Below are 72089 nucleotides of genomic sequence, written 5' to 3'. Positions count from 1 at the left end.
ACTTACATAATTATTCCTTAGTGGCTACTAAGTAGTACTTCATATATGACTATGCTGGGTGGAAAAGAATGCTTATGATATGAATAGTCAAAGTCTCCTTGGGACCTCTAATTAGGTCTATCAACATTATAAGTAAAAATAAGATAAATAAAAGCTTCCCAGGCAGTGTAAGGGTTAAGTGCATGCCAGGTGCCAGGCTCACCCTGCTCTGAGATACTTGGTCCTATGGCACAGAAAGAAGGGCCGTGAAATGCAGTTTTAAACCCTTAAAATGCTGAAAAAGGCAGAGCTTCCTTCCAGTGAACCCCTTAAACAGAGGCAAGGGGGCAGTTACCTCTACTGAAACGAATACAATAGCAAATAAATAGTTTCTGCCCTTTAATTTATTCTCCTTAATACTGGGAAAAGAGGGATTTTCCTCACTTTAGATCTCTCCAGTGATGAAAAAAAGAGGGATTTTTTCCTCAGTTCAAACTCTTATGGAGAGATAGCTGGGCTTCTCCCTCAATTTAGGCGTGAGGACAACAAAAAGGGGGTGGCTGCCCTTAATTCAAATCCATAAGAAACATTTCCAAGATTTTCCCCTTCTACTTAAACAGGAAAATAATAGAAAATGAGGACTCCCTGTCAATTAACACCCCGAACAGCATAGAAAAGGCAGGGATTCTTTCAACTGAGACCATTAAAATTGCAGGGGAAGCAGACTTCCTCCCAGTTTGAACACAAAAAATAAAGGAAAAGGATGCTTTTTCCCTTTTTTCTAAACCCTTTTTCTCCTAATAACCCCTCTCCTTTCTGGGAGTGCTGTGGAGGGTCTGGGGGCTCTGGGGAGGGACTGGCACAGTAAAAGGGGAAAGTTGAAGGCCCTCTCCTGGAACCCCACATGCTGCCTGGCCCGCTCAGATGCTGCCCCTTGGCAAAAGGGCTCTTCCCTTGGCATTTTCTCAAAGTGTTGCTCCGTGCCCGGGTGGGTCCGGCTGCTCCCTAGTCCGTGCTGGATGCTCCGACCGTAGTTCCTGGAGGGACCCTTGGGATGCCCCTGTTACCCTGTGTTTCCTCCGACCCTGACCGTAATCTTCCAAATATGCTAAAGACTCATAAAATGGCTTTGAAAAAGCCCCAACAATACCCTAAGAAGTCCCAGAAATGTCCCTTCCAAAATCCCCTAAATACCTGTAAAAGTCCTGGAAAAAAAGCCTCACAAAGACATGCTCAGTCTCCGAACTCTACCGCGTGCTGTCTAGCCCACAGATGTCATCCCTACCTTACTGCAGTGGGTCCGTTGTCCTCTGAGGGTTCTGTCATTGTGCTGCTGTGTGAGGGTTGCTGTCTGGTCCCGCTGTTAGGGTTGCTGCGTTGTGCTGCTGTTGGGGGAAAAGGCTGTTTTTAGGGGGGCTGCTTAGGCTGAGGTTAGGGCTGGGGTGAGGGGTGGTACAGCTGTACCCTGTACCCCTGATCTCCACTGGACTGTCCAGCCCTCAAGCCCTCTCCCTTTACCCCTCAACCGGTCCCTCTGCCCCCCAGCCCTCAGCTCCTGTGTGTCACCCTTGACCCCTCTCCTTTGCCCCTCAGCCCCCAGCTTCTCTGTGTCACCCTACAGCTGCCCCTGCCACCCTCAGCATCTCTGTGTGTCACCCGCTGTCCCCTCTCCCTGTTCCTCCCTCAGCTCCCAGCCTCTGTCACCCTCAAGCCCCCACAGTGCCCCTCAAGCTGCCCCTCAGCCTCCATGTGTTGTGCCATGAAAAACCCTAAAAAAAACTAAAAATTCCCTGAAAAACTCCTAATCTTCAAAATGTCCTAAAAACCCCATGAAAACCTAAAAACAGCCTCAGAATGCTGTTAGAATACACTGGAAATACCCTACTTTTAAAAAACCCCTAAAAATCCCCAAAGAACCTTTAGAAATCCGTAAATATACCCTAAATAGTCCAAAAAGAGCTCTAAAAGTACCCCAAAAATCCTTAAAATGCCCTGATAAGACCCTAAAAAAGCCTAAAAATTCCCTCAAAAACCCTAAAAATACCCAAGCCCTAAAAAGTCCTCCACATCCCCTCAATAGTCCTAAAAAAGCCCCAAGAACACACAAAGCCCCCCCCCAAACAATTCTTAAAAGTACTAAGAAAGCCCTTAAAATACCCTAACAAAATCTTTTAAAAGCCCTGAAAAAGCCCTAAAAGTATCCTAAGTGTTCCCAGAAATTTCCTGGAAAACTCCTCCAAAAAAGCCCTAAAATATCCTTTGAAAGCCATGAGAAAAACCCTAAAAAAAACCCTAAAAAACTGCTCAGCCCCCAACTCCTACCTGTCACTCTCTAGACCACAAACATCATTGCTACCTTTTTATTAGGGTTGCTGCCTGCAGCTGCTGGGAGACTTCTGGGGCTGTCCCAGCATTGGGGTTATTGCCTTGTGCTGCTGTTGGGGAAAACTGGGGTCCTAGGGGTGCTCTTTAGGGTTACCTTGGGGTTGGGTTGAGGGCTGCTGCACCTGTACCCTAACCCTACCTGGTACCCTGTGTCCTTTGTACCCCTAACCCTCGGTGTGAGCTCTCCGTCTGTCAAGCCTCCCCCTCCTTGCCCCTCAGCCCGCAATGTCTGCGTGCCACTCCGAGACCTCTGACATTGTCCCTTGGCCCCCTGGCCTCCACCGTGCACTCTCCGCCTGGTTAGGGGTGGTGTGAGGGCTGGTTTACCTGTCACCCTCAAGCAGCCCCCACTTTGCCCCTCAAGGCATCTGCTCCCCCTCACCCTTTTCTTGTCGCCCTCAAGTTCCCCACTCCCAGCATCTCTGTGCCACCCTGGAGCCCCCCAGTTGCTCCTAACGCCCCCTTCTGCCTCTCAGCTCCCCCCATCCTCTGTGTCACTCTCCAGCCCCCTCCCCTCAGCCCGCAGCCCCTTGTGACACCCTGCAGCCCACAGACGTTGTCCCTGCCTGTCTCGCCTGGGTGTTGTCCTGCTGCGAGAGCTGCGCCGTCCTCCGAGGGTTCGGGCTCCTGCGTGCTGCTGGAGGGGACTCACGGGTGGGCGGTGGGTGAAGTAATGGATGGAGCGGGAGGTGTGGTGGGACGGGTTAAGGGCGGAGTGAGGGATGGAGCAAGGGCGGGCTGGAAAATAGAGTAGGGTTAGGGGCGGAGAAGGGGACGCAGCAGCAGGGGGCTGAGGTGGGGAGGTGAGTGTTAGGAGGAAGCGTAACTCCGAGACCGAGTCTGCGGCCGACGAAAACTCTGAGTGACCTGGGAGTGCCGAACGTCTTCGGCAAACTGATGTAAGGAAACTGGGGTGATGAGTTTTGTTTCCCTTGGAAAAGGGATGGGATTTGTGTCCCTGGGTCTGCACCCTGCCCAGGACCTTTGATCTCGAGTGGGCTGCCACCTCCTAAAATTCCAAACATCGCAGGTGAGACAGGGGGTTGGAAATTTTACTTGGGGTAGAAACCAATTTTGGATTTAGCTGAAGTCTGCTGGTGAAACTTCTGTAGTCTGTTAATCGGTGTGCTAGCAAAAAGGCCTGCAGAGAGAACAAAGGAAGTTCGAGGCTACTGCTGGAAAAAGAGAATCTGGGTTACGACCGAGTGCACGGCCTCGTCCCTGTGTGAGTAAAAGTTTGAGGTTTTGCCGGCAGTGTCACTGAGTGCTGAGGGGTCCCCTGGTCGATAGGGCAACTTGGGAGGGTTTGCTTCAGGCTTTGCTTGTGAAAGGTGTGAGAAAAGCAAGCAGCTCTGAAGCAGATGAGCCCCCTCTTGCCTGTTGAAGTGTTGCATAAATCAAAGATAAACCTCAAGGTCCCTTCCCACCCAAGCCATTCCGTGATTCTTTGCCCTGGAGGCAAGGGTGCACCTGGCACCGCATTTCTCTTCACAGAGAAAAGCAAGGCACAATTCTTCCCAAGAATATTTCTGGGATTCACATTCTCTGAACCTCAGAGGAAGGAAAAACAATTCTTATCTCATTTGCTGTGCCTGTGTTTGTGCTGAAGTAGAATGCAGCGTGGAGATTGTTCACCCAAAGTGATGGTGTTTTATTTCCTTGGCCTGTCAGGGCCAAGTGTGTATGTGTGTCGGGACTGTTGGGTGACAGTCATGAGTTGTGTGCGGTGTGTGTGGGGTTGAGTACTTGGCAGATTCGGTTTAGATGTAATGTAATATAGTATGATAAAACAATTAATTAGCCTTCTGATAAGGCAGAATGCAGATGGGAAATATTTGCACATATGATATTAAAGGACACGTGAACCACCTTTCTGTGAGACAAAGACACGAGACTTGGCCCATCCCTAACTTAGGACAGAGCTAAAAAATAATAGATAAAATAATTTTTAATCTATTTTTGAAGAACTCTCTAAAACTAATGGCAGATGATATAGCTATTTTATCTGGCAAGCTTCCGTGCAAAGTTTCCTGCTTATGCTGGCTCAGACGGATGGAGATTTGGGAGGAGGGGGAAGAACAAAGTGCCACGGGGCTTTATTGGATGAGCCTTGAAAGGTTTCTGCAAGTTTCTATTGCAAGGTTGATGAACCTTGTGTTTGTTAACTTCAGTTTTGCTCAGTGTTTTAACCCTGCTTTATCTCCTGTGGTCCAGATGACACATTCACACATCTTTAGAAAATTCAGTGGGATGCTCTTCAAACAACATGTGACTTTGCACCAGTGACGGCAGAAACTTGATGCTTTTACCTCAATCTATAGTTTTTCAATATTCCTATAGAAAGTGCTTTTCTGTGAAATGTCTACTTTGGTTAGGGAAGAGAGAGGGCAAAAGGGACCCAAGGCTGCCCCCAGGGTCCCCATGCCCCTGGCTGCCCTCCCCTGCTCCGGCCCTGCAGCGAAGTGGCAGCACAGCATTGACAGCAAGGCCGTGAAAAGAGCGGGAGGGGTGCTAGCACTAAAAGATAAAATCAAAGCAGAGATTGCTGACTCTCCAAACCTCACAAAGTGGGTTGTTGTTCTTAAGTAAGAAGGTTTTTGGTTTTTTCTTTTGTGTGTTTTGTTTGCTATTAAAAAGAAGTTTTTTTGTTTTTGTTTTTTTTTTCCTGAAGAATGGGTTTGTAAGGCTAAAACAATTAAATGCGGCCCAAAAAGTAAAAAGCAATAGATGTGATACATCTCGTGTTAAAATTGGTCTAGCTTTTCTTATTTAACTAACTGTAACTCACAGAAAGAAGAATTTGCCTCTGCAGCTATTAGCACAGCTGGATAGAAGAAGAAGAGGCTGCTGTGGAAAAAGCTTTTAGCTAAACCCAGAAAGTTTGGAAGAAAAGTGAATGGTAAAAGTTAATGCAGTATTGTCTTTCTTTTATTACTATGCTATTAAGAAGTCCTTTCCAGGTACTACTGAAGCAACAATCAGAATCACAGAAAGAGGGTGAATTCATGCCAGCAGAATCAAAGGACTATCACATTTAAACCGGGTGATACCAAACTGACTTTCCAATGGGGACTGAGTGGTAATAGTTTGGGAAAAGCCAAATGATCCAAGAAATGTACAAAGAATAACACTGAATTCAGAAGTAAGACAATGCTTATACCACTAGGTTCAAGCACTGCCTGAATAAAACATCTCCTTAGGGGAGGAATACTCCAGATAGAAGGATCAAGACTGTTTTTGTGTTCTGACCTTAGCCTGAGAATTGTACAGGGGAGAAGGGAAATTACCATTTCCATCAGTAAACTTTATTTGATTCATTCCAATACTGGACATGCTAGCTGGGTTATAAGTAAATGCTTGAATTGTGAGAATAATTAGTATTGTAGTTCACAAAATTTATGCTTTTATTGCAAAAAGTGTTAAAGTAATAACTTAGCTTTGTGGATGGGAATTATTAGTGCCTGGTGAATGAGAGATACCTGAAGAACCGTAAGAGACCGCAGTTAAAGGGTGTCCAAACCAATTTGCCTGGAAATTAGTTAAGAGAAAGTGACAAGGAAATAGAGGGCAAGTGCAGATTGGCCTCTGTATTTCGCCACCGAGAAGATCAAATACACCTGCTGTGGGTTGCAACCTCACAGGCCTGGGAGGTGGGAGTATAAGCCATACTGGACCTCTGTTATTCCTGTTTCTGGCACTCATTTGTTCTCTTTTCCCTTTCGGGATACCAGCAAGATTGTGTCACAAATGCTGCAGAAAGCATCACGTGGAAAGAAACCAAAGTTCCTCTTTAATTACACACACCTACGTCAACAGCCACTGTTATAACACATCCAAATTAAGAACCTGTAAGCAAAATGGAGTAAATTATTGGATTACAAGAAACTTAGGAAAAAGTGGTAATAGATTTGGAATTGAATGTCCAAAAGGAGAGAGATGGATTTGTTTTACATTTAATCTTGAAGATACGGTTCGAGATTTGGTAAAAAAACAAATAATAAAGGAAAAGGTAAAACCAGCACAGCAACTTAACTCTGTATTGACCCCAAATTATCTATTGAGTCGTATTACAAGACTCCAAGCAGTTATAGAAATGATAGCAAATGGAGCTGCCCAGGCATTGGAGTTAATACCAAGTCAGCTAAGCCAAACAAAAACTGTAGTGTATCAGAATAGGTTGGCTTTACACTATTTATTGGCCAAAGAAGGGGGTGTTTTTTGGAAAGTTTAATATATCAAATTGTAGAAAATTGATGAGCACAGAAAAGTCATTCTAAAAAAAGCAAAAGAAATCAAAGAAGAAAAAAATACATATGTATATAATAACCGAGGTACCGGTCCAAAAATTAGAAAACAATGTTAAAACCTAGCTGGTAGGTAATGTATTAGAAGAAATTAAGATCTTTCATTTTATGTGTTGCAACTATTTTTATATTTCTTCCTTGTGTAATCCCCTGTTTTATTTTGCCCGCATAGTCCAGAAGGTGCAAGTAGATAAGAAATATTGCTCAAGCCAAAGGATTTACAAAGAATAAGAGTGGGGATTGTGAAAAATGCGTGTATTTTATGATTGGCTTTTTGGAAATATTAAAACGAATATTATATGTGTTGTGTTAGAAAGTAATGCTGTATTAATTCTCTTAAGTAGTGTGTTAAGTATAGGTTACAAAAACTGTTAAAATAGAAACGATGCTATGTAAGATACTTTTTTTAAAGAAAGGACTTGCAGCGAGATAGCGGCCACAGGACACCTGGATCTTTCAGAGAAAAAGAATTTATTGCCCTCTTATCAGAAGAAACAAACTTGTTCCCGCCTCCAAAGCGCTGTTAGGATTAGAAGGAAGAAGTGGATGATGACCAGACAGAATCCTGTGTTTGAATGGAATTTATGCACCATGTATGAAGTGTATGACTATGCAACAGGCTATTGCTTTTAAGGGTTAATCCTTTGTTAACAGGGGTCCTTTTTCGGGCTCATGCTGCCCAGAAAAAGGTACCCCGATGTCCATAACTCTTTGTTTTTGTTGTCTCATATTGTCCTAATTCAAATTGTCCAAATTATTATTACTCTAATTGTATGACTATTTTTATAACCATTTTATTACTATTAAACTTTCAAAAATTTTAAAAGCAAGTGATTGGCGTTTTTCACACCAGTCTGTTAGGTGAAAATTATCAAAAGATTTTTGTGAGTTTTCTAATTTTGGCATTAATGCTGGCAAATTTTCAGGGTTTACTATCTCATTTTGGGTCGAGAAATCTGTCCCAAACACTGAAGGGACTCTGGAGCTATTTGGGAACAGTTCTTTTTCAAAATTCTTTGGTATTGGGATCAAAGGGCTGGCATTTGCAGGGGCAAAATAATTCTCTGTCCTGTATTTATTAAAGCAGCTGTCATATTCCAGCCTCCTCTTCCTCCTCCTCCTCCTCGCACTGTTTGTGTGCATGGATGTGGCTGTGCAGACAAATCGTGACACAAAGTAGTCCCACTGGGTGCTAGGAGTGTGGAAGGCAGCGGAGCTACGGAAACGGGGCTGCGGCTGCGGCCGTGGAAGGGAATGCCGGGATGTCCGTGGTTGCAGGAGGCGGCGGAGCCGTGCCATCCAGCAGCTCTGAAGCGGGAGGGTGCGGTGGGGAAGGCGCGGCTCGGCCCGCCATGCAGCGGCGGCGGCAGGAGAGGGGAAGCGACCACGGGCGGCGCTGACGGGAGCCTGGGCTGGAGCGCCGCGGCGCTGGCATGGGGTGCCTTGCGTGGCTGGGGCGCCCGGGTAAAACAGTCATTAAAACACCCTAAAAATTATTGAAAAAGCCCTAAAGGTATCCTAAACATTTCCAGAGAATTCCTAAAAAACTCCTGAAAAAAAAACCCTGAAATATCCCTAAAAATCCCTGAAAAATCACCTGAAAGACCCTAAAAAACAGTTTAACCCCTACCTGTAACACTGTGGCCTCCAAACACCATCTCTACCTATTAATCGGGGTAACTGCAAGACCCTCAAACACCACCCCAATCACCAGCTTGAGCTGGTCTGGGCAGCACCAAATAAAATAAAAAAAAAAAGCTTTAAAAATAGAAAAATTAAAAATAAAAATTAAATAAAAAATAAAATAAAAAAAATAAAATAAATGCTTTAAAACTGGGAAAATAAAAAAAATAGAAAATTTAAAAAATAAAAAGATTTAAAAACAGAAAAATTAAAACTAAAAATTAAAAAAAAATTTAAAAAATAAAAGAAATGCTTTAAAAATAGAAAAATTAAAACTAAAAATGAAATAAAAATGAAATTAAAAAAATAAAAAAATGTTTTAAAAATAAAAAAATCAAAACTAAAAATTAAATAAAAAATAAAATTAAAAAAATAAAATAAAAGCTTTAAAAATAGAAAAAGCAAAAAAAAATTAAAAAATAAAATTAAAAAGATAAAATAAATACTTTAAAAATAAAAAATTAAAACTAAAAATGAAATATAAAATAAAATTAAAAAATAAAAAAAAGCTTTAAAAATAGAAAAATTTTTAAAAATTAAATAAAAAATAAAAAAAATCTTTAAAACCAGAAAGATCAAAAATAAAAATTAAATTTAAAAAAAAGTCTTAAAAATGAAAAAATCAAAACTAAAAATTAAATAAAAAATAAAATTAAAAAAATAAAATAAATGCTTTAAAAATAGAAAAAGCAAAACATAAAAATGAAAGAAAATATAAAATTAAAAAAATAAAATAAATAGTTTAAAAATAAAAAATTAAAACTAAAAATGAAATAAAAAATTAAATAAAAAAATTTTAAAAAGCTTTAAAAATAGAAAGATCAAAAATTAAAATTAACTAAAAAATTTTAAAAAGCTTTAAAAATAAAAAAATCAAAACTAAAAATTAAATAAATAATAAAATTTTTTTAAAAGCTTTAAAAATAGAAAAAAGCAAAAAATAAAAATGAAATAAAAAATAAAATTAAAAAATAAATGATTTAAAAATAAAAAATTAAAACAAAAAATGAAATAAAAAATAAAATTAAAAGATAAAATAAAAAGCTTTAAAAATAGAAAAATCAAAAATAAAAACTAAATAAAAAATCAAAAATAAAATAAATGATTTAAAAATAAAAAAATCAAATCTAAAAATAAATAAAAACTAAAAAAATAAAATAAATGCTTTAAAAATAGATAAAGCAAAAATAAATATGAAATAAAAAATAAAATTTAAAAAATAAAATAAATAGTTTATAAATAAAAAATGAAAACTAAAAACTCAAAAATAAAATAAAAAATAAATGCTTTAAAAAAAATAAAACAAAAATTAAATTAAAAAAATTAAAAAATAAAATAAAAAGCTTTAAAAATAGATAAATCAAAAATAAAAATTAAATCAAAAATAATAAGAAAAAAAGCTTTAAAAATAAAGACCTCAAAACTAAAAATTAAGAAAAAAATAAAAATAGAAAAAATTTTTAAATGCTTTAAAAATATAAAAATTTAAACTAAAAATTAAAAAAAAAGGAAAATTAAAAAATAAAATAAATGCTTAAAAATAGAAAAATTAAAACTAAAAAAAAAGATAAAAATAAGCTTTAAAAATAGGAAAATTTAAAAAAATTAAATAAAAATTAAATTAAAAAAAAATTAATTAAAAATAATTAAAAAACCAAATAAAATCCGTAAAGTACTGTAAAGTACCGTAAAAGTTCCATAAAAGGTAGTGTCGTAAAGCGCGACTGTCGAAAAAACGAACCTTTTACGACAGTCGCGCTTTACGGCGCCTTTTGCGGCAGTCGCGCTTTACGGCAGTTTTACGACGTTTATGGAAATTTTACGGCACTTTACAGAACTTTAGCATTTTTATTTTGTTTTTCATGTATTTTTAATTAATTTTATTTTATTAATTTTGGGGGTTTTTAAATTTTTCTATTTTTAAAGCTTTTTATTTTTTTTTTTTTAATTTTTTATTTGTTTTTATTTTAAATTTTCCTATTTTTAAAGCTTTTTATTTTATTTTTAAAATTTTTTTAAATTTAATTTTTAAATTTAATTTTTCTTTTTTTAAAGCATTTATTTTTTTAATTTTGTTTTTTATTTAATTTTTATTTTTCTATTTTTAAGGCTTTGTATTTTTTTATTTTTTATTTCTTTTAATTTTTAAACCTTTTTATTTTTTAAATTTTTTTATTTAATTTTTTTATTTTTAAAGCATTTATTTTATTTTTTAAATATTTATATTTAATTTTTAATTTTTCTATTATTAAAGGGTTTTTGTTTATAATTTTATTTTTAATTTTCTTTAATTTTTCTCTTTTTAAACTATTGTTTTAATTTTTTTAATTTTTATTTTTCATTTTTCTATATTTAAAGATTTTTATTTGTTAATTTTTATTTATTTTTATATTTCATTTTTTTATTTTAAAGGATTTATTATATTTTTTAATTTTGTTTTTTATTGAATGTTTATTTTTCTATTTTTAAAGCAATTATTTGATTTTTAAAATTTTTTTATTTAAGTTTTAATTTTTCTATTTTTAAAGCCTTTTTAAAATTTTTTAAATTCGTTTTTATTTTTAATTTTTCTATTTTAAAAGCTTTTTATTTTATTAATTTTTATTTAATTTTTATATTTAATTCTTTTATTTTTAAAGCATTTATTATATTTTTTAATTTTGTTTTTTATAAATGTTTATTTTTAATTTTTCTATTTTAAAAGCATTTATTTGATTTTTAAATTTTTTTATTTAATTTTTAATTTTTCTATTTTTTAACCTTTTTTAAAATTTTTTTATTTGTTTTTATTTTTAATTTTTCTATTTTTAAAGCTTTTAATTTTTTTCAATTTTATTTTTAATTTTTTTATTTTTAAGTTTTCTATTTTTAAAGCATTTATTTTTTTAATTTCGTTTCTTATTTATTATTCTATTTTTAATTTTTGTATTTTTAAAGCATTTATTTTTTAATTTTGGTGTTTTTTTAATTTTTATATTTATTTTTTCTATTTTTAAAGCATTTATTTTTTAATTTTGTTTTTTATTTAATTTTATTTTTAAAATTTTCTATTTTCAAATTTTTTGATCTTTTAAATTTTATTTTTTATTTATTTTTATTCTTAATTTTTTTTAAAGCATTTATTTTTTTAATTTTATTTTTTATTTAATTTTTATTTTTAATTTTTCTATTTTCAAAGCATTTTATTACATTTTATTTGGTGCTGCCCAAACCTGCTGTAGTGCATTTTTATACTTTGTAATACTTTGAAGTAATTTTGTTTTGTATCCTCATATTTTTCCCAAATGGTTTATCCCAAACTGTACCCCCCTCCCTTTACCTGTGTTATCCCTCTCCCCGGATGAGATCATCCCCAAACCCCCACCCTGGCTCTCTGTCAGTCACTCAGCCTCCCATTCCCTCCATCCAGAAGTTTCGGTCCAAGTCCTCGAGTGATTAGCCACAGGCTAGGGGTCAGCCCCCCAAGCCTTGCCCCATACGCTGTCCTATATGTCTATCCCCCAGCATCCATCCCTTAGGGTCACTTAATGGTTGGTAGGATGTTATCTACTGTCGGTTTCCACCTCCCTTCAAATGTAACCTTGGCACATCTCCCGGGACTCTCGGCAGGAGCCCCCTGAGGTGCAGGAGCTCCTATGGGACTCCTAATAAAACCTTGCATTAACCCCTGCTAAGAGTCGGCCCTTTATCATCTACCGCTGTCTCTGGTGTCTCTTGTGCTGCAAAGGCGACCAGCCCAGGTGCCCTCAGCACCCTCGGGGCACAGAGAGTGTCTCCCCCCAGCCCAGGTGCCCTCAGCACCCTCGGGGCACACACAGAGAGTGTCTCCCCCCAGCCCAGGTGCCCTCAGTACCCTCGGGGCACAGAGAGTGTCTCCCCGCTCTCGGCCGTGCCGGGGCTGCCGACTCAGGACCGGCCGAGGGTTCCTGAGGGGCTCGCACAAACCCGCTCGGCCGCTGATTGTGGTGGTGTTTGAGGGTCCTCCAGGACAAGGGAGGAGATAAGAATCTTGACTCCCCCTTTCAGAAGGCTGAAATATTATTTTATGATCTCTATTATATTAAAAGAAAATGAGATATTAGAACTACACTAAAAGAGCAAGGAGACATCAGAAAGCTGGAAAGGAATGAATAATAAAAACCTGGGACTGATCACAGCCCCGACACCGCTGGACCATGACTGGTCATCAAGTAGAAACAATGCACAGGAGACCAACCCAAGATGCCCCTGTTGCTAAACCATCTCCAGCCCACACTCCACAGCCACCAGATTGTTATTGGTTCCATTTCTGTTCTGAGGCTTCTCAGGAGAAAAATCCCAGCGAAAGGATTTTCATCAAACACGTCAGTGCCAGGTGATGGCACAGGCAGCATGGGCTGGCAGAGGTCACTGTGTCATCCCTGCCAGCCCAGGTGTCACAGCAAGGAGGAGAGAGTTCACCCTGTGCTCACACTGCAATACAGAGCAATACAACACAACACACACATTAACACAAGATTATAACCTTTTTCTATTTTCATTACTTGTGGATTTATTGTTACAGGACACCCAAAACAACAAAAGCACACAAAAAACAGCACTCATCTACCATTAACACCCCCGTCACATTACACACAAACTCACCGTCCCTCCCCTCACAACTGCTAAATTACACCCCAGCAATCCTTGGTCCTCAGGAACATGGTTCCCAGGAGCCTCCAAAAAATCCTCCTGCCTGACGAAATACCCAGTCCCTGGACGGTGCGCGCCCAAACGTTGGCGATGAACGTCGCCTCGCAGACCGACCGGGACCGGGGAAAAAACCCAGCCGGGGGGCAAAAAAAAAAGAAAAAAAAAACCCAGCCGGGGGTGGCGGTGGGGAACCAGGCTAGGGATTTTTTACTCTAAATTTACAAATGAGTTGAAAAACCTGAAAAGCAAAAGTCACACGGTTAAATCCAGTCAGCATGCGCTCACACACTCAGAGATGAGCAGACAGACAGACACAGACACATGCTCACGCACTCCTCCCATTTAAACGTTCCCTGTGGCTCTTACTCGAGACGCTGAAGAACGCGCTTCCACGCTTCTTCTGGCTGCCGCTCCTCGACGTCAAATGGTAGATTCTGGGGAAATCGGCAGCCTCGGGGACCTGTGAGACGACAGGAAGCGGTCAATGAGTGGCTGACAGCTAGGACTTGTCCCCGCTCTGGACCAATAAATTTTCTACCCAAAATCCCATAAAAGACAGATGAACAGTCAAGTTTTTATAACTGTTCTACCTAACTGTGACTATGTGCCAGGGCAGGGCAGCTCCGACCATAAGTGGTACAACGTAAGTACACACGATATAAGCCGACGCATACAGTGCAAGTGTACATGGAGTGTAAGTACATACAGTATAAGCCAACATAGGTACACACAATATAAGTACATACAGTATAAGCCAGCATAGGTACAAGCAATGTAAGCACATACAGTATAAGCCAGGACTTGAGGTAACTCTCTGGAAGATACTAATTCTTGAGCCCTATACCCTTTGAGAAGATAGAACCTATAGAACTTCTGCAGTCACGTGAGGAGGGTGTAAGACGCTTCCTCCAAGCGAAGTCCAAGAGAATGGCGTGGAAAAAAAGGCACTACCAAAGCCGGTAGTGAGAAGGAAGACGGATGAGAACATCTTGTCCCTTTGAGACATTCCTGTCTCAAAGAGTAAAAATGTAAAGATGCCGGAATAAGGGATATCCGGAAAGGAACGTGACTAGAATATGGGCAATGTGGCACGGAATAGTGCCAATAAAGCATCGAGACGTGACAAAGGCCTGTGACACGTAAGACAATGGACACAGACTACATAACACAGACACAGACGACATAACATAGACACAGACGACATAACACAGAGACGAGTGACAACTGCCTGGCACTGTCCCCGTAGGGACCCGAGATTCCTAACGCAAGATGAGCCAGAGGCTGATGATGCCAAAGGAAAGAAAGCCCTATGACGAGAGCACGTGATGATGAAACGGAACTCGTTAAAACAAGTTAGTGCCACAGCAATTAAGAGGATGCTCGAGAGGCTCGGCGAGCCTAGAGAAGGAAGCCGACTGCCGGGTGACCGTGGCCGTAGCTCCGGACGTGAAGGCGAGCTCCTCGGGGGAAAGATCCGTGACGACGTCGAGTCGAGGAAGGCGGACGACACAAAGTACGCGAAAATGTGGAGATGGGTCGGAACTGCCCTGCCCGGCAAAGGCTCTGGCGAGGCTGAGGGGAAACCCTCTCCCTTTACTTCCAGAGAGCCCGCCCCCCTACAGACCTGTCCCCTAAGCTGACATCTGATGGCCTCCTGTGAGAGTAAAGGTTTTTACCCTTCTTCCAGCCACTGGCCCCGACACTTAGCTTTTGGAAGAGGAGCGGACAAAATCCATCCTCGGTCGGACGTGGACGTTGAGATGCTCTCCGTGTGTGCTTCGGTGCTGCCGTTTCCAAGCTTTGGCTACGAGCCTCCTCAGGGTACCTAAGACAAAACAGAAAACCTGACTATTGCCCTCAAAAACAGTAATCCCCGGGACTCCTCCGCACCACTGCCCCGGCTCACCTCAAATCTTGATTTGACTCCAGAGGGTGCCCGGAAGATACCGGCGAAAAGAAAAGGTACACGCTTAGCATGCTGCTGTGTAACGCTCACCTAGGAGTCAGCCTGCCTAAACTCCGACTCACCTGCCCTCCTCTGTTCCTTGGCGTGCCTATGGCAGCGACAGCACCTGCAAAGAAACAAAGCAGAAAATTTGCTGAGATAATGTGAAAACACAACCTCCCAAATCTGACAAGGATGCCACAACAATACCTTAAGCCTGCACACACCTGGCACGGATATGCTCGGCCAGGATAGATGGCAAGTGGACCAGCTAAAAGACAACAAAAACAAGAGGAGATGCTTACTACTGCACAAAAACTGAGACATCAGCAATAACAACTGCTTCTGTACGCTACTCAATGCTCACCTCACCCACTCGGCCTTGACTTCCTAAAAAGAGAGACAAAGAACACTGCTGTAACAGCCACCATTTATGCTCCCTCTGCAGAAACAAACAGTGACTGACCTGCTCAGGGCAATCCCCTCACCTGGGATGGGGGGCTCTGCCCTGGATTTTATCCATCTGCATCTGAAAGAAAGTTAGGACTAAAGTCAAAGGGCTGCAGGATAACTTAAGAGCTCCAGATATCCTGTGTCCATCTACAAATCCCACCTAGAGTCCAACTACACCCCACATTACAAACTTCAAGTCCCCGGGACTTCTCCTATTGCACCACGCTATGCGGCAGGGCAGAGCAGCTCCGGCACAAATGTGTGTGCGCACACCCGTGACACAGGACAGGACGTGACAAACAACGGGGACACAACACGGACAGAAATCTCCTGGCAAGGAAAATGGCTGCGAGGACTGAGAGAATGCAAAAGGAGATGACCGAGGGGAGACCGATGGTGAGCTGATGAGGCTCAGAGAAACCTGGAGGAAGAAGACGCTAACTGAATGATTTATTCCAAGAACTGCAAAGATGGATGCCCGAGAATCCTACGGCCAGAAGCCTCTACCTGCCCTCACGTTCTTTCAAGTCCAAGTCCGCCATAATGGATGCTGGTGGGGCAGAGCTGTCCATACAGCTCAGAACAAGACCTGAAAAGACATCCGACCGGATGCTTCTAAAGAGACAAGAGAGTCTGATGCCTGTCTGAGATCCCGAGTCAAAAGTTCTATGGCCTGGGTGCCAGGCCGAGGAATGCAGAGAGCACAGATGCTAACAATGATGCCAGGGTTTCTGACTGGCCCCTCAAAGGCCTAAGGTAAAAGACATGACATATGCAAACAACACATAAAACACAAAAGACAAGTGACACAATACACACCAGGACTGCTCTGCCCTGCGCACCTCAGCACTGTGATCCAAAGTCAGGCTTTGCTTTTATGGGGCCTAAGGGACACCGCCACCTCCAAAGGGGAAACAAAAACCCCTCCCAGTAATTCCCAAACCAGCACCCTGCTTTCATCCCCTCTGTGGGTCGTGGCCCTCTACTTATCTCTCGCACATCTGGGGATGCCGGTCTCGGGTGCGAAGAAAGGCCACCTCGTCAGCTGGGAAGCTCATGCTGGCACCGGGCTGGTGTCTCTTAGACAGCTGTATTAAAGAAAACCAAACATCAGTGCCCAATCTCGGCAGCCCATCGGCCAAAACCCCACAAGTCTGCTACTCACCCTTCTCCGAAGAACGCTCAGCTGCTTGGGCCGCACGCTTCGGGCACGCTCGGAGACCGAGGCCGTCGTCACAGGGGGTGCCTGGGTTAAGAGGAGATGAGGTGATTTGGCATGGCTGAAACCTGAGGGGACCATCACTCCTCCTCCCTACTTCCCCGACTCACCCCAACTCCTTGGCAGGTGCCCAAGGCCACCTGGATGGCACCTTTAAATAGAAAAGTTCTGGGCTTCATCACCAGGTCCTGTAACGCATCCACAGGGCTCACACGTGCAGGGAACCCGGTGCATCGGCCGGCTGGTGACGGGGGCTCGGCAGGCTCCGAGTGGATTGCCTAAACCACAAAAAAAGAGAATGGAAACTTAGAGCTGCACCAGACACTGAGAGCTGAGCAATAACAACTACTTCTCTCCACTGCTCACCTTGACTGCTGGTACCCAGATTTACTTCCTAAAAAGAAAGACAAAGAACAGAGCTGTAACAGAGTCACCACATACACTTCTGCTGCAGAGATAAACGGTGCCTCACCTGGTTGGGGGAAACCACTCACCCAGGATGGGGCCCTCTGGCACACATTTAAGCCATCTGAATCTGAAAAAAAAGTTAGGACAAGTTATCCTGCAACAGTCTGGCTCTTAAGAGCTCCAGATATCCTGTGTCCATCTACAAATCCCACCTAGAGTCCAACTACACCCCACATTACAAAGTCCAGGTCCCCGGGACTTCTCCTATTGCACCAGGCTATGCGGCAGGGCAGAGCAGCTCCGGCACAAATGTGTGTGCGCACACCCGTGACACAGGACAGACAGGACATGACAAACAACGGGGACACAACACGGACAGAAATCTCCTGGCAAGGAAAATGGCTGCGAGGACTGAGAGAATGCAAAAGGAGATGACCGAGGGGAGACCGATGGTGAGCTGATGAGGCTCAGAGAAACCTGGAGGAAGAAGACGCTAACTGAATGATTTATTCCAAGAACTGCAAAGATGGATGCCCGAGAATCCTACGGCCAGAAGCCTCTACCTGTACTCATGTTCTTTCAAGTCCTTGTCCGCCATAATGGATCCTGGCGGGGCATAGCTGTCCATACAGCTCAGAACAAGACCTGAAAAGACATCCGACCGGATGCTTCTAAAGAGACAAGAGAGTCTGATGCCTGTCTGAGATCCCGAGTCAAAAGTTCTATGGCCTGGGTGCCAGGCCGAGGAATGCAGAGATCACAGATGCTAACAAGATACCAGGGTTTCTGACAGGCCCCTCAAAGGGCTCAGGGAAAAGACATGACATATGCAAACAACACATAATACACAAAAGACAAGTGACACAATACACGCCGGGACTGCTCTGCCCTGCGCACCTCAGCACTGTGATCCAAAGTCAGGCTTTGCTTTTATGGGGCCTAAGGGGCCGCTTCAGGGACACCGCCACCTCCAAAGGGGAAACAAAAACCCCTCCCAGTAATTCCCAAACCAGCACCCTGCTTTCATCCCCTCTGTGGGTCGTGGCCCTCTACTTATCTCTCGCACATCTGGGGATGCCAGTCTCGGGTGCGAAGAAAGGCCACCTCGTCAGCCGGGAAGCTCCTGCTGGCACCGGGCTGGTGTCTCTTAGACAGCTGTATTAAAGAAAACCAAACATCAGTGCCCAATCTCGGCAGCCCATCGGCCAAAACCCACAAGTCTGCTACTCACCCTTCTCCGAAGAATGCTCAGCTGCTCGGGCCGCATGCTTCGGGCACGCTCGGAGACCGAAGCCGTCGTCACAGAGGGTGCCTGGGTTAAGAGGAGATGAGGTGATTTGGCATGGCTGAAACCTGAGGGGACCATCACTCCTCCTCCCTACTTCCCCGACTCACCCCAACTCCTTGGCAGGTGCCCAAGGCCACCTGGATGGCACCTTTAAATAGAAAAGTTCTGGGCTTCATCACCAGGTCCTGTAACGCATCCACAGGGCTCACACGTGCAGGGAACCCGGTGCATCAGCCGGCTGGTGACGGGGGCTCGGCAGGCTCCGAGTGGATTGCCTAAACCACAAAAAAAGAGAATGGAAACTTAGAGCTGCACCAGACACTGAGAGCTGAGCAATAACAACTACTTCTCTCCACTGCTCACCTTGACTGCTGGTACCCAGATTTACTTCCTAAAAAGAAAGACAAAGAACAGAGCTGTAACAGAGTCACCACATACACTTCTGCTGCAGAGATAAACGGTGCCTCACCTGGTTGGGGGAAACCACTCACCCAGGATGGGGCCCTCTGGCACACATTTAAGCCATCTGAATCTGAAAAAAAAGTTAGGACAAGTTATCCTGCAACAGTCTGGCTCTTAAGAGCTCCAGATATCCTGTGTCCATCTACAAATCCCACCTAGAGTCCAACTACACCCCACATTACAAAGTCCAGGTCCCCGGGACTTCTCCTATTGCACCAGGCTATGCGGCAGGGCAGAGCAGCTCCGGCACAAATGTGTGTGCGCACACCCGTGACACAGGACAGACAGGACATGACAAACAACGGGGACACAACACGGACAGAAATCTCCTGGCAAGGAAAATGGCTGCGAGGACTGAGAGAATGCAAAAGGAGATGACCGAGGGGAGACCGATGGTGAGCTGATGAGGCTCAGAGAAACCTGGAGGAAGAAGACGCTAACTGAATGATTTATTCCAAGAACTGCAAAGATGGATGCCCGAGAATCCTACGGCCAGAAGCCTCTACCTGTACTCATGTTCTTTCAAGTCCTTGTCCGCCATAATGGATCCTGGCGGGGCATAGCTGTCCATACAGCTCAGAACAAGACCTGAAAAGACATCCGACCGGATGCTTCTAAAGAGACAAGAGAGTCTGATGCCTGTCTGAGATCCCGAGTCAAAAGTTCTATGGCCTGGGTGCCAGGCCGAGGAATGCAGAGATCACAGATGCTAACAAGATACCAGGGTTTCTGACAGGCCCCTCAAAGGGCTCAGGGAAAAGACATGACATATGCAAACAACACATAATACACAAAAGACAAGTGACACAGTACACGCCGGGACTGCTCTGCCCTGCGCACCTCAGCACTGTGATCCAAAGTCAGGCTTTGCTTTTATGGGGCCTAAGGGGCCGCTTCATGGACACCGCCACCTCCAAAGGGGAAACAAAAACCCCTCCCAGTAATTCCCAAACCAGCACCCTGCTTTCATCCCCTCTGTGGGTCGTGGCCCTCTACTTATCTCTCGCACATCTGGGGATGCCAGTCTCGGGTGCGAAGAAAGGCCACCTCGTCAGCCGGGAAGCTCCTGCTGGCACCGGGCTGGTGTCTCTTAGACAGCTGTATTAAAGAAAACCAAACATCAGTGCCCAATCTCGGCAGCCCATCGGCCAAAACCCACAAGTCTGCTACTCACCCTTCTCCTAAGAACGCTCAGCTGCTCGGGCCGCATGCTTCGGGCACGCTCGGAGACCGAAGCCGTCGTCACAGAGGGTGCCTGGGTTAAGAGGAGATGAGGTGATTTGGCATGGCTGAAACCTGAGGGGACCATCACTCCTCCTCCCTACTTCCCCGACTCACCCCAACTCCTTGGCAGGTGCCCAAGGCCACCTGGATGGCACCTTTAAATAGAAAAGTTCTGGGCTTCATCACCAGGTCCTGTAACGCATCCACAGGGCTCACACGTGCAGGGAACCCGGTGCATCGGCCGGCTGGTGACGGGAGCTCGGCAGGCTCCGAGTGGATTGCCTAAAGCACAAAAAAGAGAATGGAAACTTAGAGCTGCACCAGACACTGAGACCGGAGCAATAACAACTACTTCTCTCCACTGCTCACCTTGACTACTGGTGTCTGGACTTACTTCCTAAAAAGAAAGACAAAGAACAGAGCTGTAACACAATCACCATTTACACTTCCTCAGCAGAGACAAATGGTGCCTCACCTGCTCGGGGGAATCCCCTCACCCGGGATGGGGGGTTCTGCCCTGGATTTTATCCTTCTGCACCTGAAAGAAAGTTAGGACGAAAGTCAAAGAGCTGCAGGATAACTTAAGAGCTCCAGATATCTTGTGTCCATCTACAAATCCCACCTAGAGTCCAACTACACCCCACATTACAAACATCAAGTCCCCGGGACTTCTCCTACTGCACCAGGCTATGCGGCAGGGCAGAGCAGCTCCGGCACAAATGCGTGCGTACACCGGTGACGCGGGACGGACGGGACGTGACAAACAATGGGCACGAGACACGGACGGAAATCCCTTGGAGAGGAAAATGGCTGCAAGGACTGAGAGAATGCAAAAGGAGATGATCGAGGTGAGACCGATGGTGAGATGGTGAGGCTCAGAGAACCCTGGAGGAAGAAGATCCTAACTGAATGATTTATTTCAAGAACTGCAAAGATGAATGCCCAGGAATCCTATGGTCAGAATCCTCTCCCTAACCTCAGATTCTTACAAGTCCTAATCCACCATAATGGATCCTGGCAGGGCATAGCTATCCATACAGCTCAGAAAAAGACCTGACAAGACAAGACATCTGACTGGATGCTTCCAAAGAGAGAACTTTTGATTGCGGAGCTCAGACAGGTATCAGAATCGCATCTATGGCCTGGGTGCCGGGGCAAGGAATGCTGAGATCACAGATGCTAAGAATGATGCCAGGGTTTCTGCTAGGCCCCTCAAAGGCCTAAGGTAAAAGACCCGAGATATGCAAACAACACATAATGCACGATAGACAAGTGACACGATACACGTCGGGATTGCTCTGCCCTGTGCACCTCAGCACTGTGATCAAAAGTGAGACTTTCCTTTTATGGGCCTAAGGGCCCACTTCTTGGCTACCCTCATCTCCAGAGCTGACTCAACACCCCCCCCCCCCCCCCAGAGAGTCCCAACCCAGCACCCCACTTTCAGCCCCTATGTGGGTTGCAGCCCTCTACTTATCTCTCGGACGGGTGGGTGTGCCGATGCGTGTCAGCTTCGATAGGAAGCGGATGCACCGTCTGGGAAGTCCCTGCTGACACGGGCTATTGTTCTCTTAGTCTGCCAAGAGAAAGGAAACCAAACGTGAGTGCACAATCTTAGCAGCATGGCAGCCAAAACACGACAAGTCTGCTACTCACCCTTCTCCTAAGAATGCTCGGCTCCTCGGGCTGCACGCTTCGGGCTCGCTTGGAGGCCGACGCCGTTGTCGCAGGGTGCGCCTGGGTAAAGTGGAGACGAGGTGATTTGCCATTGCTGTGACCTGAGTTGAGCCTCCCCCCTCCTCCCTACCTCCTCCGCTCACCGCAACTCCTCGGCCGCTCCCGAGGGCTCCTCGGATGGGACCGTGAAATAGAAAATTTGAAGGCTTCATCATCACAGAGTCCTGTAATACTTCCATGGAGCTCATATTTGCAGGAAACCCGGTGCATCGGCCGGTTGGTGACAGGGGCCGGACATACGCCGAGTCGATTGCCTAAATCGCACAAACGAGAATGGATGCTTGTAGTTGCACCAGAGAGTGAGACTTGAGCAATAACCACTGCTTCTGTACGCTACTCAATGCTCACCTTGCCCACTCAGCCTTGACTGCTGCTCTCTGCTTTGACTTCCTAAAAAGAAAGACAAAGAACAGTGCTGTAACACAGACACCATTTACACTTCCTCGGCAGAGACAAATGGTGCCTCACCTGCTTGGGAGAAACCCCTCACCCGGGATGGGTACCTCTGGCATAGATTTAATCTATCTGAATCTGAAAAAGAGTTAGGACAAAAGTCAAAGGGCTGCGGGATAACTTAAGAGCTCCAGATATCTTGTGTCCATCGACAAATCCCACCTAGAGTCCAACTACACCCCACATTACAAATTCCAAGTCCCCGGGACTTCTCCTGTTGCAGCAGGTTATGCGGCAGGGCAGAGCAGCTCCGGCACAAACGCGTGCAGACACCCGTGACACCGAACGCGACAAACCGGGGGACGTTAAACATGACACATTAGGCTTGTGGTGAGAGCCTCAAGGGGAAAAGGGAGAGATATCTGACCAAAGGGACCCCAAAGACACACTAAGTAACACGGTACACCGGACAACATGACATGGACCGGAACTGCTCTGCCCTGCCCACCTGCACGCTGCCATCAAATGTGGAGTCTCTCCCTTGAGCTGTCCTAAGAGGCCTTTTGGAGAAGATTGCTTTTCCCTCTGCTAATTTTTCAATCTATCCCAAGAACTCCCAACCCGCTACTCTCCCATCTCCGGGCCGTGGCCCCTGACTTATCTTTTGGATGATTGGTGATGTGAATCCACGTTGCACCTGAAATGAGTCTGCCTCGGAGGGCCCCGTGATCGCCTCTTAGCCTCTCTCGGTCAGCTACAATAAAGAAAACCAAAACCAATGTATGAGTTATGTGGGCCAAATCCCAGCAAGTCAGCTACTTGCCCTCTCCTGAGTGTGCCTGGCTCCTTCAGGCTCCACCTTCATCCTGATTCCAAGGGTGTGACCTTTATTATCAGTGGCACCTGGGTTAGAGAAAAGCAAAGTTAAATGGCATTCCTGTGAGTGCAGTGGATGACCTTGTGTGAGGAAAACATGGGAATGCCTCTGCTATGCTTCTGAAAAGCCTTGTGTGGGGGGGCCCTCAAATAAACACCCTTTCTCACCCTGCTGCCTGCAAACCCCCCTGCCCCCCAATAACTCCTAACTGGATACCTGCTCACCCTCCCTCTCCTAGTCACAACTCTCAACTCATCTGAAGCCTCACTCTCAAACATCATTTTTGACACTGGGCAGATTCCTCTTGTGACATGATGAATCTGCTGAAAGAAGTGCTATGCTTGGCACAACCTGGAATCTCTGAAAGCTATGCTCCTCCTAAAAATAATAAAAAAACCAAAATAAGAACAAAACCAGAAATTGCAAATGCATTTTACCACCCCTAAATGCAATACCCAAAATCATGAACTTAAATACTCCCTGTATTCCATGCTGTTTTCTTCACAGTATCTTCCAAGCTTCTGTTGCTTTAGATGCCCAGAAACACCTGCTGAAAACAGGCTGAGATAAGCTGAAAGAGCCTCTTCACTGAAGTAACAGGAGAGCTGTTATCCCAGCACACCCCAGAAAGGGACTGAAGCCCCTCAGCAAAAGCTGGGGTTAATATACCCCTGATGGTGCCCGCCTCTCGTTCCCATGATGCCTGGGAAAAGGGAGGGGGCTAATCCCACCGGGTATAAAAGCCCTCAGAGCAGCTACAGCTGTTTGGCTCCTCTGACTCAAATTCAAGGGGAGTAAAGTGTTTGTTATAGAAGAAAACTCTTCAGAAAAATAGCAGTGCTTTCTTTTTTGCAGCAACTACTCAGAGGAGAAGAACAGAAAACTGGTAAGACATAAAACTTTGTGTTAAAGTTACATAGCTAGATAAATTGAGTTATTTGCTGTTAACTCACATAATTATTCCTTGGTGATTACTAAGTAGAACATCAAGTGTGACTAAGTAGGGAGGAGAAGAACACTAATGATATAAATAGTCTAAGTCTCCTTGGGACTCCTACTTAGGCCTATCTACATTAGAAACAAAAATAAGAAAAAGAAAAAAAACCTCCTTGGCAGTGTATGGGTTAAGTACATGCCAGGCTCACCCTCCTCTGAGATAGCTGGTCCAAAGGCACAGAAAGAAGTGCCCAGAAATGAATATTTACATCCTAAAAAATGCTGAAAAAGACAGAGCTTCCTTCAAGTGAACGTGTAAAAATGAGAAACCAGGGCAGTTAGGTCCACTGAAACTGATAAAATGACAAATAAACAAATTCTGCCCTTTAATTTATTCTGCAAAGATATTGTGAAAAGAAGGGTTCTCCTCAATTTCAATCCCTCCAGCGATGAAAAAAACAGAAATTTTTCCCTCAATCAAAACCCTTAACAAGGAGGGACAACTGGGGAAGGTTTGCAGGAGGCACTTAAGACTCACAAGGCAAGCCTGACTTTGCGATGGTGGCAGCTTGTGTCTGGGAGATATTTGGCGCAATGCACGGTTTTTAGCGTGCAGCTGGCCGCTCTGGGCCACAGGCCTCTGAACACCAGTGCTGGCCCTTTTCCCTGGCAAACAAAACTAACTACTCCAGGTTCCTGAAGGCAGATTGCAAGAGGCACTTGGCACTACCAAAGTACCTTGAGTTGGCACTGGTGCCAGCTTGGCTCTGGGAGGCATATTTCGCAAAGTAGAATTTCACCAGGCAGCCGGCCGCTCCGGGCCACAGACACCTGTGAACACAAACACCGGCCCTTTTCCCTGGCAAACAAAACTGACCGGACTAGGTTCCTGATGGCAGATTGCAGGAGACACTTGGCACTGACTACGCAGCCTGATTTTGCAGTGGTGGCAGCATGGGCTTGAGAGGCATCCTGCGCAATGCTGAATTTCAGAAGCCGGCTGGCCGCTCGTGGCACCTGGGCCCTTAACAAAAACGCTGGCCCTTTTCATATGTTAACAAATCTAACCAGCCCCAGTTCCTGGTGCTGGTTTCAGGTGGCACTTGGAACTGTTAATGCAGGCCGAGTTTTCACTGGTGCCAGCTTGGGTCTGTAAGACATCTCGCACAATGCGGAATTTAAGGATCCGGACGGCCGCTCCGGACCGCAAGCCCCCATAGACCAAAGCCAGCCCTTTTCCCTGGAAAACAAAACTCACCAGACCAGGTTCCTGATGGCAAATTGCAGGAACACCTTAAGACACACAAACCAGCCGGAGCTGCAAGTGGTGCCAGCTTAGGTCCTGGAGGCATCCTGCGCAATGCAGAATTTCAGCAGGCGGCCGGACGCTCCGGGCCTGAGGCACCTGAAAAAAAACGCTGGCCCAATTCCCTGGCAAACAACATTCACGAGCCTGGGGTCCTAAGGTCCACTTGAAGGAGGCCCTTCGTACCGTCAAAGCAGCCTGACTTTGCGGTGGTGGCAGCTTGGGTCTGGGAGGCATCCTGCACAATGCAGAATTTCAGGAGCCAGCCGGCCGCTCTGGGCCACAGGCCCCCAAAAAACAACGCCGGCCCTTTCCCGGGAGAAGAAAACTCCCCAGCCCAGGTTCCTGGTGGCAGTTTGAAGCAGGCACTTAGCACTGTCAAAGCAGCCTGACTTTGTGGTGGTGGCAGCTTAGGTCTGTGAGGCGTCTTGCGCAATGCGGAATTTCAGGAGCCAGACGGCTGCTCCAGCCACAGGCCCCCAAACATCAAAGCCAGGCCTTTTCCCTGGAAAACAAAACTCATTGTCCCATGTTCCTGATGTCAGATTACAGGAGCCACTTGGCACTGTCAAACCACCTCGAGTTGCAAGCGGTGCCAGCTTAGGTGTTGGAGGCATCCTGTGCAACAGGGAATTACAGCAAGCAGTGGGCCACACCAGGCCTTAGTGCCCATGAAACCAAATGCTGGCCCTTTTCTCCAGCAAACAAAACTGACCATCCCAGGTTCCTGATGGCAGATTGCAGGATGCGCTTGGGACTCTCAAATCAGCTCGAGTTGGCAGAGATTCCAGCTGAGATCGAGGAGGCATGCTGTGCAATGCGCAATTTCAGCAGCCAGACGGCCGCTCGGGCCCACAGAGCCCCAGAACAAAAACGCCGGCCCTTTTCCCTGAGAAACAAAACTCACCGGACCAGATTCGTTAGGTCAGCTTGCAGGAGGCAGTTAGAACTGTTAAACCAGCCTGACTTTGCGGTGGTGGCAGCTTGGGTCTGGGAGGCATCCTGCGCAATGTGGAACTTCAGCGGTCAGACTGTCGCTTCAGGCCAGAGGCCCCCGAATAACAACGCCGTCCATTTTCCCAGGTACGCAAAATTCACCGGCCCAGGTTAGTGATGTCAGTTTGAAGGAGGGACTTGGCACTGTCAAAGCAGCCTGACTTTGCGGCGGTGGCAGCTTGGGTCTGGGAGGCATCCTGCGCAATGTGGAACTTCAGCAGGCGGCCGGCCGCTCCGGGCCTTAGGTCCCTGAAACCAACGCTGACCCTTTTCCCTGGCAAACAAAACTGACCGGCCCAGGTTCCTGATGGCAGATTGCAGGAGACACTTGGCTCTCTAAATGCAGCTCGAGTGGGCACTGGGACCAGCTTGGGTCTGGGAGGTATCGCGCGCAATGCGGAATTTCAGCAGAGAGCCCGCCTCTCTGGACCGCTGGCCCCTGAACACCCGCGCTAGCCCTTTTCCCTGGGAATTAAGACTCACCGTCCCAGGTTTCAGATGGCAGATTGCAGAAACCACTTGGCGCTGTCAAGCCAGCTCGAGTGGGCACTGGTTCCAGCTCAGGTCTAGGAGGCACCTGCGCAATGCAGAATGTCAGTAGCCAGCCGGCCCGTGAGCCCTGAACACAAATGCCAGCCCTTTACACAGGTAAGCATAACTCAGCAGTCAAGGTTCCTGATGGAAGATTGCTGGAGCCACTTGGAACCCTCAAACCAGTCTGACTTTGGGGTGGTGGCAGCTTGGGTCTGGGAGGCATCCTGCGCAATGCTGGAATTTCAGGAGCCGGCCGGCCGCTCCAGGCCACGGGCCTCTGAATGCTAGCGCTGACGCTTTTCCCAAGTAAGCAAAACACGGCTGCCCAGGCTCCTGATGGCAGATTGCAGGAGGTGCTTGGGACTCTCAAACCAGCTCGACTGGGCACAGGTGGCACCTTGGTTCTGGGAGGCATCCTGCGAAATGCGGAATTTCAGGAGCCAGCCGGCCGCTAGGGGGCCCTGGCCCTGAACACCGATGCCGGCCCTTTACGCAGGTAAGCGTAACTCACCAACCCAGGTTCCTGATGGGAGATTTCAGGAGACACGTGCCATTGTCAAAGCAGCAGGAGTTGGCACTGGTGCCAGCTTGGGTCTGGGAGGCATATTTGGCAATGCAGACTTTCAGCAGGCAGCCTGGCACTCTGGGCCGCAGGCCCCTGAACAATAACTCCGTCCCTTTTCCCTGGAAAACAAAACTTACCAGTCCAGGTTCCTGAAGTCAGTTTGCAGGAGGTACATGGCACTGCCTACGCAGCCTGACTTTGCAGTGGTGGCAGCTTGGGTCTGGAAGGCATTCTGCGCAATGCTGAATTTCAGCAGGCAGCCGGCCGCTCCGGGCCGCAGGCCCCCAAACAACAACGCCGGCATATTCTCAGAGAAGAAACTCACCGGGCCAGGTTCCTGATGGCAGATTGCAGGAGGCGCTTGGCACTGTCTACGCAGCCTGACTTAGCAGTCGTGGCAGCTTGAGTCTCGGAGGCATCCTGCGCAATGTGGAATTTCAGCAGCTAGAAGGCCACTCAAGGCCTTAGGCCCCAAAAAAACCCACTGGCCCTTTTCCCTGGCAAACAAAACTCAGCAGTCCAGGTTCCTGATATCAGATTGCAGGAGGTACTTGGCCCTCTAAAAGTAGCCCGAATCGGCACAGGTGGCAGCTTGGGTCTGGGAGGCATATTTCACAGTGCGGAATTTAAGCAGGCAGCAGGCCACTTCCAACCACAGGCCTTCCGAAAAAATCACCAGCCCTTTCCTAGAATAGGAAAACTCACCATCCCAGGTTCCTGGTGGCAGATTGCAGAGACGCTTGGCACTGTCAAACCGGCCTGACTTTGCGGTGGTGGCAGCTTGGGTCTAGGAGGCATCCTGCGCGATGCGGAATTTACGGAGCTGGCCGGCCGCACCGGACCGCGGCCCCTGAACGACAAGGCTGGCCCTTTCCCAGAAGAAGAAAACTCACCAGGCCAGGTTCCTGGTGACAAATTGCAGGAGGCGCTTGGGACTCTAAAACCAGCTTGAGTTGGCACAGATTCCAGCTCGGGTCTGGGAGGCATCCTGCGCAATGCACAATTTCAGGAGTCTGCTGGCCACTAAGGGCCCCTGAGCCATGAACACCAATGTCAGCCCTTTACACAGGTAAGCATAACTCACCAGGCCAGGTTCATGATGGCAGATGGCAGGAGGCACTTGGCCCTCTAAATGCAGCTCAAGTGGGCACTGGGACCAGCTTGGGTCTGGGAGGCATCCTGCGCAATGCGGAAGTTCAGGACCCAGCCGGCCGCTCAGGGCCGCCCCCCTGAACACCAACACTGCCCTTTTCCCAGGTAAACGAAACTCACCAGGGCAGGTTCCTGATGGCAGATTGCAGGAGGCGCTTGGGACTCTCAAACCAGCTCGACTTGGCACAGGTGGCAGCTTGGATCTCGGAGGCATCCTGCGCAATATGAAATTTCAGGAGCCTGCCGGCCGCTCGGGAGCACGGGCTGCTGAACGCCGGTGTTTTGCGGAGATAATCAAAACTCCACAACTTTGGTGAAAGTTGTAAAGCCTGTATGTTTATTACAGCCCTGGACGCATATGAGTATCGTTCCCCTAAAATGACATGCGTACCTCGGGGAACTTCAGGTCTCTTTTTATCCCCCTCTCAAATACATATGCATACAATTTCACAATAGGTTCGTATGTATTAATTTTTACGAATTTTGCGTTATATTTTCTGCTAGTTTTTCTTTATCGGAAAGAATTCCTAGGTCAGGTTGACCTGCTCTCACAGCAGTCTCTCTGTCTCTCTCTATCACCTTCTGTCTCCCCCACCCCTTATCTCTGTCCTTCTCTGAAGTAGTTTCTCTGAGCCTCAGCTTTGCAGTCAGGCTAAATGGCTATGTTTTCTAAGCACAGACTCAACTCAAAAATGTACATTTGATCTAAATCAAAATGGATTTCTACCCTGGAAAATTTCCACTCTGCCTCATTCCCCCCTTTCCTAAAAGGAAGAAGTAAATTCTTTTACTTCATGCAAATTCCTATGACAATAAGTGTACTTTAGTGCTTTACCGTGTACGTTTGATAAGGAGGTTAACGCAGCTACTCGCTGTAGCGTTCTCTAATTCCAAATTAGCTGTATAATGGATAATCTTAAACTTCTTCTAACTAATATTAACAAAACTACAATGGGATGACACAACTTATTAAAGATTGCATTTGCAGTTGGTGACCACCCAAAGATCACATGCCACCGGTGATGATCTGCATTTTGTTTTATTCTTTGCAGAATTACGGTTATTTCCTTTTGTATCGTGTTGGACAGTTCTCTCCGCTTTCTTGCGTTTTTCTTCAAGATCCCCAGTAGGTCTTGGTGCTTAATTAATTGTTGTACCAATGTAAGGTCCATTCCAATAGGAGTAAGTGATAGTCTGTGATACATTGTGTAATTGGTTTTAATCAACTGGTGGGATGTCACTCGGGCCAAGTACGAAAACCGCACTCGGTAATCTTAACGAATTACAAAGACAAAAATTAAAATGATTTCTGCTAGACAAAATAACATCGTTGTTATCAATTTTTACAGCGGCACGAGCAGTTCTCGGGCACACGCAACCTTTATCGGTATATACGAGCACAGTTTTCTGGTCAGTGACTGGATGAATTTCAAAGTGTTAAATACTCTGTTCAGTGTCTAGACACACATCTTGGGCATTCATAGTATTGCTTTAACAAATTAATCCCAGCTGTTCTCTAGTAATGCAGGATTTTAAGTTTACTTGTTCTAAAGGGTAGAGCGCTGTTTATTTCATGATTTAATCTTAGCGCAATGACGGGATGGATAACGTAAACAATGGCATTACATATGGTAAGCACAAAGGCAGTGGCCACATTAGAAGCAGGATAATAGGTGAAATTTACCATAGTCCACGGGGATTGAAACTTCTTTTCAAAATCAATTGCATTATCTCAGACAACTTTCCAAATTTCAGCTGGAAAATTACCTTCACCTCTTTCCCATATGATCAGAGCTGCTGTTGCTTGCATCTATAACAGTGCTTGTATACAACTGAAAGCTAAAGACACATTATCCTGAACTGTACTAAGCGCTTCTTCTATTAACTTGTGGTCTTGGTACCTGGCCTTTTCTCACTTGGGTAGGACTTTTGAAATCTGCCACTGGCTAGTTCCTAATGCCGATAGAGATGACTGTAAAGGCTGCTTCAATTTTGCTAGGCTACCTGCTGCAGTGGCCAGCTTATTCATCAGTATTTCTGAATCAATTCCATTTAAAAATCTCAATCCTGTCCTTAATATCTCAGTTAGATCCTTTCTTATTCTGCTCTTGGGGTATACTTATTTTTGTAACCATGTTGTCTAGCTCTTAAAGGATGTTCTTAGGAAAGAGCAGCAGGCTGGTTGGATTTTTGAGATGTTAATTTGCATTAGCAACTCAACACGTTTGAGAGGCCATTCTGGATTGAAGAACGGTTGTTGTTCGCCCTCATTCCTCACTACGTAAGGGCCTATTTCAAATGCTTCAGGTTCACGTTTGGGTTGCGTCTGAACTATTTGATTAGTAGTGTGGGTTGTATAAGGTCCTGCTGTTGCATAAAGTGCAGTGTCTATTTTAAACTGAAATGAGAGCCTGATAGCATCCTGAGCCTAAAGGCAGGACACTTCTACAGGCTGTATCAAGGTGAAATTACACCGACAGTATGATTCGCTTAGGCTATCGCAAACTTCCTGGTGCCTCTATACCGGAGAGGTTGAGACACTAATTGCATCTGGTCTCTCATAAGCCATCCGATTGACCACCCAGCACCCTACTTTGATCTCTGCTGATCTCTTGAAGTGTCCACAGTTCTCGTTCCTGCCGCTCCTGCTCCTCATATACCTGATCTTCATGAATTACTACAGTGGATAGGTTTAGATCTTTTATCTCAGCAAGTTCTCCCATGGATCTAGTATACTGATTAAAAGCCTGGGACCAAGGCCATTCAGCATCGCTTTGGATAGAGGCACTCTCTAATTCTAAGACTCCAGTTATAATTATATACAAAACAATTCTGTAAATGAAATTACAAACTACCCCCGGCCACAATATACTCATTTTGTCCGAGTAAGCTTAATCTCAGTTCGTTGTCTCCTGATGTCACTCTCTGAGGGGCTCCTGGGGCCTTCTTCACTCAAGAGTGATGGATCTAGGCATTCTGCTCTTTGATCTTGATTGTGGTGAAGGTGGTGAGAAGCACTTGGAAGGGTCCCTCCCACTGTGGTTCCAAAGTCTTTTCTGCAAGAGGCTTAACATATACATAATCTCCAGACTGTATGTTATGTACTGGTCTATCTAGCTCTCTGCTCTGAGTTCCAGCCACGTGTTTCTCAATTTCTCTAAGCTGTTTGCTTAAAGCCACTGTGTAGGTGGCCAGTGTTATCTCCCCAGTGTGGGTGGACATTCCCTTTTGTATTCCATATGGTCTTCCATAAAGCATTTCAAAAGGACTCAGCTTTCCTTTAGCCCGAGGTTTAGTTCAAATTTGCAATAGTGTCGGTGGAAGATCTTGGGGCCAGGGTAGATTAACTTCCTGCCCCAGTCTTACAATCTGCTGCTTAGTCAAATGATTCATTTTCTCTACCTGGCTGTTTTACCGGGGGCGGTATGGAGTGTGAAGTTCCCAATCTATGCCCAGGTGGCTACTAATCTGTTGCGCTACTTTGGAGAATAAATGTGATCCTCTAGCCGAGGATATTGTGGCTGGAACTCTGAAGCGTGGTATTATTTCTTGTAATAATACCCTGGTCACCTCTTGAGCTTTGACAGTTCTGGTGGGGAATGCCTCTGGCCACCCGGAAAATGTATCTGTTAATACCAATAAATACTGATACCACCCCTTTCCTTGGGAGTTCTGAAAAGTCAATTTGCTGCTGCTGTCCAGCCCGTGGTCTCTCCCGGTCTGACCGAGTTTCGGCCTGGGGGTATTTTTGGGGTTAGTCTGGAGGCGAGGATCACGCTGTCGGTTTACCTGAGTAACAGTGGCATATAAATTCCTGGCAACGATTCTTTCAATCAGATACGTGTCCTAGAAAGCCTGTGGAAACTACTACTTAAAAGTCAACACTTCATTTCAATGCACTCTGTATCACTGGCAGCCTTGGTCATTCTGGGAAAGGAGCCACACTTTATAAAAGCTTTTAACTAGTTAGGCCCTAGTGTGTTTTCTAGTGCTCCTCCTTCGCTAGTGACCACAAAAATGGGAAGGGATTACCAGCTCTCTTTCAATGGTAGCCCACCCCTTGTGGTTGCATGTCTCTTTTGATTAGTATTATTATATTCTGGCTTACCTTCAAGGAAAATCTGTCCATAATTACCTCACCTTTTGCTTTCTTTGCCTCTCCATCCACCAGCTCGTTTCCTTCCTCCAATTCTGAGCTCACTCTCTGGTGTGCCTTAATATGCCTTTTCAGGCAGTTGAACCGCTTCCAGCAGCCGGATTGTCTCTTCTTTCCTTGTGAGGTTAGCAGTCCCCTCTCCTTCCAGATGGCTCCATGTGCATGCCCAGCTCTGAATGCATACCTCGAGTCTGTATAGATGTTTATTTTCTTTTCTATTTCTAAGGCATGGGTCAGGGCATTTATCTCGCCCTTCTGTGCAGAGGCACTTGTCGGTATGGGTCCAGACTCTATTACTTTATTACCTCTCTGCAGGTAGTCATCGTGTACTTAGCATGTAGCTTTCCACTGGCAACATAGCTGCTCCCGTCAGTGAACTAGGTCTCTGCATCGTCCAGAGGAGCGTCTTTCAAGTCTGAGTTGCTGGAGTAAGTAGCTTCAGTGGTGTCTAGGCAATCGTGCCGTACTGCTTCTCCTTGATTCCACTGAGAGAAGAAGCTGGGTTGACAATATCAGTCACTACTATCTCTACATCACTTTGCTCTACCATGATGGCCTGGTATTTCAGGAACTTCTGTGGTGAGAACCAGTGGCTGCCCTTTACTGCCAGTACTGCGGACACCGTGTGGGACATTAGCGCGGTCATTTTTGTCCCAGGGTAAACTTGCGTGCCTCTTAAATGCTCAGCACGACTGCTGCTACGGCCTGAGGCAACCTGACCATCCCTTTGCTGTTGCATCTAGTTGCTTAGAGAAGTAAGCAACTGCCCTCTGGTATGGACCCAAGTCCTGAGCCAGTATTCCCAGGGCAATTCCTTATCTTTCATGGGAAAATAGAAAGAATGGTGTACTTACATCTGGAAGTCCCAAAGCTGGAGCTGACATGAGGGCACTCTTTAGCTGGTGAAAGGCCCGTGTGGCTTCTTTTGGCCACTGGAGATCTCTGTTTCCAGTGGCAATAAGAGCATAGAGGGGTCTGACGAGCGGTCTATAATTATAAACTCACAGCTGGCACTACCTTGCCGTGCCTAAGAAGGTTCGGAGTTCCTTCGTTGTCTGGGCTTTTGGGGTTTGGCTTATGGCTTCCCTGCCCTAAAGTCCGCTGCTCGGCACTCGCTCCGTACCCCAGGTAGATTACTTTCTGTTTTGCTACCTGTGCCTTTTTCTTTGATACTCTGTATCCTTGGAGTCCTAGGAAATTTGAAAGGCTTACCGTCTAGGCCACACGTGCTTCCTTTGTCCTAGTGGCTACTAGAAGATCATCTGTGTACTGCAACAGCCTCCCTTCTTCTTGTGGAGCTTACCAGGACTCTGGATCTTTGCAAGTTGTTCTCCAATCAGAGTGGGGGAATTTTTGAAGCCTTCAGGCACATGGACCATGTGAGCTGTGTTTTGCACTGCTTCTAGGGCTTTCTCACGCGAACGCAAAAATTTTCTGGATGGCTTCGTGGATGGGGAGGCAAAAGAAGGCATCTCTCAGGTCTAAAACAGTAAACCAGGTTAACTCAGGTGTTAAACAAGTTAGTAAAGTATATGGATTTGCTACCACAGGGTATAAATTCTTGGTTATCTTATTGACAGCCCTCAATCCAGTACTATCAATTATTGGGCTGATTTCTTTCCTATCTTCTTTTGAGGGGGTACTGCTTAATTCTTACTGGTTGTGTTCCTTCCTTAAGCCTGATTACCATGGGGGGCATTTTTCACTCTCCCTGGTACAGCAGAGGAACATACCCCAAAAATACTTATTTACTTATTCTAATATCTCTTTCCTAATGTCTTTCTTAATTTCAATGGCTGTTAATGTTAAGCCTAACATCTTTATATCATTTGCCTCCAGAATAACCTACTCATTTGAGATTGTTTAGTGAATTGAGCGTATACAAAAGCTTCTAAGTACACATGTTACTTTAAAGGTTTGCAAAAGTATGCCTTCTCAGACTGGCCAGTTGTTCACCACACTACAACATAAACATTCTCCACAGGTACTAAAGCTTTATTTAAAACTGAATATATGGCCCCTGTATCAACTAAAATTCCACCTTTTTCTTTCTTCTGATCTCACTGCCTCTTGCAGAGGGGTCTGTTACCTCCTAGTTCTGGATGAAATCGGACTGCCAGGAGGGGGATGAGTGCGAATGGGTATACCTTTGGAGCCTGAGTCCTCTTCCCTTTTGGGGAGGTCATCCTTATCCTTCCTCCCTTACCTCATGAGGAGCCTTCAACAAATCATATGTACTCATTTTGCGAACTGTAATCTCTTTGCATTTCAGCATGATAATCTTTGTCTGACTTCATACATTGCTATCTTATGCTGCATACTGAACAACATGTTTGATTTGCCTTCTCTTTCCTTTGTTTTTTTCTTTTTTTTTTTTGTTCAAGAGCTACACCAGTAGGTCAGAGGGAGCTCTGACCCCACAGTTAATCCACCATTCTGGGTGATTTCTTAAAGCAAAAAAAACACATCAGCATACGGGACCTTATCCCGTTTACTTTTCCATTTTAAAACAGCTTTAACTGCAATGAGGTATTATAAATATTTTTATTTTCTGAGCTGCCCCTACTGACAGCCTTGTCCCAGCCAGCCCATCCCAAAAGGGGCTGGTTCAGGAACCTCTTTGCTCTGGTTAGTTCTCATTATCTCCTTCTCCTTATGCTATCTTGTTTCCCCCCAAGCCTCACAGTGTCTTTTCTCAGTTTTTCCTCACACACAGATCTCCAGGTGGCAGGTATCAGATGTGATTGTTCACACAGAAGCTTTAAGATCTCAGGTTCTGAATTGGCTTCATCAGGAACCTTTAATGTACGCTTAAGACACAGTACAGCAATACTAGTGCCTCTCACAAACTCTTGCACATAAGGTGCCAGCCTCTCAATGCACCAAAAACTCCCGGGAATTGCCTGCAGGCTATTCCGTTTATCACTTCGGCATTTATTACTTAACCTCTATGGCGGGTTGTTCTCAGTCTAAACTTACTGTATTACACACTGAAGTCCCATAAATTCATTCATCTCTTCTATCTAAACTCTATTTTACAAAATCTCAGTCTATTTTAGTTCTCTTCTTGCACAATCTAATTAAAGCATTGCTTCTACTGACACTCACTTTACTACCTTGCAAAAGGCTGTGCCTGTTACAGCAAAAACTCTGATATGCTCACACACACAGACACACACACACCACTGATCACAAATTCACTAGAGCCAGGCCGTGCCAAATTGCCCGTGTGCCTCGGCAACTGCCCAGGCCGTGCCAGGAGGGCTCCTGAGCGGGAATGTTCCAGGCCAGGCCACAGGCACAAGAAGCGCCCTCAAATGCAGCGGCACAGCCCCAACTGCAGCCCTGCAAACGCTGCCAGAGCTGCAGCTTCCCGCAACTGAACCCCGAAACTGACGCCGCGGATGGGGCTCACCTTGCTTCAACAAAGGCAAAGAAATGTGTTCTCCCCTTCAAGTTCATCGCCTAGGAGAGCAGAAAAGAAGGGGCTTTCCTCCAATGAAATCCTTCAAGCCATGTGGAAAGGGGGATTTTGACCTCAATTCAAACCCTTGCAAAGGAGGGACACCAGCGCTGTCCCCTCCATTTAAATCTTAGGATGATGAAAATGGGTTGGCTGCCTTCAAATCAAACCTGCCACTGGCAACTATTTACAGACTCGAACAGGACGGGCCACTCAAAAATCAGTGTCTTGAGCTGGTATATTTCAACATCAGTCTCAACACTTAACAATGGAGACACTCGATGTGAACAGCTCACTGATTTAAACAGAATGCCAAAGAAACATAATGTTACAACACAGCATAAAGCAAAATCTTCCCAAGTTTCAGCCAATCACACATAGAGCAAAAGCATATTCACATTACTTCTACCCAATTACATGGAGAATACATAGCTTTGGTTAAAACAATAGCGGCATATTTTCTAACACAATGGCTAACAAACTAACATATTCATGTAAGCCTTCTAAAATATACATCAAGTAAATTTGTTGCAACCAAAAAGGACAAACCACATAGGCTTATTATTCTATTTCTCATGTCTAAGCTGCAGCATAAAACTCATTCTGCTATCCTGGCATTTCTCTGTCTTTGCTAGGTTTTTGGGGCCTGCTTTTTTACCATTTTCTCAAAACCCTTTAACTTTATGGATTCCAGCAAAACCCATAATATGACAACAATACTTTGCCCATTCCCGTTCAAATGGAACGCAGGGATTCCCTGTCACCCCTGGGATACGCCTAACAGCCTGGAAAAGACAGGTTTTCTTTCAATCAACACCCATAAAACGGCAAGTGAAGGCGGATCCCTCCCAGTTCGAACACAGACAATATTAGGAGAGTAGCTGCTTGCCTCTCCTTCATTTATTTTGTCTTCACGAGCTCCGTTTTTGTTCCTGGGGAACCGGGGAGGGGGGACTGCCAAGATCAAATCGAAAAGGGAAAGGACCAAAGTCCCCGCTCCAAATCCACACGCACTCACCCGTTCGGCTGCTGCTTCCCGGCACAAAGATTCGTCCCTCGGCACCTCCTTGAAGCGATGCTCCGCGTCTCCAAGCGCGCATCCAGGTGTTCGCCCAGACGCTGCGAGAAGCTCTCGCAGTCCTTCCATGAGACAGCCCCGGGAGCCCCCCATGAACCCCTCTTCTCAGCAGCTCCATGCAAAAGGGAGCTGAGGCGAAGCCTCCCCCTAAAACAGCCTCGCCCCCCCACCCCCCCCCCCCCCCGGCAGGAGCCGGCCCCTCATCATCCTCACAGCTCACACCTGGCGCTGATGCCACTCTCCAACAGCGCCTCTCCCCGTCCAGCACACAGCCCGCTTCTCACAGACACAGAGCCAACAGACATCTGCTCCGGGTGCTGGCTGTTCTTAGTCCGTCTGCTTCCACAATTCAGACACGGACGTGCGCTGATGGCACTGAGGGAAAGCTTTCCAGTGCACAAAACTGTCATTCTGGTAGCACGCTTTGAGACGCCTTCAGAAAAAGCAAAATCAGCGCCACCTCCTAAGAGCCCTGCTGAGGAACCCCGCCCTCCTTGGGACACCCAATGCAGCAGAGCTCGAAAAACAAAGGGAAAAGTCAAGCTTGGAGTGGAAAAAGACAATAGAAATACAGCAGCCTTTCAAGAAAGCCTTCACACAGTAATAGTGGGACCCGGTCACATTTCTTCTTTCCTTGCTCTCTGGAATGACATCAATACGAAGTACAAAACCCACACGAAACCCAAGGCAGAGCTGGGATTTTACACGTCTTCCTTTTGGCTCTCGGGATGACAAGCGCCTCTTCCGGGACTGCGACACGATTTGGGCGCTGGCAGAGAACGGAGGCAAAAGGTGCCAGAGAGCCCCTTCTATCGCCTTCAGCCCCTGCAGCTGTTCTGAGGGTTCCAGGGCACAGCTCGGTCCGTTCCTAGATCAAAACCTCACGGCAATATCTTCAGAACTACTACCCATCTCCAGTCGGAACCTTCTACATTCCTGGAAACAAATGAGTGCGTAGAGAGGGTTTCTCCCCAGCTGAGTTTAGAGACCAATTCCTATTCTTTAGCAATACCTAGAAAACCGAACGCCTTGCCAGGTTTTAGCATCCTACACCCACTCACCCCTCCCTGTGCATTTGGTGGCAGCTTTGGGTCCCTCTGGGGGACGGCACCCAGCGTGACCCCCGCCCCTCGCCCGCCCCCCACCTGCTCCTGCACCGCAGTGGGGCTCCCTCTCCTGGGCACCCCGGGGTGCCCCCAACGGCATCAGAGCCCCGAGTCTTCACCCCCCCCCCCCCCTTTTCCTGACCCCCAAAGAAGGCTCAGAACGAATCCGACTGCCCTGGACAGCAGCGCAGCGCTTCCCCCAAGCCCTTCCCACACGTGCATGGCCCCAGCAAGGGATTCTGCTGCAACAAGAAAGCGGGGGCAGCCCCCAGAAGGCTTGACGTTCCTGCCCAGCCTCGCTGTCACGGGCCGGGGGCAGCGAGAGAGGGAGCGGCACAGACGGCGGGGACGGCCCGGCACAGGGCGGGGGCCGCTCTCAGCGCGATGCCGGCAAAGCCGCAGCTCCGGCGCTGTCGGCCGGGCTGCTTGAGCGGCACGGGGGGATCCGCCGAGAGCCTCCGGCCCCGCGCGGGGACTCCTGCAAGGGCCCAGCGCCGCCGGGCTCCGGCCCTCGGGCCTTTATTCTCCGGCAGCCCGAGCCCCGCGGCTGCGGGGCAAAGAAGGAAAGGGGGCACGGGAAGAGAGGAGCGAGAGCAGGGCATGAGAAAGGGCGGCGAGGGAGCTCGGGCTGCGCAGGAAAGCGGGACGGGAAGGGAAAGCCCGGGACGAGGGTACAGGGAGGCTGGGCAGAGGAAGGAGAGAGGGGGAACAGAAGGGAGTAGCGGGCTAGGGACAGGACAGGAAGGAGCCGGGTTTGTGGGGGGAGAGGGAATGGGGGAAAGGGAGCGAGAGAAGGCGAATACGGGGAGAAGGAAGGAGGGCTAGAGAGAGGGACAGGCGGGGAAGCCTCCCAGAGCCCCGGCTGCACCCCGAGCCCGGCCCGGCGCCTCGCCCTGCCCGGGATGCTGCGCTCGGCGGAGCTCGGCTCGCTCCGGAGACGCTCGGCTCGAGTCGGCTCTTGTCGCCTCAACTCGGCTCTTGGCGCCTGCATTCGCCTCTTCGGCAGAGCTCGGCTCGCTTCGGCCCAGCTCCCAGCCGCTCTGTGCCTTCGGCGCGCCTCGGCTCCGCTCGCCCCGGTTCGCTCGAGGCCGTCAGGGTCGGCTGCTCTCGCCTTGCTTCGGCCGAGCTCGTGCGATTCCCCCGAAGGCGGCGTCGTTCGGTTGTGTTTTTAGAAATATCTTTCTCTATCGATTGTATCTTTCTATAGTTAGATTTATCTTTCTAGAATACTTCTATTAATCCAAATAAAAACCCCATCTCTAACCAAAAAAATACACGAAAACACCTTCTTTTAAACGGTATCGAAATATTTTTATACTTTGTATAGTTATACTCACATTTATATATATGGTTTCTTTTGATGCAATCTATTAATAATTATCTATAATATCTATAAAATTCTAGACATGTATTTAAAGTATTATTTATATTATGTATCGTATCTACTGCTGCAACTGATTTTTTCTTCTAGTTTTAAACTTTATCTGTACGTATTTATGATATATTTCTAGACTTAGATTTCTACCTTCATATTCTTTGTATTTATCATTTTTATCATCAAAACCCTGCCTACTGGCAAGTAAAAAAAAACGCTTTCTTTAACGATTTAAAAAATATTTTTATATTTATAATTTTCCTATTTCTATTTATCATTTGCTCTCTAGTACGTGATAACATACCTGCTCCTGCACCGCAGTGGGGCTCCCTCTCCTGGGCACCTCGGGGTGCCCCCAACGGCATCAGAGCCCCGAGTCTTCACCCCTCCTTTGCCTCTAGTTAGAAACTACACTGGAACTTTTTTCTGGAAACAAAGACACGACCTAAATCCTCTCCCCATGTCCTAGACAGATAGATGTTCAGTTCTTAGTTGACTGGGCAGCAGTTTCTTCAATAGAACGAGAAACAGTATGGAAACGTTTTAGCTACAAGCAAATAGGCAAATCTGAACAAGGTCCTGGTGGCCAGCCACTGCAGTTATTTTGAAGCAATTTTTTAAACAATCAAGTACTGATCCCACAAAAAATAAAGCAAAAAGCTGACTACTGGCTAAGAAAGAAGGAAAAATTAACTTTTGACGACAACAACAACATTCCAAGGACACAGGCTTTTTTCCAGTCTCATACCTTATTACTACCTCTCTTGGGAATTCTCATCGTGGATCCCAAAAGGAATAAATCCCTCAGCGTGTCCTAAAGCACCAAGGAGCTACCTACAAGTGAAGGTGGCTACTTTCAGTGCAGACACAGCTGATGACACAGCAGTAGCGCAGTTCTATGCTGCACAGGGATAATACTGTCTCCTCTTCTCCAGCAGCTGACTCTCTCCTGCCATGGTTTCTGTAAATGCATCAGAGCACGACCTTAAACACAAACAGGCAAGAAAACACCATCAGAAGTCTTGCATTAAGCACTACAAGAAGGGTTCCAAGCAGAGACCAACAGAATTTCAAGGAAGCAGTATGCAATTAAACCACCTCAGACTCGTTCAAGTATCCGGCAGGTAGATGGAACCAAAATGGAACCATTCAGAAACGACAAAGAAAACCTCCCCAAGTATTTATACAGGAGTCCTTAACGTCAGAAATGGGATGACAGGTTATGTTCAGATAAGATGAATGTTTATTTGGATGTAGAAATAAACTTCTCTCATGGTCCTTTGCCAAAAAATAGAACCTACAAGTGAACACCTACACCTGCCTAAAAAGACCTAACGAGCCCCTGGCAGCCACCGGCATCAAAGCACAGGGGATGTTTCTAATCCAGGCTAAGGAGAACAATATCACCTTTTGTTCTCTCCAGTTTGTTTCCTCTGCAGTCCTATTTGCTTCTTATGATTTTTACACTCTCTGTATCTTCTCGGGCAGCGCTGAGTCTGACGACCAGGATACGAGAGTCCTTCCCTGCCCTACGGAGAGAACCAGGAAAAAAAGTTAAAAAAAGAACAGGGCAGTTTGAAGTTAATACTTCCGACGAGAAGCAGCACCTGACAAACAGAGTGAACAAAGCGTGATACCTCCCTGGGGACAGAAGACTTACAAACTCTCCGGGATTTACAATCCTAGTAACCAAGCCCTTCAGCACAGCAGCCAAGTGTCCCATTAGGTGGTGCTGCACCAAAGAATGATCCGAGAGGTTCCAAAGAGTGAAACGCACGTTATTTTCCAAAGACGTAAAATCGTGCAAAATAACAAAACTACCATAGATCTAAACTACAGGGCAGGAGTACAAGTGTTAACTTGAGGAGCTAGAACCATCCAGGTGAGCAACTGCTAACTGGATCCTCAACAGAGTTTGAGGAACCCTCCAGGATACGGAAGGGTTTTCCCCAGAAATTACACAGGCCGAGTTTTGATAGAAGTACACTTGCCAGATGCTCAGAAACGTCACCCATCCTCCTCCGGGTGTCCTGAGAGAGCTGCGAATGGCTCTCACGTGGTTTGAGCTGGTTCTGTAAGGGCTCAGGGTGAATTTCACCCGATGCAACCAAACTGGGCAACACCCAGTGGGACAGAAGGAACCCAAAGCTTGTTTTACCCAAAGCTTGGGTAAGCAGAGCTCCAGCAAATACTGAGGAAACGGACAGAACAGGGTAACAAATAATAAACATACCTTTTTTTTTTTTTTTTTTTTTTTTTTCAGATGAGCAAAACAATTAAGGAGAAGGTGGAAAACTCACCATGACTGAACATTTCATCACCTGTAAGCTGACCATCCTTAGCATAGAGGATTCCAAATTTAAAATTCACCGATCCCTGGAAAATAAAACCAAATATTATTTGGTAAACAGTCAAACAGAAGACATAACAATTTGGGTCCTCTAATCTTTGCATACATCCTACACATCAGAACATACATTTTATACTATCTCCTACTACACGATAATTTACCTTTAAACTTTGATAGTATAGCATAAAACCATTAACTTAGATGGGTGATCAATTATTATTAAGTTGGTGCTTCAAGTTATTTTTGCTGTCAGGTTCAAAAAAACATTACTTCTTTTTACTGTAACGAGCAATTGATTTAGAAGTCATCAAAAGCCCATCAAAATACAAAGCTGTACTCACCGGACGGGTCTGTGAGCAAGAAGTAGTTAGGCTTGTACTCACCTCTTGCCCTTCAAGAACCAATAAATCCTGTCAACAAAAACAGCATCTTTAGCCCCCTCCTATTACAGATTCTACAAGGATGATGGTTTTATTTGTGTTTAGAAGTTTGGATTTGAAATGGCCAGTTCAATGGATAAAGAGACAGTTTAAGTAGTATTTTATTATTATTATTATTATTATTATTATTATTATTATTATTATTATTATTATTATTAGCTACTGGAAGAAACAAACCAGTAGTATCTATACTTAATTACTTCTATTTCCAGGAAATCATAAAGAAAAAGAACCAAACAAAAAAAAGTCACTTCCTACCTTTTGTATCTCAGGACGAAAAATGTCTCTTGGGCTCTTCTCCAGTTTCTCCAGACTCCTGGCACTGAAATGCAAATGAACGAGTGCTTTAGAGGAGGGCAAGTGCACATTCCAACCCCAAACCACCAACCGATTGCAGTTACAGCGCTTACAAAATGAATCGTTCCCAGAGCCTCTGGGAAATGGAACGGTTGGTGCAACTGCCATTTCTTCCCCAAAATACTAACTTCCAACACTTCCTAAACTTAGTTTGCATTTTAAAAACAGAAATTAGGGAGACTCAGGGTGGAGATCAGGTTGAAATTGATTTCCTTCTAAAGCACAGGGCTCTGTTCCATCACCCTTCACTTTGGCTCCACACAGAATCACGGGGAGCATTTTAGGAGGGCCCAAGAACCAATTCTATTTCTCTCTTTTTTCTAGTTCTCTCTCTTCCTAAATCATTCAAGGCAAGTCAAATGAAAAAGGACAAGTTCAGCATCAAATTCACACTTTTTCCCTTTGTCTGCTCAAGAACAGGCTTTTAAACCACTTCTTGCTGCCTTCAACGATTAAGACTTGCAAAACAGTTTCGCAAGTTTGATAGGTTTATCATAAAAACCACAGAACGCAAGCTCTGAATTACAGGAAAAGGTACACAGGCAAACATCTCAGCTGATGGTGGCTTATTTGTAAACACATACCTTAACGGAGATTGCACTGAGAATGTTTCAGTGGGACTCTAAGGGAAAAGTATTTTCTGAGTACCCTGTAAACAAGAAAAGCTAGGATATATTACAGGACATACCCACTTGTTCTGCATATTCAAATAGGACTATCAATAAAAACATTTAAGAAGGAAGAAAACCAAGGTAATTTTACTCAGCTATATTTGCTGCCGATTTAGAGAAAAAAAAAAAAAAAAGTCACGGGTGCTGCAAAGAAAAAAAAAAAAGTGAACCAGAAACGCCGACAGTAGAACTTTAAAACAATTGCTTGGATAAAAGCAGCTCATGGAACATGAAGTAGAAAAAAAGCGAAACCAGTATCAGACCTGCCTATTTTCTTACCATTGCACAAGAAAAATCCGACAAGCGGTATAAAGTCACTGCCTAAAACCGATCCTAGGATGTAACCAAGAACAATTGAGGCATTTGCTAATCTAAACGGAAACCTTTTCCGGACCCTAGTGTCAAATCACACGTTTTGTCTTGCAGCAGCTCGAGGCTGGAGAGCATTTCCCCTGGGGGTCGGGAGGGTAGGGGCACAAGGGGCTGAGTTTGCGGATCGCACCTGTGCCAGCAGAAGGATCCAGCCCGCGCGCTCCTTGCGCTCGCCATTCTCCGGGCCATCGCTGTGTTTTACTGCTCAGCGATGCCGCTCCATCTGTTTGCGTGGAAGAAAGAGCCACGAGCACTGAGGCACTCAGCAGCCGTGTCATTCCAGCGCTGTCGAGCGCTCTCTGCTCGCAAGGCTGAGCACGCCGCGGAGCCGCCTGCGCAGCCGCTCGTCCGCCCCCGCCCGCAGCAGCGGCAGCAGCCCGAGGGACACGGCTGCAGCTCGGCGGCTCCCGCGCCTCCGCCAGCCGCCGCACAGTGACCGCGGCAGCGCCTGGCGCCGCTCGCCCGGGGCGGCTCCTGCAGCTCCCGGTCCGCGGCAGCAAAGCACCGCCTGGCGCTCCGCCATCGGCGGGTGGCAGCGCGCCCCGCCCGAGCTGAGCCCCCGCCACCGGGACCGCTGAGCGAGGCCGAGGCACCGGGTGGACGCCCTTTCCGCGCCGCTTGGCTCCGTGCGGGCGGCCGGCCGGAGGCTTCGCCCCTCCAGCGTCGCTGCCGCGGCTCCGTCCCGCGCGGGAGAGGCGCCGGGAGCTCCCCGCGCCCAGCCCGCTCCCCCGGCGCGCGGCCGCCTCGGCCCGCCAGCCATTCATATGGCGTGTCGGCCGTTGCGTCAGATGCCGCGCTTTACGGCAGCAGGGCCTGCCGGGAGTTGTAGTCTCGGACTGACAGCCACCGCTCTGTTTTCCGCCACCGGGAGCTGCAGTCCCGCCGGGGGATCAAACGGCTCCTTCGCTCCTGGGCGCGGAAGCACCTTAGGCAGCACCGCCCCTCCCGAATGTCCTTTCTTTTCCACTCCAACTCTTTTTTCTTTTTTTCACTCTGTTTTTCACCCCCTTTTCCACTTTCGCTCTTTCTTTTTCACTCTCATCCTTTTCCTTTTTCATTTTTTTTCTTCCTTTCTCTTCCTTCTTTTTTTTTTCTTCCTTTCCTTTTTCCTTTTCTTTCTTTCTCTCTTTCTTTCTTTCTGTCTTTCTCTGTCTCCCTTTCTCTATTTCTTTCTGTCTCTCTTTCTTTCTTTCTGTCTCTCTCTCTCTTTCTTTCTTTCTGTCTCTCTCTCTCTTTCTCTCTCTTTCTTTCTGTCTCTCTATTTCTTTCTCTCTTTCTTTCTTTCTCTCGCTCTCTTTCTGTCTCCTTCTTTCTGTCTCTATTTCTTTCTCTCTTTCTTTCTCTCGCTCTCTTTCTGTCTCTATTTCTTTCTCTCTCTTTCTTTCGCTCTCTTTCTCTCTCTTTCCGTCTGTCTTTCTCTATTTCTTTCTCTCTCTCTCTCTTTCTTTCTCTCGCTCTCTTCCTGCCTCTCTCTTTCTTTCTGTCTGTCTTTCTCTAGTTCTCTCTCTCTTTCTTTCTCTCGCTCTCTTCCTGCCTCTCTCTTTCTTTCTGTCTTTCTCTATTTCTTTCTCTCTCTCTTTCTTTCTTTCTCTCGCTCTCTTCCTGTCTCTCTCTTTCTTTCTTTCTGTCTGTCTTTCTCTATTTCTTTCTCTCTCTCTTTATTTCTTTCTCTCGCTCTCTTTCTGTCTCTTTCTTTCTGTCTCTATTTCTTTCTCTCTCTCTTTATTTTTTTCTCTCGCTCTCTTTCTGTCTCTCTCTTTCTGTCTCTATTTCTTTCTCTCTCTCTTTATTTCTTTCTCTCGCTCTCTTTCTCTCTCTCTTTCTGTCTCTCTCTTTCTGTCTCTATTTCTTTCTCTCTCTCTTTATTTCTTTCTCTCGCTCTCTTTCTCTCTCTCTTTCTGTCTCTCTCTTTCTGTCTCTATTTCTTTCTCTCTCTCTTTCTTTCTTTCTGTCTCTTTCTTTCTGTCTCTATTTCTTTCTCTCTCTCTTTCTTTCTTTCTGTCTCTTTCTTTCTTTCTTTCTTTCTTTCTTTCTTTCTTTCTTTCTTTCTTTCTTTCTTTCTTTCTTTCTTTCTTTCTTTCTTTCTTTCTCTTTCTTTCTCTCTCTCTTTCTTTCTTTCTCTCTTTCTTTCCCTGTATTTCTAATCTTGGATTTCCATTCTAGCTTTAGAATAAAAAAGCAGCAGTAGAAACGTTCAGGCTACCGGGGAGTGCAAAAAACCCCAAAACGGTAATGATTTTAGGAAAACTATTTCCTCCATGGGAGCCTGAAATTTTCTACAGCTGCAGGTGACATAGAGCTTTTATTTCTTCTTCTAGATAGTTTGTACTTAATACTCTATTTATACAGCGCCCCCTGCCGTCTGCTTTGGCGCACTGCAGGCACAGCGCCCCCTGCCGTCTGCATCGGCGCACTGCAGGCACAGCGCCCCCTGCCGTCTGGACCGGCGCACTGTAGGCAGAGTGCCGCCTAATGACGTCAGCTCGTCGACACGGCGCCCTGTCCCGGTCACGCCCACTCGGGAGGCCGTCGCGATCTTGTGCGGCATTCCGTGACTGCCACGGCCCTGCCAGCCTATATGGCACAATTTTACGGCAGTCGCGCTTTACGGCACCTTTTACGACAGTCGCGCTTTACGGCATTTTTTGCGACAGTCGCGCTTTACGACACCTTTTACGACAGTCGCGCTTTACGACAGTTTTACGACAGTCGCGCTTTACGGCACCTTTTACGACAGTCGCGCTTTACGGCCCCCTTTGCGACAGTCGAGTTTTACGACAGTCGCGCTTTACGGCAGTTTTGCGACGGTCGCGCTTTACGGCACCTTTTACGACAGTCACGCTTTACGGCACCTTTTGCGACGGTCGCGCTTTACGGCAGTTTTACGACAGTCGCGCTTTACGGCACTACCCTTTATGGAACTTTTATGATACTTTACAGCACTTTACGGTTTTTATTTTGTTTTTAGTTTATTTTAAATCTATTTTAATTTTTTAATTTTTTTTTATTTTAAATTTTTATTTTATTTTAAATTTTTCTATTTTTAAAGCTTTTTATTTTATTTTAAAAATTTTATTTACTTATTATTTTTAATTTTTCTATTTTTAAAGCATTTATTTTTTATTTTTATTTTTTATTTAAATTTTATTTTTCTTTTTTCTATTTTTAAAGCTTTAATTTTATTTTTTAATTTTATTTTTTATTTTTCTATTTTTAAAGCTTTCTGTATTTTTCTAATTTTATTTTTTATTTTTAATTTTTCTATTTTTAAAGGTTTTTAGTTTTTTTTATTTAGTGCTGCCCAGACCAACTCAAGCTGGTGATTGTGGTGGTATTTGAGGGTCTTGCATTACGGCACTACCTTTTATGGAACGATTACAGCACTTTACAGCACTTTACAGTTTTTATTTTGTTTTTCATTTATTTTAAATTAATTTTGTTTTTTTAATTTTACTTAATTTTTATTTTTAATTTATATATTTTTAAAGCATTTTTATTTTTTTAATTTTATTTTTTATTTACTTATTATTTTTAATTTTTCTATTTTTAAAGCTATTTTATTTTTTAATTTTATTTTTTAGTTTTAATTTTTCTATTTTTAAAGCTTTTATTTTATTTTTCTATTTTTTATTTAGTTAGTTTTAATTTTTCTATATGTAAAGGCTTTTATTTTATTTTTTTAATTTTATTTTTTATTTACTTACTAGTTTTAATTTTTCTATTTCTAAAGCTTTTTATTTTAATTTTTTAATCTTATATTTTATTTTAGTTTTTATTTTTCTATTTTTAAAGGATTTATTTTTTATTTTTATTTTTTATTTATTTTGTATATTTATTTTTTTTTATTTTTAGAGCTTTAATTTTATTTTTTAATTTTATTTTTTATTTTTCTATTTTTAAAGCATTTATTTTATTTTTTATTTTATTTTTTATTAAATTTTTATTTTTAAATTTCTATTTTAAAAGATTTGATTTAATTTATTAAATTTTATTTTTTATTTTTAAGTTTTCTATTTTTAAAGGTTTTTAGTTTTTTTTATTTAGTGCTGCCCAGACCAACTCAAGCTGGTGATTGTGGTGGTGTTTGAGGGTCTTGCATTACGGCACTATCTTTTAGGTACTTTTAGCACTTTACAGCACTTTACAGTTTTTATTTTGTTTTTCATTTATTTTAGATTAATTTTGTTTTTTTAAATTTTATATAATTTTTATTTTTAATTTTTTTATTTTTAAAGCATTTTATTACGTTTTATTTGGTGCTGCCCAAACCTGCTGTAGTGCATTTTTATACTTTGTAATACTTTGAAGTCATTTTGTTTTGTATCCCCATATTTTTCCCAAATGGTTTAACCCAAACTGTACCCCCCTCCTTCTACCTGTGTTATCCCTCTCCCGGGATGAGATCATCCCCAAACCCCCACCCTGCCTCTCTGTCAATCACTCAGCCTCCCATCCCCTCCATGCAGAAGTTTCGGTCCAAGTCGTCGAGTGATGAGCCAGAGGCCAGGGGTCAGCCCCCCAAACCTTGCCCCATACGCTGTCCTGTATGTCTGGATCCCCCAGCATCCATCCCTTAGGGTCACTTAATGGTTGGTAAGATGTTATCTACTTTTGGTTTCCACCTCCCTTTAAAGGTGACCTTGACACATCTCCCGGGGCTCTCGGCAGGAGGCCCCTGAGGTGCAGGAGCTCCTTTGGGACTCCTAATAAAACCTTGGATTAACCCCTGCTAAGAGTCGGCCCTTTATCATCTACCGCTGTCTCTGGTGTCTCTTGTGCTGCACAGGGGCCCAGCCCAGGTGCCCTCAGCACCCTCGGGGCACACACAGAGAGTGTCTCCCCCCAGCCCAGGTGCCCTCAGCACCCTCGGGGCACAGAGAGTGTCTACCCCCAGCCCAGGTGCCCTCAGCACCCGCGGGGCACAGAGAGTGTCTCCCCCCAGCCCAGGTGCCCTCAGCACCCTCGGGGCACAGAGAGTGTCTTCCCTCTCTCGGCCGTGTCGGGGCTGCCCCCCCGGTGTCTGCCGACTCGGGACCAGCCGAGGGTTACTGAGAGGCTCGCACAAACCCGCTCGGCCACTGATTGTGGTGGTGTTTGAGGGTCCCCAAGACAAGGGAAGAGACGAGAATCTTGACTCCACCTTTCAGAAGGCTGAAATATTATTTTATCATCTCTATTATATTAAAAGAAAATGAGATAGTAGAACTATACTAAAAGAGCAAGGAGACATCAGAAAGCTGGAAAGGAATGAATAATAAAAACCTGGGACTGCTCACAGCCCCGACACAGCTGGACCATGATTGGTCATCAAGTAGAAACAATGCACAGGAGACCAATCCAAGATGCCCCTGTTGCTAAACCATCTCCAGCCCACACTCCACAGCCAGCAGATTGTTACCGGTTCCATTTCCGTTCTGAGGCTTCTCAGGAGAAAAATCCCAGCAAAAGGATTTTCATCAAACACGTCAGTGCCAGGTGATGGCACAGGCAGCATCGGCTGGCCGAGGTCACTGTGTCATCCCTGCCAGCCCAGGTGTCACAGCAAGGAGCAGAGAGTTCACCCTGTACTCACCCTGTGCTCACCCAGCCCTGCCAAGGGACCGGCTGCCAAAACAGAGCCGTGCCATGCATGCCAGTGTCTGCATGGCAGAGAGAGGACATGAAAAGTCACTGAGGAAGCTGCCACCTCCTCCCTGAACTCTGCCCTGCAGGCCAGGCCATGGGCAGCCACTTTGGGAAGGCTGCATTTGCTGCCCATCAGCTGCTCTGTGTCTGACAGGAATTGAAATAGCCCAGGTTTGGGTTGGTGCTGAGCAGAGGGCAGGGAGGAGAAAGGGAGAAGGCTGTGCTGCAGGCCAGGTGGATCCAGGCAGAGCCAATTTGGGCAGCAGCCTTGTCTAACAGCATTTCATTTTCCACTTCTACTACATTACATTTCATTTTGCACTTCTGCTAGAACTGCATGTCAACAGCTTTCAAATATCCTCCTCAGTCCCAGCAGCCTGCTTGAAAGTGCTGTGTCTTTATCAGACCATTGATGGTCCTTCTGAAATGTGAGTCTCACTGGCTGCATCCAAACCTTGTGCTTGAACAGCATTCCTAAAAATTAAAGCAGATTGGGCCTTTGGGGAAGAAGGGGCTGCAAAGCATCTCCTAAAGCATTTTCTACTCCAATTTCATTGTGAGGAAATACACCTGAAGGATGATGCAGGGATTAGGATTGAGACAAAGATGAGTTTGGTAAGTCAATTTTACTTTGAGAGCTTGAGAAGCACAGGAAGCCCAAGTGATGATCCCAGAGGGTTGAACACAGAGGTTTCACCCTCCCAGATATACAAGGGCCTTACCTTAAAACCACTGCTCACAGCACACAGCTGTCTCAACACTGCATTAATGTTTTCTCCTCTTTGTGCATGTGTAGAATTGAAATCCCTCTTGGGGAAGAAGCTTATTCCAAGTAAATTCCGAAACTATCAGCTGAAAAAAACCCTGAAATGTTCTTTCCTATCCTTGTATATTTTTAAAGCCTTTGACATTTGAAACACTGTTCCCCTGCATGGCCTTCTCCTAATCCCAGCTTCTCAGAAGGCCCAAGGGGACAGGGTTGGCCAAGGGTAGAGCTGTTCTGGATTTGTTGGTGGTGCCTTGTAGTGAACAGTGTGTTCAGAGCTGCTCTGCTGGTTCTGCCTATCACTTTGACAGGGAAGGAGTGTGCTGGGATATGATAAATCACTAAATTGTCACTTCTAAATGCTGCTTGCAATGAAAATACTGTGCATAAACCCTCCTAAATGGTGTTAAATTTGTCTGCTGTATTTCTTCCCTCCCACCCCACCACTGCTGCTCTAAGATCCCTTAGTAGCTCAGTCTTTCTTTGTGTTTCGTTTGACATTTATGCCCACTTTCCCCAAAGCTCTGGGGGTTCTTTTTAAAATATGATATTGATTTTTTTCTTGGTTTTAAAAAAAACCTGAAATACACACACTAAAGAAGCAGGTCTCCATGGCTCAGCCCTGAGTGGTAAAGGAAGAGCAGCAGGAAGGGTGGTTTGTGGTGCTGGAGAAAGTCTCTGCCAGGCTTAAAGGAGCATCCCACTTCCACAGATGACTTTTTTTTTTTTTTTTTTAATGAGTTATGGTGCTGGCAAGATCTGGAAAGAGTGCAAGTCCCTCATTCCTGTTTGGATGTCTTGTTTTAAGAAATGTGTTCTTTCAGTTCTTGGAGAGCATAGTTTTGGATTCATCCTCACATCCTCCAGTCTTGGTGGCTCTGTTGTTTTTTTATTTCCCTTTCTCTGCCCTTTTCCCTGCACTCACTCCCCTGATGGCTGCAGGGGATGTGATTCAGGCACTCATCACTGCTCTGCAGCTGCTTTACAGAGCTAAAACTGACTGGGTCTCTCACCCTCCTCTCATAGCAGTGGTGCAGAGTGAGGCACATGGCAGGGCAGGGCTTTTAGCTGTTGTTTTATCTTCTGGTTTGATGTTTAACACATGAGGCAGAACCCCAAGCCCTGCTCACCATGTCAGGCTAGGCTGCAGGGGAACACATTGACAGCAACACAGTGGCTGCACCACAACCACCATCAATCAATCCGATAGAAAAAGGGTTTAAGGCTTCTAACAGTGCCACGGTGACTGAGCTGAGCCCAACCTGGGTCTAGCTTAATCCCTGATCTGTGTAAAGCCCTCTTCTGTGCTTTCCTGAGGCTGGGACAGCTGGAGAGGTTGCTCTCCATGAGCACAGGATGGCAGCTGTGGGCTGAAACTCGCTGAGCTGCCTCCCCAGTACGGGATGGGCTTGTGAGGGATTTAAAAGAAAAAACATTACCATGTCTTTGTCAGTCTGCCATGCTCACTTAAGCTGGCTGTTGGTGATTTGTAGTATTTTTTAAAAGAAAAACCAAATGCTTTCCCTTTACAAGGAAATATGCTATGAAGAGGGCTTCAAAGGAAAGGTGATTAGTTACTATCCAACTGTTGCTAAATTCATTGCTTGATGGTCCATATACTGCATCTTTTAATGTTACTGATACAGACCATTCCCAAGCTGTTTGATAATTATTTATCAGCCATCTGCATCAGCATCATCTGCATGACCAGTGATGGCCAAAAAGCAGGAAGGAGAGAAAGGACTTAAGCTGTAGGCAGGAAAGGGAAGGCAGAAACCAAGCAGCAAACAATTGCCACCTGGGCTCCATTGAAGACTAAAAGTGGGAAAAAACGGCTTACTTGAAAAATCTGCCTATTGTGTGTGCAGTCTCCAAGGGGAAACAAACAAACCCATTCAAAGGAAGGGAAAAAAAGGCAAAGAATTAAAAAATCCTTGTGCTGTTATGCAGAACTGGGGGGTTTAACTCTTCCCAATCTCTTCCCAGTCTCAGGCAGAAATATTTCTATAACCAAACCATCTCCCTTTTTAAAGCATTTAGCTGGATTGAGTAATTTCTTAAGTCCTCCATCATCAGGACCAGTTTGGGTTTGGCAGCTCAAACACCTTGGCAAGGCCAGGACAACTTCAGTGGATCTCCCTGTCCTGAAAGAGAGGAGAAAAGGGAAGTTAAGCTCACTGCAGAATCAAAGCCTCCTGCATTTCATCTTTTGGCTTAGATTGCTCACCATGGAGTATGAGCCATAAAAAAAGGGGAGGTGGAACCAAATTGAATTAAAAAGTGCCCTTTCCCAGTGCTTTTATTCCAGACATTCAAAGGAAGCTAATTTTTCTTCTAGCATTCTTTCCCTCATTTTAGCAGAACCATTCTCATCCCAGACCCCACTCAGCAGTTGTTCAATCTTTTGGCACTGGATCTGGACAAAGGAAGGGACACATCTGGGTCACAGGAAAGCACGGAGAGAAACCCTCCAAAACTGGACAGAGAAAAATGAAATGCAGGAAGACTTACCTGCAGCTGGATGCTCTTTGCACTGGGCTTCCTTTAAAGGAATGGATTTGCTGCTAAACACATCTCAGGCTCAGATGTGACCAGGGAGAAGGTGGGATGGAGATGAGGAGTCAGACATGGAATAACCAGGGAGATGCAGGGCCCAGGAACATGAAGGATGGAGAAGAGAAGGAACAGGGATTGTTCTCCTTGTTTAGATCCATCAGTGCTGGGAGCTTGGGAAGCACATGAGGGTACCAGAGGGATGCTGGGCAGGAGCAGGAGAACTCCAGGATAAGGGCAAGCTGCTCCCACTCCAGGGCTGGGCCAGGGAATGAGGGGAATTATTTCTCTCCCCTTTCCAGTGGGATGCAGGTGCCACCCCATGCAGAGGCAGGAAAACTGCCTTGCAATCAAGTACAAAACCTGCCTGGCAAGCCCAGGATGCCAGCAGCCTTTTCTCCTGGATTTCCTGCTTACAGGCATTTTAAGCTTGCTTTGTCTCAAAATGCCCTTTTTTGCCAAGGGCATTCCCATTTCTTTTGGGTCCTGAACAGAGGTTTGGAAAGCTGACTTTGATGAGGGAACTGTTTCCTATTTTGATCTGTGTTAACTTGGAGTTTCCCTTGGCACCAAAATTAGGGGGTGAACCCAACCCTTGAAAGGCCATAAGATCCTAACTATCCAATCCCCAATCCCCTCAGCATTGGCTTGTGGAACCTTCTCAGGGTTAATTTAGCAAATTAAGGGTTTGGCAAGTTCAGGATCTGGAGCGGTGGCCAGTGGAAAGTAAAACGCCCAGGCTAGATAAGTGTCCAGCCAACCTCCAGCCAGGAAGGCACTTCCCCAACACGAAGTCAGGGCCCGGTGCCTAGCGATGACAGGCTTACGGACGAGTGGCCGCAGTAGAGAGCTCCGAAGTCGCAGGATGAAATGAAGAGGCGACTCTCAGTTTCTTCAGGGAGGGTGGTTTTATTGGTAGGGAAAACGTGGAGAACGAGCTGAGAGCCTCGAGGCAAGAAAACCTCGGGTTTTACAGAGGGTGGGGGGGTCAAAGATAGCAAATCAGAGAAGGATACACTAAGGATTGGCATAATCGGAGAACCAATCAAACACAGTTGTGGGAGGGACCCTGGCCCCTAACCCAATCACCCGACACCCTGGCCCGAACTATCTAGAAAAAGAGGCAGGGGTGTCAAGTGACAGGCAGGCAGCCAGGGGTGGGGGACAAGAAAGATACATTTAGTAACCAAGACAACTGGGGAGGGGTTTGGGGATTGACACAAACTGGTAACAGGGCAGGACCTTCTGAGAGAACAATGGGGGGAAAACTGAACAAACATAAAACACACCACAACAAGGATCGAAACAACCAAAAAGATTCATGAAAAAGAAACGGAACTGAGGCTGGCTAAAAGCTGACGACTCATTACAACAATTCAGTGAAAAGGAAGCAGGAGTGATCCTGTGAAAAACGCCAATCACTTGTTTTTAAAATTTTAAAAGTTTACCAGTAATTACATGCTTATAAAAATAGTAATACAATCCGAGTAATAATAATTTGGACAAATTAAATTAGGACAATATGAGACAATAGAGACAAAGAGTTACAGACAGTCCGGGTACCTTTTTCTGGGCAGCATAAGCCCGAAAAAGGACCCCCGTTAACAAAGGATTAACCCTTAAAAACAACAGCCTGTTGCATATTCATACATCTCATACATGAGGAATAAATTCCATTCAGACACAGGATTCTGTCTGGTCATCATCAACTTCTTCCTCTGAATCCTAACAGCGCCTTCGAGGCAGGAAGAAGTTCGTTTCTTCTAATAAGAGAGCAATAAATTCTTTTTCTCTGAAAGATTTAGGTGTCCTGTAGCTGCTATCTCACTGCAAGTCCTTTCTTTAAAAAAAGTCTCCTACATAACATAGTTTCTATTTTAACATTTTGTTATAACCTAAAACTATATTTAGCACGCTATTGAAGAGAATTAATACAGCATTACTTTTTAACACAACACATATTCATTTTAATATTTGCGAAAAGCCACTCACAAAATACGGATTTTTCACATTTTCAATACTCACCAAGCCATCTGGCCAGAGTTCTGTGCCCACCGAGGACACAGAAACCAGCAGGGACCTTCCTCCCATTCTCCAGCACAGGCTTCTTCCCTCCACACGCAGGGAGCTGCAGCCACTCAGGGAACACCGACTTAGTCACAACAGGAGAGGCACAAGGATAATCTGGAACTCGTTGCGACCTCAATGCCGCCCAGACCCAGGAGAAAGCACTCTTACCATCAGACGGAGCGGGGTATTTCCTGTACCGCCCTCTCTTCGCCCTACCCAAGGCGCATGAGCACACTGCCGCCATCATTGGAAGGGCAAGTGAGTGCAGCCCTCAGCCGCCATCTTGGGTGTGGCGTAAAAGTGACCCTTTTTTGTCTCCCCTTTCCAATTTTCACCCTCAGCAGAGGCAGGAAAACTGCCTTGCAATCAAGTACAAAACCTGCCTGGCAAGCCCAGGATGCCAGCAGCCGTTTCTCCTGGATTTCCTCTCGGCAATCTTTGGTACTGGCAGAAGCCACTCCCGGCCGAGCCGCCATCTTTGTTGTGGTACCCTTAAGCATCCCCCGCTCCTCACACAGGCGTTTCTCTTGCTGGCTGCCTCAACCCGGTCCCGACGCCGATCCCGTGCTCTCAGCGCCATTTTCTGCTGCTTTTCCCGGCGGGAGAAAACGGTTGGCGGGGTTAGCGGCACCGGAACCCCACGAATCGCGGCAGGGAGCGGCGGAGACGCCTCTGCCGGAGTCCTGCCGCGGCCGCCATCTTGAGTGCGGCTGGAGCCCGACCCGGCTCACGCAGGATCCTGGTACGCGGGCGCTTCGCCATCTTGAAACGGGAGCTCTGTCCCCTCTGCGCCTCCACCGCCCGCCGAAACCGGCCCCGCCGCTGTCGTTCTTCCCAGCCACTGCCCCGCACGGCGGCCCCTCAAGCCCGGCCGCGCCCCTTTGCACTCCTCGCTGTGCTTCACCGCTCCCCTCTGTGCACAGCACCGCTCTGTGCCCACAAGGTGGCAGCACCGTCCCCCGCCCGGGCCGGGCTGGACGCGCCTTGGGGCAGGCAGGGAACGGAGACCGAAGCTGCCGGAGATTGATTTTGGATTGATTCCCTTCAGCCCCAGCAGCTGTTCCTACAGTTTAAGGGCACTTGATTGGTTTATTCCTAGGTAAAAACGTTATAACATTGGTTTCAAAACGACTACGCATCTCTAGTCAGAGTTTCCTGCATTCCTGTATACAATAGAATGGATAGATTATTTCCAAATCATTCTTTCCAAATGGTTTTAGAGATAAATTCCAATTCTTTGCCCACACCTATAAAAACGAAAAACTTGACAGGTTTTGGTGTTCTACACCCACCCCTCCGTGTGAATTTTCTGGCAGCTTTTGGTCCCTCTGGGGCAGGGTAACCCAGCATGACCCCCCCTCATTCCCCACTCACCTGCTCCTCCATCACAGCCTGGTGTGACCGTGTTCACAGGAGTCTTAGGATGAGGGAAGAGACGAGGAGTTGACTCCATGTTTCAGAAGGCTTGATTTATTATTTTATGATCTATATTCTATTAAAAGAATAGAAGAAAGGATTTCAGCAGAAGGCTAGCTAAGAATAGAAAAAGAAAAATGATTTCACAAAGGCTTGTGTCTCGGACAGAGAGTCCGAGCCAGCTGGATGTGATTGGCCATGAATTAGAAACAACCACATGAGACCAATCACAGATGCACCTGTTGCATTCCACAGCAGCAGATAATCATTGTTTACATTTTGTTCCTGAGGCCTCTCAGGAGAAAAAATGCTAAGGAGAGGATTTTTCAGAAAATATCATGGCTACAGCCTGGCTCTCCCTCCTAGGGACATTGCGGTGCCCCAAATGCCATCAGAGCCCCCAAGTCTCCAGCCCCTCTCCCTCAGCCTTACTTCCTCACCCCCAAAGAAGGCACAGAAGGAATCAAACTGCCCTGGACAGCAGAGTGGTGCTTTATTCAAGCCCTTTCCATGAGTACATCTCCCCCAAAAGGGATTCTGCTGCAACAAGAATGGGGGGCAGCCCCCAGAAGTTCCTCCCCAGCCCTGCAGTCACAAGAGAGAGGCAGAAAGAGGGAGGGGCAGCAGAGAGGACACAGGAAGAAAAGTAAGAACGGGGTGCAGAATGAAGTTGAAAAAACAACCAAAAACAAAAACAACAACAAAACCTGGGATGGGAAGCATAACAGAGAGGGATTAAAAAAGAACGGGTTTTGGTTCCTCAACTCTTCCTCATCAATTTCCTTATTGGTGACATTCAGCAGTGATGCCAAACAAGCACAGAAAACAAGTGCAGAAGAAATGCAGATAGTCAGCAGCCACCACCTATCAAAATTCATTTTAAATAGTGTTCAAAGGTCTCTAAGAGCAAGGTGAGGTGTAAATGGAGATACTCACACAGAAGTACTGCCAGCTGCTATTTTCAACATTTCCTCTGAGTTTCCTTTTCACTTGTTTATCTCTCACCTAAACAAGAGAAAAAAACCCCAAACAAATGTGACCTTTCAGGCACACAAAAAATGTAGTTGGTCCTTAAGAAAGCATTTTATTCTGCCTGTATAATAACGTGTTGGGAACAGTAGGAGCTTTTAGCAAAACGTCTCTGTGCTGTTGCAGTTGTTGTGCCACTGTGAGAAATCACAGGCATGGCTGCAAGGCTCCTGCAGCTCACCCTGGTGCGGGTCAGAGACCACTTATCCCTGCAGGGATCCCTGGGAATAATGATGGTGGGAAATGTGGAGGGAGCTGGATGAATAAATACTTGCCATTTCCTTACCAAAAAACCCCTCAAAACAAATCTATAAAAACAGTTTGCCTCTGAATTAGGAGAATTTCAATTAACTCTTTTAGGTCTGCTTTTGGTTCAACATTCATCAATCTGAATTGGAATATGCATAGAGTAAGTAATTAAAGGTAGCTGAAATTTAAGAATAAAGGTCTATTTCCTTGTTCATAACCTACATTGAAAGACATTAAAACCCAGTGTTTTGCTTTAGAGCTGCTTGGCATTGACTTCATTCAGTCTTAGACTCATCAGGTTATAAAAAACACAGGGAAATATATTCTCTGTTTCATGAAGAATGCATGATTAATGAGAAAGGCATAGCTTTATCAGAGTCACTGCTGATACCAACATTGCTTGGCTAAGTTCAAAGTACTGACACAAGAACATCATAACAAAAGCAACGCTCAACAGAGCCTCAAACATAAAGACACAGTTCAAAGTTTTTCAGATGTCCTACAGTTGCTAAGGTATCTCCTCCAGAAAGGTGAGCAAACTGAAAATAGCACAGGAAATTTTAAACCCATTTCTCTTTTTTTTTCCCCTTAACTTCCTTGTGGGCAAGAGAAAACTCCTAATCCAGGGAATGAAATGTAGTTTTCATACCTCAGTCATGAGTAGTCCCCTCAGTTTCAAGCAGACCCAGTGCTCAGTGAAATCTTAGAAAGGGTCAAATCATCAGTATGAAATTCCAATTCTGTAGAGAGCTTTTTGGATAATTGGTTAGCTGAGAAAGGACATTTCGATGTGATACCGATGGATAAGGATAGGAGAAACAAGCTGAGAACTAAGCAACCAGTGTCCAATCACTGACAAAGGTCACAGTGACCTTCTCTGAAACGGGAAGACGGGGGAGAAAATCGCTTGCCAGAAAATGTAGATATCTTAGGTAGAAAAGTTAGAAGAATGCAAACATAGAAGCAAAATAATTGTTAGAAGATAGAAGTAGGTGTGGTTGATCTAAGTGTGCTTAACCAATAATGAGCTCAGCTTTTGCAATATGTATAAGCTTCATTAACACCAATATAAATATGTGTGAGTTTTCAATAAACTTCGGGATTTGCTATTCACGCATATGGTGTGTCGCATTTCTCCCGCCGTTCACGACACAATTCTATTTGTGAAAGTAGCTATTTTTTCTCCATTCCCCTCCCTCCCCAACATCAAGTGGGAAAGGCTCAAATTGAAAAATAATTCTTACAAAATTATACTTTGACCTAATAAGTTCGCTACAAGTTGCACCAGAAAGAGAAAGGAGAGCAGAATCAGAGGTTATCAAACTCAATAGAAAATCCAGCTCATGCTATCTCCAAAAGCCTCATTTCATTTATCCAGGATTTAAAAAAAAAAAAACCCACATAATAAAAACTTCACATATTTTGTTAAATGCTTTCATTTCTATCTGAAATATTAATTATTACTCTGCTTTTCAGAAGTGAATTAGAAAGTTTTCTGCACCCACCTTCCCCAAATCTGATTCTAAGTGCTTGCCAGTTTAATCCCTTAGGAAGCAAAAGTAGCCCCATGTGTCTCAGGATCAATAGAAACTAAACAACAAAGCTTGACCAAGTCTATTAAATTGTCAATAAAGTGAATAAATATTTTCCACTGTAGAGACAGCTATCACCAGCCTGTGAATTTGGCTAGGGCAGGTTTAGTGAAGGAAAAACGAGGTCTTCATTGCCAAATCAGTCAGGAGTTGTTCTACTCTACTGCCAGTGTCAGGTGAGTGTAAACACCACATTCCTCACAGCATCCCCCACAAAGAATTCCTCTTGAAAATGAAGGCTGCTTTTGAGTTGGACCCAACAGATGAGAACTCCCTGGTGTAGCACAGTGATGGCAGCATGGCCAGGCTCTGCACTGGAAGGCTGGGACCCAGCAGCAGATTCCTGACCAGATCTCCAAGGCTGAGTGTGCAGGGGTGCTGTGGTGGCCTGGCCCCCCTGGCCGCGCACTTCCAGCCACCATCACTTCCTCTCAGAAGGACAGGAGAGAAAATAAGAAAAGCAGGAACTGGAAAGCTCAGGCTAAAGTCAGGCAGGTCACTGATGAAACAGAGTTAACTTGAAAAATCTTATTTATCAGCAAATAAAAAGAGTATTTAATTATGTTATTACACACTATTATTAGACAGTCAGCCAGCCAGCCTGACCCCAAGCATGCTGCAGCATCGGGGCCAGGCAGTGCCCATCTCCCAGGAGCTGATTTACCCATCCTTCTCAAGGGAATTGACCTGCACACAGTTCCACAGTGGAGCTGCCAGGCTGCCAATAAAAATATCTCTGGCTAAGAGTCAAACCCTAATACATAAACCATATTAAATGATTAAATGATATTGTGTTACTGGCTCTTTCTTCTATTTCAAATTTTGAAAATTATTCCCAAGAATTTTCAAAAGATTTCATAGGAAAAAGGTCGTTTTATGCTAAGATGTAAGGTGTGCATGATTGAATGTTTCATTCCACATCCTTACAAGCTGAGCCTTGACCAAGTTAAGAGGTGGAAGGACATGCTCACTGTAATGGAAAGATGGAAATAATGAAACTCTGAACACAAGAGAAAGGTTCACAGAAAAATTAAAATTCCTTGCTGAGCCAAGACAAAGGAGATAATTTTATCCAACAGATAGAAAAGCTCAGGTCAGAATAGTGACCGTTGCTTCTCAAGAGCAACATCCACTGAAACGCACAGTCTGCAGGTGGAATAAGGTTAAACCTTCCCAAAATGGGAAAAAACCCTTGACTCTGACCTCGATTATTTCATCATCTACACTTATTTACCATTTGGAAAATAGTACTAGAGTGTTCTTGTGACTTAAAAATCTTTGTCTGAAAAATCACCACATTAGAGAAAATTTTACGTCAGGATAACCTCGTGTTGAAATTATCCAGAAAAACAGGATAAAGTGAAATGATCATGCTGCAGACCTTTTTCTGATTTTTAGCAAATAGAATGCACTCATATTGAGGGATGTTTTGAAAAAAAACAAACACATTGACATTACTGCATGGTCATGTGAAAAATATTCCTCTTCATCTTCAGTGCCTCTCACAGAATTAACACCAGGATGAAGTTGCAAAGTGAAAAACACTGTCTAAGGAGTGGTGTTGCCCCACACATGGGATACCTGTGTGTGCTTCAGAGAGATTCATCCTGAGTTTGCTCCAGCCCCTGTAAACACCATAAACATGAGGCAACCATGGGACTGTTCCACAGCTTCTCTCCAAGCTTGTGACATGGGTTTATGCCCCCAAGAGCTATTGCAAGGAGTGCAAGTCAACAGCAAGGGGTGGCAGAATTGGACAAAAATACCAGCATTATTGGCATGTGAGAAATTAAATATTGATTGCCTAAAAGATCTGAACTCTGCACCTTACCTAGTACAACTTCCATATTGAGGGTTTTAAACAGACACTGTAATTTACAACTTCTAATTTTTATGTCCTGCAGATGTGAAATCCCCAGCCACCAATCCAGAGTAACCACCTGAGTAACCAACTATTTGCTATTAAGATTTTATACCACCTTCTCCAGAGTAACCACCTGAGTAACCAACTATTTGCTATTAAGATATTATACCATTGTAAGCCTTATTGCTTACAATGTTCCTTTTCAGCAAACATACGGGTTGCATGACTACCTAAACTCAACGTATCCCCCACCATTTGTAAACTGTTACCAAGAGAAACTGTTTTTTCTGTGCTAATTGTTGACATCATATATTAGCAGGAATAGAGTGAGCATGGAGTAAGATTTTACACAGCAAAACAAAGAAGGCTCATAGACAGTAAACCCTGGATCCCAGCCCCAAAATCCTCTTTTATACTCATTTCTTTGGCTTTAGGAAGACATTAGGACAGCCTGCAGCTTCGCAGAAATTGAACAATGACAATCCTAGCTAAAGCAGCTGTTCTGCAGATGCAAAGGAAGATGTAGAATGTTTCCTGGACAAGCAGCCTGAAAATGACTCTCTCACAGATGAATAAGCATCAACACAAAACACACTGTTACAAACCTACTATTTCCATATAACAGATAATGAAAAACCATCTGTCCATTCTGGCTATTTGCCAAGCAGCCAGCCCAGCACACCATTTTACTACCTGTATCTAAGGTATCCTACTAATAAAGAATATTTCTCAACTGTTTTCATTTTGTCTGCACATGCTGATTAATAACTCCATCATTTAACCCACCTCTTCCAAAGTCAGTCATGTACATAACAAGGAGATTAATTCCTGAAAGTATAACTGTGCTCCTCTTTTGGATTTGGAGAAAAAAAAAAGCCTCTTTAGTGAAATCAGTGAAAATTAGGGCCAACATCTTATTCTGCAGGAATTTCCCCAGTTAAGCATAATATTTCTATGGCCTTCTAATGATCAATATCCTGTGCTCTCAATATCCAGTTCCCGTCCTGGTTGTCTTTTAGATACCAGAAGCCAGTGGGTATTAAGAGATAAATTGTACTCAGCGCTACTTTAGTCCAACATTTAACATGAAGAGGATGTTTGCAATTAAAATTCACACAATGCAGTATTTGAAGTGAACACATTTCACTATCAGTAGCAGCACAAGGCAATGATGAAAAATCCACAATGGCGTGGTACTGTGTGCTGCATTATGCAAATGGATGCAGCAAAGGTCAAAGCTCATCTCAATCTCATAATTATGTCGTCTATAGAGAATAATTAATTTACAGTGTGCTTTCTTATTTTGTGTACCACAACACTAAAAGCCATTTTATTTGTGAATTTTCTTGCTTTATATCGCAGAGATAAATACATCAACGGCTTTCAATTTCCTCTTTGGGAACCAGGGGGGAAGGGAAGGCACAGCTCTTTATTTTCCATAGCAACACCAGGCTACAATTAAGCACCAAAAATACTGCCTTTTAATTACTCAAATGCTGTTCAATTTCAGTGTTTAGGAATGAGATTGCTGTGCCCAACAGCTGCCTCATGTTACAAGGGCAGAAGTGTTTGAACAACTTCCATGAAGCAAGCAGTGCTGTAAGGATGCAGTTATATTGCACAGCTCCCTACAGAGGGTCACAGGTGAGACGTAGGATATATTTGTGAATTACTGAGGCCCTGTGCTGGGGATGGGAAGTGGGATCCAGAGCAAAAAGTTTGTGAAGCTGGACCATAAAAAGCCAGGATGCCAACCTGAGTCTGAGGTGCTGGTGGCAAGTTGGCAAACTGGTGTTCCATGAGTTCTGATTCTGATACTCTAATCCCCATCTTCTCCATCCACCGGGCCAGCTCTGTTTTCCTCTCTCTGCCAAAAAAACCAAGAATTCCTCAGCTCGGTAAGAAAAATAGCCTCCAAGAGCGATGTTCAGAGCAGCCCAAGGTACCTGATGCAACCTCTTTTTCACACCTATTTTTAAATACATGTTACACATCCAGAGATTTTAAAAGAGTGGTCCTCTGACATAAGCCTCAGGAGAGCAACTCTCTAAGCAATAGGATGAGATGTTGGTGTTCTTTCAAATCCAAGGGATCTTATTCCTTACTCTCAAATATTTGTACTGATTTGGCATTTTGAGCTGGAAGCTAAATAGAGCTGCCTGGGAATCAGATGGGGTCACACTGCACAGATGACAGAAAACTGCCATGACCAAGAAGCAGTAATTCTCTTACAGGAACCCCTGTTTTACACAACTGGTTTACACAATTAACTGAGGACTAATTGATCCCACAGGAAATCTGTCATTCATCAGGAACTTTAACTTCCCAATTCCAGCTTCACTTGCTGTAGCTTATTTTTTCCTTCTGTTTTCTAGGAAGCTGCCTGCTTGTGGTTGTTTCTAAGGAACCTGAACAACGTGACCTTCATGTGATCCAGTGGCTTCTAAAGCTCATTCCCTACTCCTTGCACAGGTCAGAACAACTCTTGTGTGGTTTTTATGTCCCTTAGGTGACAAACTTGCACACAGGCAAGCACCTTTCCCCATCCCTAGAGATCATCTGTCACTGTTACCTCGAGTGTTCATCACAAGATGCAGAACTAGACCAGTGGCAATGCCATCCAAACTCACACAGATCCAGCTGTCCTTCTGTCAGTTACCTTGACACACTCTGGATGCAACCCCAGCAATTTCCAGGGAAGGTGGAAAAGCTGCAGAGTAGTTAATGTTGACAGTAGTTGCTAAAAGGTCATTCAGAGACATTCATTAGTTGTTTGCTGTAGCAGACAGTCATTATTATTGGCAGCAGAAATTGGCAGGAAGTACTCTTATTGTCAGAAAGCATTAAAAGAGTGTCATTTGTCAACATGTGCTCTTCCACAGAGCAGCAGGCTAAGAAAACTCCATCTCTCAATTTAACTGGAAAAAATAGCATAAATACCCTGACATGTTTTTATCTGCATCTCTGATGTGGGCATGGAAGATGCTTTAGGAACTCTGCATCAGCCCACTACCCTGCCTGGGAGCAGAAAAGCAGAAAACATGCAGAAGCATTTTACCCTGAATTTCAGTTTCCGGGGTTCTGCTCTGAGTTTTTCCAGAATGAAGAATCTCTGTGACTATCCACCTGTCAGGCTCATTTAGCACTAACTCTATTTCTAAGCACAGAGACTTGGATGTTGCTATGTAAATGAACTCAGATCTGTTTGCCCTTTATTGGGAAGGGGAAAAAAAAACATAGTAAGATTCAAGATCACTTTTTTTTCCATGTATTTCAGCAAATGTAACCATAATACATTAAAGACTTGCAAGGTGGAAGTAAATTATAAATCCAAGTTGCATCCCTCTATAATTTTGCATTATGGCAGTACAATAATGGAATTAATAAAACTTGCATTTTAATGCTGTCAAGTTACATTAAAAAGCATTATTTAGCCCTCCCCAAGCCTACACTCTAATAAATGTCAAGTCCCCAACTATTAGGTATTTAAATATTTGCACAAGGAGTCTTTAATAATGAGAACACACACTGCAGATACGTGTGCTGTTGTACTATTAACTGAAATAAATAACCTGGGACAATTATTCCCAGTCCTAATAAAGCTGATTTGCTAATCAAATGTCAATACAATGACTTGTTTTTAATATGGACACAATTGCACTAATAACTTAGAGTTATTAAATAAAGGCTTTCAGAATGAACACAGAAGCACTGTTGGTTTTTTTATGGCACCCTTCATTCTCCTGCTGGCTTCCTGCACCTCAAGCACTCAGAATCCTTTTCATTCGGTAAAGCAGTCAAAGGCTGGCACTTGACTTTCATTTCCATCTTTGTCCCTGTCACAGGAGAGGGGACAAGCAAGAAGATGGGAGAGATAACAGAAGAAAGGGAATAGTTTATAGCACAGCACCGTTTGTTTGTAGTTTATCTCACTGCTCACCAGCCAGGTCTCCATTTTCTATTGGATTGTCCCAACACTTTTCTGTAAGAAAGGAAATGAGCCACTTGCTGTAGCACACTTGGCCTAGCTCAGCCCTTCATTTGACTGTCTGCTGGATGCATTCAGCTTTCCAGGAGAAGTTCAACAGCTGAAAGCCAGGGCAATACCATGGGACGGGAAATACAAAGCAACTCAATGGGAACTGGCAATAGCAGAAGTGTTGATGAAAATCTCATGTCCTTGGGGCTGCTGACAGCTTTGAGTACTCATTTTGACCTTGACCATAACTCTTGTCCTCATTCAAGAGCTTTCCTTTTTATTCTGTTCATTAACAATGAAATTGAATTTCTAAACGGAGTTACACAGTGAAAGAGGGGGACATGTTCTCACTTCAAAGATTGACATATTCTTAAGGGACTTTTCATGTACCCTGTTGGTGAGTCATCAAGGAAAAGATGGTTACTGAGTTACAAAAGCAGTAAAACAGGCAATTTACTAAAACACTACCTGAAAATATCCATGGAACAATGAGTCTGATTAGCTAACAGCAACAGATGGGTTTATGATTACAAGTTTTATGACTCTTGGATAACATAAAGCCCTTTTTTTCTCAAAAGGAAGTTGCAGCACTTAATGCATTTGCTGAGCTTAGTGTTGTCAGCCCTATAAATCACTCCAATTGCACTCCCAGAAATAAGATCCTCACTGTATGGTTAGAAATTTACAGTGTGCTAATAAATTACTTGAGAGATAATTTCTGGCTTTCAATATCTAGTCCAAAGAACACTTATTCCTACAGTCAAAGGCATTTATTGCTGATAAAAATCTAACTATTAGCACCAGTTAGTTACATTTACTAATGACCATAACTGACCTGGAGCAAGTTGTTCCTTACATGTAAAATCAGTAAAAGATGATTTCTGATGATGGGTTTTGATTACACTTGCAAGATGCAATAACACAAGACAGGTAGACTGTACACTTGGCTGACAGCTTTTCATAACATTTCCCTGGCTGGAAATAAAGAAATACTTCTGGTCTTACTTCAGCTTTGGGGCAAACCAAATTATTCAGTTCCTTCAAAGTAGCCAAAAATCACATTTTCTCAGTGTTTGTTTCAAGCTCTGCTGTGTTGATTCTATCACAAACCAGTATTAATGGAATGCCACAATCACAGTTGCACAGAAATCAAACGCTGAGGCACTACGTCCTGGCACTGTCATACAGTATCCAAGGGCAAGTGAGTCCTTGACTGCAGGAATCATCTTGGTTATTACTCTACTATTGCTATTTTAAAGACTGATATTTATTTAAGGACTAATAATTATTATTCTAATGCCACATCAAAAAACTTACTGACAACACAGTGTTTGACACAAGAGTGAACTTAAAACAAATTAGAATTAGTGCAGCATCATCTCTAGAAGTACTCCTTCAACTTGATCTTCTATTAAGGCAAAAATGGGCAGAACTCAGCTGAAGAGGTGGCAGATCAGAATTATCCAAGCACTAAATAAAAGCAAAGTAAAATAATAACCCAGCAGCCAATTCAGTAGAAATGACAGGATAACCTTTTCCAGCTGGGTGGTTTTAAGTTCCATTAAGGCAGAAGTCCCCAGACTATTTCCAGGGGAGGTGAAGGTGTGGAGACCACAGGTGTTCCACAGACAGCTCATGGGTCACACAGTGACACTCTGCTCACCAGGCTCCTTCAGGCTGAGAAGGTCAAAGGACATATAACAAAAAAAACATTAAAAAGTGTGTTGATGATGTCACATTTGTCCATGAGCAACCATCATTATTCCAGAGAGGCCTCTGTGCCAAAGGATGCCCTCAGAGACACTAAGTCTTGCTAGAACAATCTCTGTTAGAACCAGGGCTCATCCTGCAGAGCTCTGCAGCATCCCCACGTGCAGCTGTCCCATTTGCCCCACGGGAAGCTCTCCCTGCAGCCACATGGAAGCAGCTGCTCACTCAGCCTGCTTCCCTCCCGCCTGGCCAGCATCAACTGCTCATTTCCTGACACAGAGATCAGCCCTACCCCATTCCTTCAGCACCAGCCTGACCAGTGCAAACAGCAACTAATTTCCTCTTTAAACTGACACTGCAAGGCTCATGCTGTGCACTATGAATACCTTTTTAGTTTTTTTGAATCTTGAAGGAGCACACACAGTAAGACATACAAATGAAGGCTACAGAATTTTGGAGTGCCTGGCATTGGAATGATGAGCTACAAACATCTGAAAGAGTTTAACAATATTCTTTTCTTAATCTGAATTATGTTTAATGAAGTACAAAAAAACTTCAGGTTGTTCTCAAACTCATCACGGTTTTACCTTACAATGCTCTGGTCTGTCTGACACACAAATCTGCAAATTAATTAGTCCTCTGAAAGAGCCATGTGGGCACAAGATTTCTATCTAAATAGAGACCCCATCCAAGCTGTTTTTCCTGCTTCTGTGGCTCAAGAAACCACCTGTTTAACTGGAAACAACAGATAATTAGCCCATAACTGCAGCTGCTTGCATGTTGTCTGGTCTATTGACATATCCTTGAAACTATTATGCCCAATTAGTAGTTTGGATTGTTTCTCCCTTCTAGCAGTTAAAAGGGAACAATCTCTTGAAAAAGGTGGTCTCTCTTAGGCTTTCCACTGAATATGTCACTCAGCCACCCTTAGGCCACTGCTCTAAGGTAAAAAGCTGGGCCTTGATAAACCACTTGCTGTTTTTCCCTGTAACTAGTAGTGTGCACTGGGCACATGCACTCCATTGTACAGACACTGCCTGCTGAGTGCACTCCATGGTTAACAACCTGAAAGCACCCCTAATTTAAATCACTCCAATATTATAGGCACATTCTTCCTGAAGAAATGCAGAATACTTGTGAAATATTGCTTTTAAGAATCATGGTTTAACCTCTAAAACACCTACACACCAAAAAAAGTCTATTACAGCTTGTACAGTTTTACATTTTACTTTGTGGCTACAGTAAAACAAAATGAATTATTTTGGTGCCAGATGAAATATTTTAACAGCAACATTTAAAGTAAGTATTATTTTGAATAGCACTAGAACATGAAAATACTGTATGCCATGGAGGAGTTGCCTTTTGCACAGAACAGATAAGCAAAGACTGCACAACACTACATTAAGCACTGAGATGTACGTGTTCCTCAGAGCAGTTGTGCTTATCAGCTACACATAATTCCAATGTCTACATTCCTCCTGAAGCCATGGCTCCCTGCACGTCTCTCCCAAGCCATGAGGACACACACTACACTCAGAACCGGCAATGCTGCCGCCCAGGACTCGCAGTGCAACCCGCAGGGAGAGCCGGCCAAGGAGCTGTTCCTCCCCAAGTGCTGAAGGCAAACCCGGGGCCGGCAGAGGGCGAGATGTCTTACAGTCCATCCTGTGGGGCACTTCTTCAATGGCAATGAAGAAACCTATCGGTAGTAGACTCTCCTGTGTGTCTGGGAAGGAATTTAGCAGTTGAACTCCTTACCTGAGTTTAGCACACTGCTCCCTAATTGTATTCTCCCTGCTCTCCTCCTCCAAGTGATGTTAGGGCTCATCTCTGAGGCTGAATTCCCACTGCCAGGCCAATGGCACTTTTATTACCTAGCAGCAGCAATTCTTTGGGATCTTCTGCTGTGTGACTCCTTTGCAAAAGGAGGTGCCAAGTCACCACCTGAATCCCCTGCCAAAATGGCCTTTGGAGAAAGATGATGTGCACCACCAAAGCCTCTGCAGTGACCAGCAGCTGTAGAAGCTGGGACTCTCTCCCTCTCCAGAACCAGCTTTGCCTTGCTGCTATCCGCCTTGCCTTGAGGACACATTTCCATGCTGCTGTCAGCACAGCAGCTTCTGGCAAACACCACGACTGGGGTCTCACGCTGCTTGTTCCCCTTCAGCCCTGGTGCTCAGGCTGACTGCTTGCCCTGGTGCTGCTACTGTGACTGGCCTCAGGCTACACAGGTCTTGGCAGTGCACCTACCCACAGCTTGCCTAAAACATCAGCATCCCCCAAACACTTCACAGGTCTAGGGGAAGGTTTTAGTAAAGTAAAAAAAAATTTTCTGAGAACAAAGAAATATCCATGAATTTGTCAATGATTACGGTCAAGACAGATGGAATTTTTATTTCTAATTGTATACTACTTGACTGATATTTTACTTATTTCAGAGGGATACAGTTTCCTCAGATATTCTGCAGTCAATGCAGCATACAAATTTGGCTACCATGGCCTGTATAAAGAACACTTTTGCAGTCATGTTGTTCATCTCCAGCCCAGCATTTGCAAACAAAGCTCACTTAGGGAACTTTTCTTACATGGGATGTTTATGGATTTGTGTTGTCTGCTAATGCCCTGCATCAAAAGTGAATTCTTTTATTGCAGCACATTTTTGAAAAAGCTCTTGCTGCATCGGAACCACAAAAGTTTCACAGAAGGTAAAAACCAGTATAAGTCTTGACTGCCTGTAACTAAGATGGAGTGACAGATGAGTTCCTCTCTGGCATTTCTGGCTGAAAGCAGCTCTAGAAACACATGCCATGGTAATGACACAGGAGGTAAGAAAAGGCATCGGCCCATTAGTGCAAGTACAAAAACAGCAGAAGGATAAACCAGGTTGATGTTGACATTATCTAACATCCTCCACCAATTTTAACAGATACTGTGTTTTCTGCCTTAAAAACACAACCATCAAAATAAAAAAAAACCAGAAAACAATTATGCCCCACTCCTGCAGCACAGAACTTCAGTTTAGAACATTCTAGTCCAAAATCCAACTCAAGAACCCTTTTTTGGTACTGGCTGCAGCAAATCTCCATGCCTCATTTTGACAATTATGCCATTAAGTGGTTGGATTAAGCACTTTTGTAGTGCATCTGCACAATTAAATACCAGTGGCTTGATGGTGGGAAACCTCTTGCTCCACTGAAGGCAGAAGCCCATCTCATTGACATGCTAGCCAGCCATCCTCTCATTCCCTACATCATCCATGAAAAGAAAAACTATTTTCATCCTATCCCAAACTGCACATGACAGCACAAATAAAGTGCTTTCAGCTTTACAGTATCCATTACAATTAATTATCCAGAAGTCCTTGGCATAAACTGTGAAAAGTCCTTGCTTTCTGAATAAACGGACTCCATCAAAATTCTACATGCACCTGAGCTGACTGCAAATAAACACAAATGTCTGCTGGCATTTTGTTACAAACAAAGGCCTTTTCTCTAGGAAGTTCTGTGACACAGGATTTTACTGCCCTGGATTTCCAGGAGAGCATGATGTGTTAGCAGATAAAGCTAAGCATGCGTGCTTTATCATATTTCAAGAGATAAGGCCAACAACAGGAGAAAACACTGATTTTTATGTAATCTTTTTCCCTTCATAAAGTCAGTAGAGCTGTTTCACTATCAGTTTATTCAGTGTCAATTAGACTGCTCATGATGCTATCATAAACCACATAACAAATGAGAAATCTCCCAGGACCTCAGATAATACAAGAAGAGAAAGAACATCCAAGTAGACTACAGGCTAGAAATTTGCAAGTGGAAGGCACAAACTCCATTAGTGCGTTGAACTTACCTAAGCACTGGAGTTCTGTGTAGTTCTAAGGCTACTGAGTTGACAAAAGCTCAAAACTTAGCAATGAATCCCTTTTCCCTTCAGAACTGGAACAACAGAAAAGAAAATCAGCATTTTACCATTTCAGTTCCATGTTAAATGCCATCTTTTTGACACCTCATTTGTTAAGGTTAACATTTGCCTTTCATTGTCCCTAAATAAATTCTGCCCATTATACTCACCAAAGTTACCTGGCATTTTATAGTAGAGTCAGCATTTGCTCTGCTGTGAGCTCTGCATAGTAGGTATTTTAAACTCTCTCCTTCCTCTGGGTAAAATTATTTCTGTAAAAATGGCTATTCTAGGCGTCTATTTTGGGATGAACCTATATCATAGCTGCTGCAAAAAGGTTGTCATTAAAATTGAAATGCAGAAGCACTACACTCCTCAGATGGCTTCACCCTTGTTCCACAGCACTTACATTTGTATTGATTTTATAATGAATGCACATGAGATGAGGAAAGCGCTGACTTTCCTTGCTCTGCCATGTCCACTGCTGCTTTCCTTGTCCAAGTGAGGTGCAGCGTCTCACTGAACTATTAAGAAAGACAGACTAACAATAGGAGAATGATTTTCTCTTACAGCAAAACCATTACAGAGCTTCCCTCCCGAGGCACTAGGTGTTAACTAGCTTAGTGCATTAAAAAAAAAAAAAAAAAAAAGACTGACACCTGTGATTTAGTGCTTTCTAGAATGCACAGCTTGGAAAAAAGGCAGTTTGGAATGCCAGTAAAACACTGACTGAAGCACCACTAGCAAGCATCTCCCATCACCCTCAGCACACAGAGATCCCATGGGTTGCATTGTGTAAGGGTCTCCCAGTGAGGATGGCAACGAGTTAGGCTGAAGTAAGGTACTAAAACACTGCCAAAGATTGGAGAAGTTATCCCAGGACATCAGTCCCATTTTCTTACCTGTGACACCTCTTGAAGATGTCATTTAGAGATAGCACCTAAACCATTAGCTGGCACTAGCGACATGGAGATGGCAGTTCAGCATCAGTGTAAGCACAGGTCAGAATGCCAAAGGAGAGCAATGCTGAACTCACACTTCAACACTGACCTTAAACAAACAAACCCTGTCCATAAGATACTTCCCCAAAGGCAAAAGCACAAGGCAAATTATGACAATGGTCTTGTTTCTTGACAATTAGTTCACCTAATGTGTTTAATACTACTAGAAACAGCATTTGCCACGAGACATTTAACACCAGGTGACAGACACAACGTCAAAGCTTCTTCCCAGGCTCTCTGCTTCAGAGGCAGTTTGCTGTTTGCTCAGCAGGCCACCTCAGCACACACTGCAGGCTGACAAGGGACAGCACCTTCACGATGAAATGTGCGCAGGTAAAAACACCTGAAATATCACACTTCAGCTCCTGAAATGTTTATTTGTACAGTGCATTAAATGAGAAGACACTTGGGCAGCTGTGCACTCTAAGCAAGAAAAAGAAAAGAAAATCAGTA

At 44.7% G+C, this 72089-nt stretch overlaps 2 long non-coding RNA genes across 3 annotated transcripts; both read right to left on the bottom strand.

Annotated features, from left to right (window-relative positions):
* Positions 1–42743: 42743 nt before the first annotated feature.
* Positions 42744–55604, bottom strand: LOC136571107 (uncharacterized). 2 transcript variants are annotated; one of them, XR_010785641.1, is made up of 3 exons: positions 54855–55604; positions 43427–43491; positions 42744–42807 (listed from the first exon to the last, which is right to left on the bottom strand). It is a non-coding gene; the product is annotated as an uncharacterized lncRNA (long non-coding RNA). The 2 variants fall into 2 exon arrangements; XR_010785640.1 differs by lacking the exons at positions 42744–42807; positions 43427–43491 and adding an exon at positions 51175–52420.
* A 722-nt stretch (positions 55605–56326) lies between these two features.
* Positions 56327–62836, bottom strand: LOC136571102 (uncharacterized). Its single transcript, XR_010785638.1, has 3 exons — positions 62805–62836; positions 57252–57320; positions 56327–56391 (listed from the first exon to the last, which is right to left on the bottom strand). It is a non-coding gene; the product is annotated as an uncharacterized lncRNA (long non-coding RNA).
* Positions 62837–72089: the final 9253 nt, after the last annotated feature.

The sequence above is a fragment of the Molothrus aeneus genome, unplaced genomic scaffold, assembly GCF_037042795.1.
Source record: "Molothrus aeneus isolate 106 unplaced genomic scaffold, BPBGC_Maene_1.0 scaffold_63, whole genome shotgun sequence".
Taxonomy (NCBI): domain Eukaryota; kingdom Metazoa; phylum Chordata; class Aves; order Passeriformes; family Icteridae; genus Molothrus; species Molothrus aeneus.
The sequence above is the reverse complement of the archived record's forward strand: the minus strand, read 5'-3'. Positions and strand labels throughout refer to the sequence as shown.